This window comes from Lineus longissimus, chromosome 13 (assembly GCF_910592395.1).
Source record: "Lineus longissimus chromosome 13, tnLinLong1.2, whole genome shotgun sequence".
NCBI classification, from domain to species: domain Eukaryota; kingdom Metazoa; phylum Nemertea; class Pilidiophora; order Heteronemertea; family Lineidae; genus Lineus; species Lineus longissimus.
The window spans coordinates 14,022,961-14,095,049 of record NC_088320.1 but is presented as its reverse complement, the minus strand read 5'-3'; the positions used below and the strand labels follow the sequence as shown (position 1 = coordinate 14,095,049).

Here is a 72,089-nt window from a genome sequence, read left to right as displayed (position 1 = left end):
AGGAAAAAGATAGCTCAGACAGAGATGCTAGAAAAACTGAAGTCACAGTAAATCAAACAGGACCCGGACTACGTCCAGAGAACAAAGTTCGACTCGAGCTATGCTCTCAAGACGAAGTCGGACTAGGACAAAGTCCAGAGAACAAAGTTCGACTCGAGCTATGCTCTCAAGACGAAGTCGGACTAAATAGTCCTAATCCTAATGTGGTGTATCACTATCACTATTATCATTACTTTGGTGTTAGGGATGAATTTCACCAAGTAGCACTACCATCAGCACCACCCTATTCATTAGTTTAATCGAACTTTGTTCTCTGGACGTAGTCCTAATCGAGCTCTGCTCTCAGGTCAAAGCTCGACTAGGACAAAGTCCGAATAATGATTTTTGCAACTCGAGCTATGCTCTCAAGACGAAGTCGGACTAGGACAAGGTCCAGAGAGCAAAGCTCGACTCAAGCGAAGTTTGAATCGCTGTAATCTATGTAGCCTTCATAATACATTCCAAATGGTAAGGTGCTTATTCCATCTTCAAGTATGAACCTCTTGTCATCAAAAGGACTGAGGCTTTTTTGTCAACTTCTTCCAAATAGATTTGGTGTTTATCTGATCTTAAGTGTCTCATCTTGTGGTAAAATGACCTACTCTTTTCAAGACAATCAACATAGTCATCAAATGAGATATTTCTCCTTACTACATTCTTGGCAATACCCTTCAATTTCTTAGAATCGTAATCTTTTGTCGAGCCTTGCTCTCCAGACATAGTCTTGGTCCTGTAAGCGTACATCTTACTTCTCAGGGCAATGAATTCAGTCATCTCTACTCCTCCTAGCTCATCCTTAAAGTAGCCTGGTACCTTCTTCTTACTGGTGTCATAGAGTGGATGATCTTTTGGATAATTACTGAAATCAAAATAGTGTCTCAACTCCTTTAAGTCTTTAGTTAAGTCATCAGTATTAATGTTAAGTACAAAGGAATCTGTATCTAGATACAGCAGTTCAATATTTTTCTCACCAAAGTACGGTTGAAGAACTTCATAATAGAATTCATACATTAATAATTTTGACAATTCAAGTACTGAAGCTCCTATGTAGATTGGTTTGTTGAATTTCATTGATGTTTTCCTCATGCTAATAGCAGCATTATGTTCGTCAAATACGCATATCGCTGAAAACCTGGGATTGGCCATTACATTCCTGGCTCTCTCCCCGTCCGATACAAATTCAATTTCAACCCTGTTCCTTACATTCTCACAAGTCTTTCCGTAGAACGCATTATTCATGAGCTTAAAATAGTCTTTCTCAAAATCAGTCTTAGAATCCATACGTCTTTTAGTGTTAAAATCAATGTATGGTGCTAACCACTTTGATTGTTTAAAGCTTATCACTGAATGAACCCTCTTAAGTACCATTCCGTGCTTGAGGTAAAATTGTAGCATTCTGTAATGCACTATGTAATTAGTTTTATCCGTTTGTGTTAGCATTAGTTTCTCTACATTTGATCTTTTATCATCGCCCAGTAACTCTCTCTGGTAAGGACTTAATTCATCATCTTCAATAAAGAGAGATTCGGGACAGAACGGAAAGTTCCTTGACTTAAATTTAATATTTCCTGGATACTCCAAATCCACCTCTAAGAAATACCCTACCTCACTATCACTTGGAATTGCCATAATCTGCTCTTTACTGATAACATTCATGTTAAGTCGAGCTTTGCTCTCTGGACTTTGTCCTAGTCGGACTTTGTCCTGAGAGCATAGCTCGAGTGGATCAATATCTATCATTTCAAAACTACCATAGGGTTGAGGTTCCATCGTGGACCAGCCGTAGAGATTATTTGCGTCTACGTAGAGTAGTTTGTGGTGTTCATCTGCCTTGACATGTCTTGTTCCCATAACACCCGAAATTCCACCTCGTATTGCTTTCTCAAAAGTAAGTAAGATGTTGGTATCAGTCAGTAGTTCTAGGTTTATTCCTGTGTACTTCAAACCAGCTTGCCAGGTTAGGCCTGGTGCCGAGTAACAGTGACAGGGATCTATCTGAAAGTAGTTCAAATTGACATCCCTGAATTTCTCAAATAAATCAGCTAAAAGGATCACATCAGTTTTGAGGTAGAGGTCAATGAACTCACCGTGATTCCTGATCTTGAAATGATCCCATATTACCTTAGCCTCATCATAGGCAGAATCAGGTGCCATTTCATTTTTCAATTCGTCAAAAAACATAGACTTTTCTAGGTAAGTAACATTGTAGCTTTCATGTGATGTGTAAAAAGAGTAAGGTACTGAACCCTTCTTCCTCAATAGCTTAAAGTCAGTGGTATTTGGGAACAGCTGTCTGGTAATTTTAAAATCATCATCCAACATTGATTTGGTTATGTTGTCTAAACTGGACTGCAGGAATCTGTACGAGTCCAAAAACCTGAAACAACCGAACTGAAATGAGATGTATTCCTCTGATGTTTTGGCAAGTATTTTCAGTTTCTTGTACTTCGGTAGCTTAGTCATTAATTCTTTAATAAATAAGTGAGAATCGTAATTACTGAGATTGTGAAAAAACACTGGAACAAACATAGCTTTCTTTTCATTCAAATTACACGAGTTGTGAGCAGCACCTCGATATCTACCACAGTAGTGATCATGATCCTTGACCTTGTCATATCCCAAAGGTTGATTACAATAGTAACAATGTGTTTCTAATTGATATTTATGCCAGTCTTCATCTGTCATTGTTAGAGGAAAGTTACAGTTCAATAAATTAGAGAATTGTTCTTCCATCCTGATTAACCAATTACAGAACACATCTACAACATCAGCACCCCTGTGAGACACATACTGGCTACTGTAAAGGTGTGTGTAGTCTGAGTGAACATAAACACCTACAGCTGATGCATTTTGTTTAAAAAGTTTTTTAGTGGTAACAGTGGTATCTGTCTGAGGACAAAGTCCGACACAACTCAGAGCAGAGCTCGAGTCGGACTTCGTCCTGAGAGCAGAGCTCGAGTTATCATTGACTGTTGTGCTTATCGCTTCGAAATCAGCATAGATCACAAACGGAACTCTATTTTTGAATGAGTGTTTTTCAAATTTAATTTGTGACCATTTACTGTTAGGTGGAGGCAAAGTAATCTTACAGTAATCGTGTTCTCCACATTTCTTTTTATGTTTATCTAGTGTTGACTTCCTGTAAAAGTAATTCATGCATCTCCTGCAAAGATACACTCTATGAGTTAGTGTCCTGAAGAAAATATTGATGTCTCTTATGTACATGAAATGGTCCTTGAAATACAGCAGATCGATGACATCATCATCATCATAATTCTTGGACAGGTAGAGAGGTTCTAGTTTTGCCTCACAGGTGCTTTTAGCCCATTCGTTCTCTAACTTGAACACATTAATTTTGAGATTATTATCACTCTCTATCTTAGGAATATCCTTTTGAATACATACAGGAAATGATTTGATTTTGATATCAGTAGTTTTCGAACTCTGTTCTCGTGACGAAGTCATTTCTAGCATATCGGTAGTAATATTTAATGTACTCTCGAGCTCTGCTCTCAGGACAAAGTCCGTCTCTGGATTTTCTTTCAGATATTTAGCGGCCAATAAAGACCAGAGAAAACATCTATTGTCATTTGATTCCACATTTATTACTGCTTTTGTTTTAAATGGTAATTTAGTGTAATGACCACCTTTACACCTCTTGTAAGAACAGATGGTCATGTTACAAGACTATATTTTATTTAAAGTAAGTCCAGAACCTTGAAAGTACCTTTCCTCAATCTGTGTCTTAATGTAGTTTAACTGGTTGGTTATGGCATAAATTGCCTGGTTCCTTGAAATTATGCTTTCCATTGGAGACTGTATGGGGTGTGTTACACTTTCACCCTGACGATCAATGCTCTGCTCTTCGACCAAAGGTCGATCAAACTGAGCAAATACTGATATGCTAATTTTGTGATGGTAATCATTGAGTTGAAATAATACCTCCTCTAATTTATCTCTGTATTCATACACTTGTTTAGCTTCTCTGTCAATCTTCAAACTAATGGTGACTACAGGCTTGCCAAATTGTTTTACTATTTCTATTCCACTCACTTTCTTTATGCCATCTAGCTCATTTTCCTCAAATGCAAGTTTCTTATCCATAGTTTTAGGGATCAGTGATGGGGCTCGGGGTTGAGCAAGAGGCACATAATCCGGATTTAATTTACTTAAGTGACCTTTGGTTCTCCTGTGAATAGCCATATTATTGTAGGATATGTACTTGTCACATGTAGTGCAAAGTATTTTCTGATTCTTATCAGTCATTCTATTTATTAGATTAAAATTTATTAAATTCAATAAATCTCTTGAATTAAATAGAAATGGACTTCATAATCAATGAACAAGAATGTAATGAAGCCAAATTTGAGTACTACTTAACAGACCAATTAGACATAAAATCCATTACTTTGAAATCGATAACCTTTTACAATTCATGGTGGACAGGTGATTTTCTACCAGAGGGAGTCAGGATTTTCTCATTTCTAGTCGAAATAACCAGAATTACAACACATGAGCCCTTAGATAAACAATTATGGTGTAGGACATTATTTGCTCCTGGACTTGAAACAGATACACTTGAAAAGGAAGTCATGAAAATTTGCGAACAGCATTTGGAAAATGAATCTACCACAACTAAAGACACCATTACTCAATACACATTTCCATACTCTCGACATTTTAGTTTAAGTGAGTTTTGTGAGGTATGGCAAAAATACATAAAAGAAATTGGAATTAGCCATGTGAAAATTTACTGTGATAACAATAATTACATAACCCTTGAACTTACAGAGGATAAAGAGTACCCTCTGAAAGTAGACAAGTTAGATAAAAATGAAAAAATCAAGATTGAGAGAAACACAGAAGGTTTTCAAATAAGCAAAACCATAAGAGAGGTGATAGAAAAACAGCTCACAGTGATGAATGAGTGGTTTGGCTTTAAGCAAACTAAATTCACCAAGAAAGGAAAATACTACTCCAAAAGACCACTCAACTTTTACAGGAAATATCTATTCCTGCAAGCTAATTTGGTTGACAAAGCTAAGACCCTCTACAACAATAAACCATCTAACATTTTCTGCATCATACCTGTAGAAGATGGTGACCAAATAAAAATGCAGCGATACGAACCGAATTGTAAGAAAACGATAAATAAGTGTACTAATCACATAAAATTCGAAATCACTGATGAGAATGGTAAGCTAGTTAATTTCAGAGGAACAGAGGTTTCTTTAGAGTTAAGAATCGAGCTCTGCTCTCAAGACGAAGTCTGACTAGGACAAGGTCCAGAGAGCAAAGTTCGACTCGAGCAGAGCTCTCAGGACGAAGTCCGACCACCTGATGAGATCATTCCATTAAAGGAATAGTACATTTCTTCTCTTTAACTACAGGTTTAACAAGAGGGTTAATTGATCCCTTCATGACTGCTTCATTCGGACTTTGTCCTGAGAGCATAGCTCGATTCAAGCCTGATCGCTGCTCTTTACTTACTTTTTTAGGAAGTTTCTTAAACATAATGAATGCTGCTAAAATAACGGCACCTAAACCTAGTACATAGACATAAGTATTACTACTAGATTCACGCAGTGATACATCAGTATTTTGAGATTGTGGTTCTTCTTCCTCTACTTCTTCTTCCTCCTTTTCCACAACTCTGTTTTTTGGTGAGGAGTCCTGTACTTTAAATGTCGTCTTATCCTTTTTTATCCTCTTAAATTCCTTAGATCTTCTACCCAGTTCTCTAGACCATGCTAATTGTTTCTCTGATCGAGGTTTCTTAGACACTGAAACTTTAGTCGAACTTTGTTCTCTGGACGTAGTCCTAGTCGGACTTTGTCCTGAGAGCATATCTCGAGTAGTATCAGTTACAGTTTCAAGTTCCATTTATCTTGCTCAAATTAATTCGAACTATGTTCTCATAACCAGGTTAATTTAGTCTTCTTTATCATCACTACCTGTGATATCTAGACTTTCATCTATTGGTTTGTCACATTCAGAGACAGTCATATTTGGTGTATTCATATTTGATGCAGTCATACTCGATGTATTCATAGATGATTCCTCATGACAATGACCTAAAGTAATAAGTGTTGTTGAAGCAAGTGCAGTTAATGGACCCATTCTCAAACTCAACCATCCAAGCCATTTATCCAACTCGTTAGTTATCAAATAATCATTTCTACGATCATGATAAAGATCATCTTCATCATCTATTGGTAATAACCACCTTGATAATTTAGTGTAAGCTTTAATTACTGTCTTACCCAAAGAATCATTAAGTCTGGCAGCCATCTTTGTTTCATACATTCTATGATGTTTTAAGATTTCTTTTTCAGTCATATTATCTAAGTCATTAAAAGTTATTTGTTTATTAAGGAAATCCTTGCTTTTACCAGTTGCAACTAGAATCTCTAAGTCTTGTTTGGCTTTAAGGCCACTATCAGTCAAATAGTTCAAATTTTGTTGATTGCTGGTTGATCCTAGTTGGCAACTAGAATTGACTATTCCTTGACTGGGATTAACTATTCCCTGACTGGGAGTAACAAAATTTGAACTATTCAACTGCTTGTTTGAAACTTGTCGATTTGTAGAGCAGTTCTGTTGAAAGTTAGTTCTGTTTTGTTGGTAACTACCAGTGTTCTGTTGGTTAGAAGCCCCAACTCGAGCTAAGCTCTCAGGACTCATAACACCAATCTGTTTCATCTGTTGTTCAATCACTGCAGATGTCTGACTATTCATTTGCTGATTATTCATTTAAAATTATGGAAAAATGACTGTTAAGTGCAAAATGCTGTTTTCACAAGTTTATTGCATCTTAACACTAGCTCGAGCTATGCTCTCAGGACGAAGTCTGGCTCGAGCTATGCTCTCAGGACGAAGTCTGGCTCGAGCTATGCTCTCAGGACGAAGTCCGGCTGGTGTAAACTTAATACTACTGATGCAGTTAATGTCTCGACCTGCACTGGCACTCAGTAAAACGTCAAACTGCTTGTCAATATCCTGGTCATATTCCTTCTCAACCTTGTAATTCTGGAAGAAAATACTTTGAGTGAAATCATACCATAATCTCTCCAAATCATTTACTCGCTCCTTGTTGGTTAAAAAAGGTGTAAATATTACATAATCAATTTTCAGCGTTTTAAAGGCTTGGTGTAAAAATACCTTGTAGTTAATGGTGACCTTGACACCACAGTAATGCAGAAATCTAAGGAAAGCATAGTACACTAGTCTAAGGTCAGTGATATTCTCATCGGTTAATTGCGGTTTACCAATTGCCCTGTTAATAAATTCAATGGCAAGAAACCAATCATATTCCCCACAGTGAAATTTAAAAAGCATGGCTTCACCATGTAACCCTTGGTTACATAACTTAGAGGGGAGAGTGTTAATACCCATTTTTAGGGCTGACTGAAGAGTACTTTCATATCTCTGCTTACTAAGACATTTTCTGTGACTTGAAAAGTAGCACTGTAAATACCCTTCCACAAAGTCCTTTAAATACTTAACTGCCGATTCGGACAGCCGACTCCATCCAAGTTTCCTTAGAATACTGTCAAAGTAACGTGTCTTGTTGTCAATATTGATCTCAAGAGTTTTAAAATCATCGTCGTAAGTAGTCGAATTGCAATTGGTGCAGAATTGATACTTCACAGTTTTAGCTGCGTACCTTGCTGAATTCAAGTTTTTTTGATACTCAAAAAGTGTCCACCTTTTACAATTACGACAGAATTGGGCATTAGTGTTGGTACTGACGTCATATTCTTTCATTCTTGGCAGGACTACTTTGTGTGTCTCAGTCAGACTTCGTCCTGAGAGCTCTGCTCGATCCATAACCCTAGGACGAATGTATCCTTTAAGATTCTCATTGTTCCACTCACTAGAATAATAGTCTTTTAATGAGATGTATTTATTCATATTTACATAATAATTATTTTTTAAACATTGTTTTGATAGAAGGTCACCTAAGACCTTTTACGTGATTTTACTGTTTACGTGATTTTAAGGCTTTAACACCCCAATTAAACCATAAATTATGGAACTAACAATAGCAATAACTGCTATGATCAGATGTTCAGCTAGAAAGCCAACAACTGCACCAATTGTTTTCAGGAGAAATGATACGATAGAACCGATGATTCCCGGTAAAGCCGCAGCTGATTTCTTGGCTAGTTCTTTTAGCCATTCAGCAAACTTCTTGAGACCTTCTTTTACTTTATCTGGTATTGATGGTTTTGGTCCAGGTTCTGGTGTAGGTCCTCGAGTTGGGTCTGGTCCTGGAGATGGTCCTGGTCCTGGAGTTGGTTTTACAGATTTAGTGGCACCACTTAAAGCACTACTGATACTAAGACCTAGAGTTGTAAATGTCATTACAACAGCTGTTATTATGGCGCTAATGGTTACACCATATGTCTTAAAAAGTAACTTTATTCTGTCCTTCAGAGGAATAGTTGAATCTGGTTTCTTTAGAACATCAACAATTAAACGTTTAATTCTTCTAGTTTGTGACTCCCTGTCATTGTCTAACCTCCATACCTTTGACTGTTCCTCATACAATTTGTCATTTAGTTCATCTATTTGCTTTTTCAACTCTCCTTTATCATTAGTATCTTCTTCTACAGACTTTACATAGTCTCTTGTTAAATTATGAAGTTTATTTTCTAATTCCTCTATTTGCATGTCCTTATCCCTCTTTACTGCAGCTAGATCATCACCAGCCTGTTTTAACCCTCTAAGTTCTCTCAAGGCATATTCAGTAAAACCCAGTGTTTTAAGTTCATCATCATTAGAATCTATCAGTTTATCTATTGGTTTGTTTGAACTGTTTACCTCATTAATTACTGCCTTTGTTTCAGGGGTTACTAATGTAGGTTCCCTTACTGGTGGGTCAGGTGCAATCATACCTCTAATCATGTCAACAAATCTAGTACCAAACTTAGTATTTAATGTGCCTTCAGCATAGAAGCTTCCATTATCCTTAGTTAAAGGAATTAACTTTATCTTTTCTCCATTTTTATCAGGATATTCAAATAAATTTTTGTTTCCTAGTTTATCTTTTATCAAATCAAGTTCAGAATTTGTCGGAAAGTAATAAAGTTTGTTACCTTTGTAACTAATGTGTGGTGAAAGATTACTCAATTTTTTCTTGTCATAATTCCAGTTTGATCCTCCCAATGCTGTATCAAGTTTATCCTCTATTGTATCGTAACTTAACTCCTTTTCCATCAATTCAGGGACAATACCTCTTACTCTTTCTGGTGTACTGAATGAAGTTTCAGTAGTAAGATTTTCACCTCCTGTGTTGTATGTTGTGCCGTCATCTTGAAAAGTTCTATTGATTTCACCTGTATTAGGATCTATCTCATCCATTTGGATATATTCACCTCCTGTGTTGTATGTTGTGCCGTCATCTTGAAAAGTTCTATTGATTTCACCTGTGTTGTATCTTGCGTGAATATATTGATTAATTAAATCATCCTTTCTCATTTCTTGAATTTGTTCAAGAATTTCATCAGGTGATAATGATGATGATGATGATGATTGTGGATCGTAATCACTCATTTCATAATTTTCACCTCCTTCAGCCATAATTACTTATTTATCTAACCATGAAAACAATCAATGTACCAACAACTGAGTAAAGCATGAATTTAATTGTTTCATGAGTATCATCCACCTTCTCAACTTTGGTGTCAAGTTTAGTAGTAGTAGGAGTATTCTTTGAGGTTTCAGTTGTTTTTGGTGTATCAACATTACTCTTTGGTTTATGACTGGTCTCGAGCTTTGCTCTCAGGACGAAGTCCGTCTTGACAGTACCAACGCTACTCTTAACTCTTATTTTCTTAGAACTATTTCCTTCCATCAGTGGTGGTGGTAAGGTCTTTTTGTGGTTAATGTCATTCTTACCGGGTTTAGCATTTTTTGGTGCTATTAAAATGTTATTATTGTAGTTATCCAGCTTACCAATAACGAGTACCATATTTGATCCTATGACATACAATCCTGGTGCTATTACATAATCTAGTCTTGTATGAGTGTCACTCACTGCTTTTTGGTATCTTTGAATTGAAGTGGGAATATCAGGATGTTGATTAATCGAGTCCTTTAATAGTTTGTTAAATTCCTTCTGTGCATCCAATTCTGTACCCGGTACTCCAATTATTGGTGTTCTGGTCAACGCCTGAGCACCCAGAATACAGTAAACATATGTTCTTATTGTATCATTTAACCTCTCTATTCCAGGATTAGAGAAACCATTTGATTTAAATATCATGAATTGTTGATAGGTTTGACATTCATTTTGTGTAATTACATCAAATACATTCTTGTGTCTCCTGACATGATCCTTGATGAAAATATCTGGATATTTGAAATTAGCCATTCCAGCATCCCAGTCTTTACTGAACATCGGTGGCATTCTATTTTCATGAACTTGCATGAGGAAGAAATTGATTTTAGAATCATTGATGTAATATCCGGGATCAGTTATGTTCGGGTTGTAATCCGGTACACTCCATGACCTCCAACCACCGTTATTTTCAAACACCGAGAAATCGTACTCGTCTTTTAAACCAAATTCACTCAATAACCCTCCTAGTTTCCTACGGTTAATGTTATTATTTGTCTCATTAAAATCACTTTCACCTGGAATTGGTATCTCTAGATTCTTCATGATCTTCAATATTTGATAGTAAACATGAAACCTGTAAATTGACCTTAACAATGGGTCACTGTGATTCAAGTGATCGTCTATTGAAATACCACAACCTGTTGTAGCAAACCAAACAGCCATGTTAAATTGGTTCTGGTAAAACGATAATGGATTCTTTTCCAGTCGCAGACAGTCTTTCTAATTTTTCAGGCTGAAAAACCCAGGTGTTATCTTAGTTTCTTGTAGTCTGAAGAAGTTATTAGTATTAACAGTTACTTCTAAATTAAAGAAGTCATAGGTGAATTTACTTTTATGTTGATTTGCTATTGGATAATACTTTATTACTCCAGAAGCTGATGAATAATTATGTTTGGTTTTAACTTCAGTTTTGGATAATGAAGACAGTAAAAAGGCCATTTATTTTAATGGAATAACCCATTGAGCTCTAGTATTCCCTCACCATTTCACTGACCATTTCATTGCAACGCTTCACTGGGAATCTAATGAATGATAGAATATATGTATTGTGGTGTCTGGTTCTTAGGGGTTTCTAAGCTAATTTGAGACAAAAAGGCCTGTAAGGGCTTTTGTCAAAATAGCTTCAAAATACCTATATTCCTACCACCACAATATACACTTTCTGCCTGCTCCTCGTGTTTAATGGTCTTTTTACGAATCCTGTTCTATTTTTAGAATCATTGCAGTACGTTGATCTTTGAAACCATTTCCCAAAGCTATCAGCTGGCTGAGCAACAATACAATCGGAGAATGAGTCATACATTTTCATGAATTGCACCGATTTATTCTTTATTTCTAAACGAAACGTTTTAATCTTAGGTTACAGGTACTCCGAATGGCTGGGCAAGACATCAGTCATTGATCGAATGGTTGCAAGCCATTGTTGTGCCATTTATTGCCGGAGCAACCTTTCTCCTCATCTTGGATCGCTACCCTGCCCATAGACATCATCTGTTTACGGAGGAAATTCCGCGGCAAAATGGACAGGATTCGTTCATTCCTGGACGATGCACTTCAATTTTGCAACCTTTGGACTTAACTGTAAATCGCAGTTTTAAATGTCATCTCAGATTGGTGTGGAAAGCCTGGAAGATTGGACATACCGAAGATGATGGACACTGTGATCAGATTTCCCGCCAGGAAGTAGTACGTATGATCAGTCTCGCCTGGGAAGGAGTGGCATTCCAAGTGATAGTCAGTGGGTGGAGACTAAGTGGACTTCTTCCGGACGGGAATGACGACCCAGTGATCCCGCATCCAGCAGATGGGGAACTTGAAGAGGTTAATGATGAGCTTGAGTTTGACCCTGATGACGCTGATGTTGACTTTCATGATGAATAAAACCTTATCAGAATGTTAATCTTCTGTTCAATTTTTTCTTTAATGCCCATTATCAGGCAGTAGATCACCCTGTTCTTTCGTCCCAGTTCCAATCTAGTGACTTTACCCTTCCATGTCAAAGACGAGGCCACTCTTTTTAACTGCAGGTGATGAAATCAACAATCAGGCCCGATCACAGTTTAAAGACTCCTTGTGGGTGTTCCTAGACCACTTCACTGCTTAACTGCAGAATAGCCAGGACTCTTCTATAATCACCCTTATTCCATTGGGCAATTGATCGGTTGTAGTAGCTCCCATTGTGTAAATACAGTGTGTTAAATGGTGAACGAATCGCCACAGTGATCTTGAGCTGTTACGAAACCGTGACCCTAATTGCCCCGGTCGCCCAGCCGCAGTACACGTAAACGACTACGTGACTAGGCAAGATTGTCGTAAAGCCTTACAGTGTCCATTGTCATGTCACTACTCCAGGCTGTTCCATAAATTGAGCTCTGCCCCAACCAAAATTAGCAATATTCGGACTTAGTCACTTGCGATAGGGTTTGGAAATGGGACAGGTAAGTGGGAGATTAGAGTACTATGGTACTATTTCTAAGTGACGGTCATGAAAAGCTGTGCTTTAGGCCGCTTGAAAAATGCATGCATGCACTGTCATGTCAGCATGTACACATGGTCACAATACACACAGGAAGTCCATCAGAAATGGCTGGCAGAGTGCCAATATCGGTGCAGGCACCAGACGACGTACTTTTAACTTAGCCAGGGTTGCATGTAGGGCCGAGTTGAGCCTAATTCCACGAATGTTTTTTGAAGATTTACATCAGGCTATGAAATCTAGACCTATTTTAAAAGGCTTATGTTCTATCAATATATGCTACAGATAGCTAGTAGAAGTAGATAGCGTTTTAGGGCCTAATTAGGCTAAATCGGAGCCTGGTGTAGGCCTACCTACCTGCAGACTCAAATCCACCAGTGATGCCTCTGATGAATGCTGCATCTTTTTCAGATGTTTCTATGATACTCTGCAGTGTAGTGTCGGCCTATGGCATCTTTCCCCCTCCCCAGCCCCTCTCTGGTGTTTTTGCTGCAGGGAATGGATCTCTTTCGCCTTTGAAAGCTGCTGGTTCAATTTTTCCCAGCAGTTATCCCCATTCCTTGTGGCCACTCCCAAGGAACTAACCTTTAAGGCAATTTCATCCCATTTGTTTTTTTTTCATTTTGTTTGTCACATCTGACGAAAACTTTGATCGCAAGATCCCAAGTTCATTTGTTACAAGATCAACTAAAACTTGGGCTTCTGAGTGTGAAAAATTCGGTTTTCTCTCCCTTTTTTGCTTTTGAGATGAATGATTCTCAATGGAAGCAGCCATCTTGCATGTCTTGCTTTCGATAGGAGGACCAAATGCATTATGGGAAATGTCCCTAGCAACTAACATTGATTTACTTAAAAGTAGCGTTAGTTAACATTGGGCCTAACATTGATTTGTGCAACTCAATTTTAGCGTTATGTTAGCTAACGCTAAGTTAGGGACTTTAACATAAAAAGATAAACTAACATACTTTTATCACCATGACTTTTGTGCAACCAGGCCCTGAACTATACTACCTCCATCGACAGTCTGTATCCTCCTCGAGGCTGGCCGCATGCGGGGGATTATAAGGCCTACCCTATGGCCACGCACCTGTAATGAGCGTTTAAGCCATTTTTCAATTAAATTGGCAATATCCAGAAGCTCGCAACTTTTTCTCAGACTTCAGCAACGAACGCTCTCACCAACAAACCTTGACATATAGAGCCGTCAAAGCCGGTCGCGTGTGAGAGTGTGTGTGTGTGTGTGGGGGGGGGGGGGGGGCAATGAAGAGAAACCATGGTGATCCAGAGAAACCATGGTGGTTCAGAGATAAGCCATGGTGGTTCAGAGAAGCCATGGTAGTCATAATTGCTCAGAGAATAAAATTACGTCCAAAACCCTCGGCGAAGCGCCTCGGGTTTTGGACTGCATTTTCGGTCTACCCGAGCGGTCTTGATTATACAACCAATGACCGACAGCGAGGTATTAATTTCTATTCTAAAAGGTTTCAAAATTAAACAAATTAAATACGATTTGAAAGGTATATATGTTCCGTTTTCGTCAAAGAATGATCCAGCCTGGTGTCCGGAACTCCGCCATATTGTTGCTTGTGAAGATGACGTCACGCAGCAAGGGAATTCCCAGTAATCCTGACTGACGACCTCGAAAGAGTCCTCGGGTATCCTCCCTACTTCACAAATCCCAATATCGGGGAATACTTCAAAATCTCGTGTTCTTGACATTGTTTTGTGGGGCTGAGTCGTTGCTTCTTGGTGAAAATAATTCGTCTGCTAAAATTCAGAATTTTATACCTACCCAGGCGGTCATTGGTTACGATACCAAGACCGCTCCGATCAAAACGAGGCGTAATGTATTTTGTATTAGAAACAATGACATACTGTGACTAAGGCCTTTTAGAATTCTAACTTCTATACCTGTGTAATATATTCGGAGTGTGTCCGTTTTTATGTTTTACCTCAGCGTGAGTAGTTCTGCACGTGTTTTCCTCTATTGAAAAGTCATGGTCTTTCTAGCTGTTTATTGAATGGAATCACTGAAATATTGGGAACACCAACAGCGGTAACAATGCGATTACCTATCAGAGAAAGCGATCGGGCGGGGACGGGAAACACGTTTTAACCACTTCGAGAGGTCCCAGGCTTAGCTATCAGAGAAATCAAGGCGGGCGGGGACGGGAAACTTACTTCATTTTACTTGGCCTCATACCCGTCTATCAGAATCCATTACTATAGATCCATGCACTTGATTGGGAACAACGTTTACGAAGACGATGGGTCACGTCACGTTACAGTAATGTAAAACCGTCAGAGCTGCAATGTATCGTGACGTGAAGACGGCCAACACTATGTAAACGTTGCTCCCAATCAAGTACATGAATCTATAACTCTAGGCTGTCCATATAACAAATAACAATCGATGTATAAGCTAACCACTTCGAGATGTCGAGATATCAGAGAAATTGGGGCGGGTGGGGACGGGAAACACTTTTTTTATTTTACCTTAAATTCAACTGGTCTATCATAATCCATTACTAGCCCCAGGTTGTCCTTGCAACATACATATCGATGTCTAAGCTAACCACTTCATGATATAGCTTACTGACCGAGGTTATCAAGAGAATGTGAGAATGATCTTGCATGCAATAATGACAAGACTGTGTTCCTGTTTATACGATCGATGTACACTTGCTCTATGCATCAGAGTTGTGGACTGTGTTGTTGAGCCATCTGACCGTGCAAGGGATCTTGGAATGCTTTTTGACGGCCTGTTTCCTGTCAAGCAGCTTGTCTCCTCCACTGTCCGACGTGTGAACATGGCAATACGTGAACATGACGTGTGAACCTTGCAATATAGGCAAGGTCAGGAGGTACTCTCGGCGGATACAACTCGCTTGTTTACACATCTTCTGGTAACTTCAAGACCAGATTTCTCTAATTCTCTACTAGTCGGTCTCCCTACGATCACAGTGGGGCCGTTGCAGGAAGTGTAGAATGCGGCTGCTCGGCTAGTAGTCAGGTGCATGACGTCGGTACATATAACTCCAATTCTACATGAACTACACTGGTTGTGAGTAGAACAACAAATTCAGTACAAGGTTCTCATATTTACTTTTAAAGCAATCTATGGACTCGTTCCATCTTATATTTCCGAGCTCGCACAGCCTAATCAATGTCGATTCAGATGATTATTCTAATAACGTCCTTGCTTTCAATAATTTCAACATGTTTCAGCGTATGATAATTTGCTCTCTAGAACTACGAAGATGCAACACTTCTCGCTCGCCGTGGGCAGGATGTCTATTGAACTTCGCAGCAATAATTTGACTAGCAAAATTGTTATGTAAAGTTTCAATCGTCTGAATAACTTGATACTGCACAGCTAAAATATTATTCAATGATAGGCAGGACGTTTATCTTACTTCGCTGAGCACATTTGCACACAGGAAAATCCTTGCTTTTGAAACGTTTTAGCATTGCCAGGTGAGTCAGGCGAAGCCCAGGAATTCCAAGTTCAGCAGGTCACTCCTCAAATCCAGACATACACTGGCGATGAAGTAGCATCGTACTATCAGGGTGAAGTTAAAGGAATGGGCGGCTTTTTACTTCAATACGTTTTTTTCTTCTTCTGTTTCATTCGCACACTACTCCGGACAGTTTTTAACGAGTCAGCAGGGACACTGTTCACGAGCGTTGTTAAGGCAGTATTGTTTTGCCGAGATTTGGGTGGCTAAAGCCTTGCAAATTACGCATTCTTTCTCATTTCTCTTATTTTTCAACGCCACGTTAGGAAAATAAGACGAATGTACGCAGTGTATGTTCAAGTGTTTAACAGCCAGTAACGTCATCCACCACCAAGGTTGATTGGGGCTCTCCCGATTCGCTTATGAAAACAAGGAAATATTTATATCTACAGCAAGATGTCACAGTACAGTGTAGACCCCTGTCTCGAGGCAGCGCCTTACAAGTGCATCAGTCCACTTGTAGAGGATCGACCCATGAAGGGCTAACTCGGGTCAAATCGGAGTCGATCAACATCGGAATAGCGTGATAAGTAAGTAATATTTATATTTTTCTTCATTTTTTGAGCAAGTTGTTGATGGAAACTACATGTGCTTAATATGTAAATTAGGAGTTGACTGGGCATGGGACAGCTTGGTAGTTTTGCTTTAGTAATACCAACCAAAGGTCCTTTAAGTCCAACCTACGCTGGAACCCATTGAAAACATTAGCCCTGCACTGATACGAGACGTTCACATCAGCAGGACGCAGACAGGACGACGACGAAAACGTAAACGTCACAAGGTTCTGACAGAGACTAACTAACTGACTACCGCATAACAATGTTGTGACCAGCACGAACTAGACCGCAACTCTACTATTAACATAATTCAACAAGACTACTGTCTGACCGCTCTGACCGTGTCTTGTCACCACCGATAGCGCATTTATAAATAAACATTTTGTTGTCACACCCCTCCACACAATATAGCATTGTGAGATGCATGACTATCAGCCGTCCTTGACGTGGGGTCACTTATTGTGTGCCCTGAAGTTTGTTGACACTTCTGACATAACGTCGCATGGTGCTATGCTATGTGTATTGGCCGTACACTGGCAAAAACGTCAACAATCTATATTCGACACACATTTTACTTTAAATCCTAGGTCCAGCCCTGATTCTTGGACTGCTGACATTCATGTGTGGTGGCGCTGTGGTATCGGCACTCGAGAACACCCAACGACTCAACTACGGCGTTGTCTTTCAACACGAGAAGACGAAAATACAGTTTGGGGCTGAATTTTGGCTCCACACCTTCGAGGTGCAATTACCTTCAATTGACACTCTCCATACTCCACAATTCCAGTGCCGACCGGCATTAAACAATGCAACATGCACTACGATGAACGAAATCATGATGCACGTCGCGAATATAAATTCGGACCTTCATACATTCATTCAATGGATTCATCACATTTTACCTCAACGGTCGATGTACAATTTCCAACCAGGGCGCACCAAAAGAAGCTTGTTTCCTTTCATGGCTGATATCGGAAAATCGCTATTTGGTTTGGCAACTTCAAATGACATCCTCACCCCCGCTAACCATATCAGTGCTCTCTCCAAAAGAGGTGGTCAGGCCATGGATATGTTAGCCCAACATGAACAGGAGATGTCGTCGTTTATGTCCCATACCAATCACAGATTTTCCAACATCATCCGAGGTCTTAGCAGCGATAGGCATGCCATCACCTACGTGCGCAATGAATACCGCAAAGCAAACAGTAACAACCACTACTTAATGGCATCTAGCGCCATCCTTATGGCAGATGTAGTACGTAAAACTATTACCATCCGTGAACACTTAAACGATCTTAAACAGGCTATGTCTGACCTAGCGACTGGCACATTGTCTCCAATATTGATCACACCCTCAGTTCTACAGGGTGGAATTCACCAGGTCAGACATATCTTACACCACCATCAACACTTTCACTTGGTTTATCAAAGTTCAGCAGATTATTACACGAACCCTAGCTTTCTCATTGCACGTAATCATTCTAAACTTTACATTACTCCAAAAATGCCCGTGGCAGCACAACCCATTCATCATGTTCACAACCTGCGCATATTGCCTGTACCAATAAACTCGTCCACACATGCAACTCAGTTATTCGATGTGGCACCTCTTCTTCTCATGACACCAGATAAATCGCAATATACCGTTGCCATCCCGATCATCTTTCATCCTGTTCGGAAGGCAAACCTCGCATATGCCAGATTTCGATGCCTTTATCGAGAGATTTATCAGCGACATGCGAAATGAGTCTATTTACAAACAACAAGACCAGCATTAAGAATAAATGTGATTTTCGATTTCTCGAGAGTCACTTGAAACCGACCCTCATGGAGATTGAACCATCAGTAATTCTGGCATACAACATCCCCTTATTACAGTTAATATGTCCTAATGGTGCCATTACCCATCCAGATTGTGACTTGTGCCAAATCAAAATGCCCTGTCATTGTGCGGCTCGCTCTGATACCCTTTACTTTGCAGCCCGCATTGCCGATTGTCACCAGCTACCTCAAATGTAACCACTTTGCATGTCATAAATCTGGCTCTGTTGCATGAATTCTTTGATGAATCAGTTTACTCAAATATTCTTGGCAACACAACTTATGTATGCTAAACCTCTAAATGTAACTGTTCCACATTTTAAACTATTCAATAACTCTCTTCAAGATCTTCTAGCAGCCGATGCTAAAGAGCACCTTAGTTTAAGAAAAATGGCTAGAAGAGCGAAGGAACGGCCAACTATCTTTCGTTCACTCTCTGAACCAATGTATAATGATCAAATCACAGCTTCTGCTTTCTCCTCCAAGGATATATTCTCATCTGCTTCACTGGCAATTGCATGCACCTGCCTCATTCTGATTGTGATCATTTGGTTTAAACTCCGCAATATGGCAGTGGCACTCCTTGTATTAACGCGGGGCGTCCCAATCGCCACACAACAGGTGGATTTCCATTATACTTGGCCAACGATCACAACTCAGCAACCTTTCACCCCAGACCTGGCCATGTTATTTGTCAACACGCTCTCACTGAATACATTCCTGGTCATTGTGACAATAATATTTATAACTTTGTTCGCATATTGGCGCATCCGCAGACACTCACAGCTTAAACCCACGTCGATGGTATTTCACCTGACAAACGGCCACGATTGCGTTGGCATAGCGATCCCTCTAACTCAAACATGTCTCGAATATCTGTCAGTCATAAACGTACCAACCTTTCAACCTACAAACTTGTTCAAGCTTACGGGACTAGCCCATAACGTACTACTGCTTAACATACCAGGCATTCTGATTTAGAATTCCTTAACTGACTGCTCTATTGCAATTCCTACCTCCAAGCGCCTTTCACCTTGGCTGGCAAGGAAAGTCCGTAACTTAATGCAAACGCCATTTAACTGTAACGCCTGGCTTCAACATAACGCAGAACGCGTTCAACATGGTCCTACGACCGCATCAAAAACTGATCCAACGATTAACTGTGCAACAGCCACACCTAACATGACCGCGCGACAAGCATGCATTTCTGAGAAGAATGATATCCAGTATAATAAAGTTTACCCTGAATTGCAGAATGGCATTAATAGTGACTTGGACTCATTCGCTTAGATGTCGACAAAGATGACTCATCACCTGCATCTTACCTTATATGATTGTTTGTAATCCATATACATAGTATATGTGTTTTAATCCTTGTGTAGAGTAGTGAGTAGAAATACTCGTGTTATCCTCTTGTATGTACTTTAAATGCTTGAAACCTTTGGTGCACCATTTTTGCATAGATTAGGTTTATCATGTTTGACCACTGATTTGAGTAAACATCTCATTTTATTGTCCCATGACAAAGGCGTGAAACTTCGCCTATTGACCACAACGGTCTAACGATTCAATTTAGATTTGCATAGCATAACAATGAGGGGCTCTAGCGCCAATGAGATAACGTCATTCGCCTCACCGCGAACGCGAATTTGGAATGCTTCTTTGATTTGCATAATGTACAGCGTATTTTAGAAACCACATTTGCGGAGCAAATGCCTTAGGAATATAGGGGTATATTATATAGCGTATTTTAGAACTTTTGACAATCTATTTTTGTACAATTTCTACCAGTTTTCTCATAAAATGCTGATATCTATTTAAGGGTAAATTAATCACATTTATCAAACTACAATGTTCGTCTTGACAATGGTCGCCAACGCGTCCAAACGTGAACATCGATTCCTGTCTGATATCAAGGTTCTTTCCTTTGTTATCACGAATTGGACAATATCAAACTGATATAGGCTTTTCGACCCTTGGTGTGAGTTTTGACTAATGTGACCATATCGGCGAGAAGCAATCAACTCTCATTGTCAAAATCATTTAATCAAATTCAACTTGCTCGGACACAGCTTGACCATGACGTCGCTCAACTTTCAATTAGCCAAATGTCACGTTCTTGAATAAGCAATATCAATTTAATCACATGTTATTAATTTCATGTACGGACGCAACAGCGTCCGTCGCAAAAAGGGCCTCTTCCAACCGTCTAAGGTGGACGACGTTGATTGGTTGGTGAAGTCACGGGAACAAGATGTCGCATGTGGTTCAGACGTTTTGATTGGCTCCGGGCATAATCCTAGCCAGCTTAAAACAGCTCGGCGTGGCCAGAATCGCCAGATTATGCTGCGGAGATTTTATCAAAAACGTCGATTCATTTAACAACACATTTGACATTCTTGTCTCCTTCGCTTCAGGTAAGAAAACTTTCTTTACAATTTCTGATCATTTATTTCACAACTCATTACTGTTCATGCATTGAATGCTTGGTTATTCTTTTGATTTGAGTGACCGGTTAACATGAAGTTCGATGGCTTATTTAACTTTCATGAAATGTCGTATTGTGCACGAAACTAGCTTTTAGCTACCTCGTAATTTGTATGGTTCCGGTTAACCAATAGGTAGATTGTTCATATTTAGAGATCCGTTATGATCACCAAGACGTACATGTCTTTATACCATTTCACTTCATGTAATCTGATACATTGATTTATGACTATTGTATGCGTGTAGACTACAGATTATGCTGCGGAGATTTTATCAAAAACGTCGATTCATTTAACAACACATTTGACATTCTTGTCTCCTTCACTTCAGATACTCTCACCTTATAATAGTAGCTCGCATAAACGCTCATCCCGCCTTGGAGGAGGAATTGAACTCCCTGGGGAAAATCGCCTCCAAGTGCAGAGTAAAAGCTGAAGAAGAAGACGATCAGTCATGTCCAAGCACCATGCGAAAGTGATGAATGATCGCAGGTACCCGCCTAGTGTAGAGTGTGCGAGTAATTAGAAGTATTCTGTTTGTACTGATTGCTAATACCGGTCTTGGTATTGGGCGTTTTGGAAACATTATTTCGAAACTTGGAGCTCGGGTAACTTGAATCAACTTGTTGTCATCTCTAAATGACATCCAAACAGGTGAATAGGAAAAATAGTATCCTCTACTCTCCGGTTGCAAAAGCAACAATTCGCTATTGAAATGATCCCATGTCCCGTAACATGCGTTTATCCTGTTTAACATCTGGTGGTGAATCAGTTTGTAGTAACCTTCTTTGTGGTGAAATACCCTACATGGCCTTCTATTTCTGGGATTACCATAAACAAAAATTGTTTCATTCGACCACACTGTTTGAGGAGGGAAAGTACTGTATATGTTTGCTTGTTCGGACGTTATGATATTTGGATGAGTAAATGCAATATCTTGTTCGGAGTGATGGTCAACTTCAAATACAACTAATTCGTAATCAAACCTGTGGCGTTTGGTTGTTCTGGTAAGATTTTGAGTCCAAACTAGCACATGACTCATGTCATCTGACAACGCCGGCCTGCATCTTAAACCAGTCATGGTGTAGTTCACAGTAACATGAGATACAAACCTTCCTCTATAACTGTATAAATCTACATACAACTTACTGCGAGAGGAATTTAAACAGAAAACAAGCAGATATGCTTTAAAGCATAATACATCTGTGACCTGTTCTTGAAGGTCAAAAAGATGTTTTTGTGTAGGAATTGAGCCTGGGTAATATGCAATCATGAACGATGGTGGTTTCATCAATAGGATATTGCCACCACATGAATGTAAGAGAAAAACCTGTTGTATAGGACTGTAAATAATACACAGTATCTTCTTCGCAGTAGTTTTCATCAGTCGAAATTTTCGCTGCAGGCGAAACGTAGCAAATCTATTCGGACCTAAGATGAAAATAACGCTGTGTGTGGTTGCTATCGCACATGGCTTCCCGTGATCGAAACTTTGGGCGACGCAGCTCCCACGAAATCCGAAGACCTATTAGTTGTGGCCGAGGTGACGATTTCCAGACTTATCGATCAAATAGTTTGATATTGATAAGCTTCGTACGATTGAGGACGTACGGAGAATAGAAGAGCAGTCAGTGGCAGTCTCCCTGCATTCCCTTCCATTCCGAATCGTCAATATTACAACAACACTAACATGACACTTGTGGGTGTTGCAGGAGACATGCAATGAAAACCCTCGTCGGTGCATAGTGGATGAACCTGTATCGATAATTATAGTAATGACGGTTTTTGTTTTGGCGATTCTAGGTATATATGCTGACCTGACATAAGTGCGCTGTGTGCGTTGTATAGAAGTGGGGTAGCCTGTTAGTTTAGTGAAGCTGGCAATAGTATTCAATTACTTCGTGTCGAGCAAATTCGATGGCGGCATCAGGTGATGGTTTCAATCTCTATTGGACGAGCACGAGTCTTGAAAGGTGATGAAATACCCGAGAGGGGTACCGAGGATATTTTTTAATAACTGGTCCTTACCTCTAGCTACCCTTTCCATCCAGATGTACGCTCCTTTTTTGTTTAATTTTGGACCCGCTACGTCTTCATGTTGTGATGAATGTATTATGCAAACAGTTTGCACGTTGTAGTCAACACTAAAACCCACCACACGTCTTCCTGAAGTGAATATAATAGAGCACTGCAGTAGAGATCTAGACAACGATACCTCATTCGGGGTAAGAGAGCCTTCCCAATGCACTCTCTCAAAGATTCTCAAAGAATTGACCATTTGTGATATGAGCACAGAATAGATAACCATGTGTATGTATAATGTACTTCTGAGCAGTGGAGGCACGTGATAAGCCATAGTCTAATGGAAGGGTTTTCATATGATTTCTCTGATCGTTTCAAATTGATGAGTTCAGAAATGCCCTAGATATTTCTTCATTTTAGACTCAGCGAAGTTACTTTGAAAACCTGAACTCGCCTTATTAAGTTGAGTACTGGACCAGTATTTCTGGACCCATTTTTTGAAGAACAAGACGTATCATTCCTACAGTATTAAAGTATTAAAGGTTAAATGCCAAAGTTAGGCCTAATCTTAATCAAAGTACATCAGGATAACCTTTTGTTACCTTTAGATGTCAAATGTAGTAAATTTATTTGCATAAATATCGCATGGAATAAAGAAATTCAAATAAACCGCCCAGTCTTAGCGTGAATTTGCTTCGGCAAAGTTCGTATTTCGTTCGGAAACTCTCGCGGTTTTGGGGAATTCCAAATGAGGAGTGACGTCACTAGTGCTGTCATTGTTAGACTGATCCCACTGCCTGCATACACAAACGCCATGCTGTAGATGCCTGCGCAAGACAGGAGACCAGTTTTGTTTTCATTCATCTGACAGCTGATTCTACTTTCTGGTTGCCGTTCCTACCATGTAAAACCAATTATTTTACATGTTCTAAAGCAAAAATGGTTTACTGCGTCGCACCAAACTGCAGCAGTGATTCAACGAAGGTGTTGAAAGTAGATGGGGTCGGTTACTACAATTTTCCTCGCGACAAGAAGGCCCGATAAGTATGGGTAAGACACATGCATCGTCCGTCTTCTTGGGTCCCGTCTCTCGGTGCGAGGGTATGTTCGAAGCACTTCGTTGCCGGAGATTACCTGCTGGACCCAGCCATATGCCGTGCGATAGGATTTGACCCTAAAAAACGCCTGTTGAAGCCAGGTGCCTTCCCTACAGTCTTCAGTCATGGTGAAGGCGATGCCATGGATGGTACGCCTACGACCAGTACGCCGCGGTCAGCTGTGCTTAAGGGGGCACATCAGCAGGTGATTATTATTTATTATGAAATCAGTATAGTAGGTATGAAATTATACCCCATGGCCATAGGCCTAGGCTAGGAATACCTCCATCTCGAGTGCATGACCATGGGGTAGGCATGATGAAGTGTAGGATGTGGTGTTGCTGGGGCCTGAGGACCTTTTAAGACTACAACTTGATCATTTTCATAATTGATACTGCACGACTGCACCTACTAGGCTACCTTCAGCTGTAGGAGCAAGTCAATACAAAAGTCCTACTCCTATTAGTCAATTATGATAGGCCTTCTATTTAAAATATTTGTTTCTCATTTCGTAGGCTGTAGCAGAGGCGGTAGCGGGGTACAACGTGTTGTATGGAGAGGAGGCGGAGGAGGCAGCTGAGCAGGATGATGGTTTTGTGATGGCTGATGAAGGCCGATTTGAGGAGGTTGGCAATCACCTGATAGAGGATGCAGTACTGCCACAGAGTTTAGACGATTTGCAGGTTTTGCCACAAGTATGTTCAATCATAACCCAGCCCCATGTGTCATAAGCTTACTATTAACTGACTTCAGGGTGTGGCTCTACAAAAACTGGTTATATTGGGTGGTCATAGATAAATGTCCCGAACAGTGTAGACTAATAAATCAGAGGATAGATTAATCCCACAATCTTGTAATAAAAATTAGCTGCATTAATAGTGTAGTGAAAGTTAATGTAAACAACATCCCCGGAACAATAGCCTCAATTCTATTTCTTATCTTTGCAGGAACACCCTGAAACCTTTGCCATTGGGACACAAGTTGGCTCCTCAGTCTCCATGCAGTTTGCCAAGGCTGTCCAGGTCAATATTGTCACTGGGTCTCGGAACAAAGGTTCACAGACAACCTCCTGCACCGGGGATATTGGCTGTCAGGCAGAACCAGAAGTCCGAGAAATTGCCATTCAGACAGATCTGTTTGACATTGATGTGCCAGTTTTCCAAGGTAACCTCAAACCTGAAAATTATGTTGATACTAGTAGCAACCCGACAAGGTGTCAGACAATACGACAGGTACCAACAGGTTGGTACCCGATAAGTCACAGTTTGGTGCCAGACATTGGGTGATATGAATAAAGACTAACAAATGCTTTTATCTAAATATCCATGTACATTTACACTAGGCCTTCCTGTACAAAACCGGAGTAAAATCATTTGCTAGTCTTTATTCATATCACCCAGTGTCTTTGACCACCCCAATATTTTCAGGCTTGAAACCAAGTGATGAAGACATGGAGGATGAAGAGGTGCACTTTCCAAGTCAGGAACGATGAAGACTGATGACAGTGACGATGAAGACTGGGAGCCATGTGAAGATGATTATTGTCAAGAATTTGATGACTCGCTCATTGATGATAAAAAAGTGTAAGTGTTTGTTGTAGCTTTCTTGAGAAATTGATTCTTTAAAACAATTGAATTGTATTAGAGTGAATGAATAGAATGATAGTCATAAAAGTACCGGTATGGCAGTTTCTGGGACCTGTTATTAGTGTTAACACTAATAAAACTTTACTTTTTTCATGAAGGACTCACTAATGATGCTCTACAATGAGTTTATAAACTGATAAAAGAATTTCATTAGTTTATGCTCCAATGCAATGTTGTCATTCCTTATCAAACAATCATTGTCAAATCTTTAACCATAATTATTTACTATTTCAGATCCGGCAAACATTATGATTTCGACAATGAGTATGAACAGCCCTCCCCTCAATATGAGAGAAAATTCATTGTCTTTGAATCAAGCTTGAGGCTTCTGTTCATGTTTTGTCAAGTTTGCAGGGCACCATGTCGAGTCGCACTCCGTACACTTGGCACAGCTGTGATGGTGATGGCGATTTGTGAAAATCAACATCAACAGGAATGGACATCACAACCATTTAAAGGACAGCTTCCCATTTGAAATTTGCTTTTGGCTGCAGGTAGGCTACATACGTATTCAGCATGATTCTTAAAACATTAGTCGGGTCAATATACGAAACAACATGGAACAAATTGCAACAAATGATTTTTTCGATATTTTCTATGCTATTGAGATATGGAGAATAACAAATCAAAAATAGGACCACCGGAAATACCAAAAAAAGGGTAAATTCATAAATCCTGAAAGAAAGCCAAACCAGCATTATGATTTCTCATTAAATTGTTTCAGGAATTCTATATTCTGGGTCAAGTCCAGTAAGAGGACTCAATATCCTGAAAAATATTGGTGAGGGAGTGATAAGCCGAAGGACATTCTACACTATACAAGGCCTCTACCTCATACCATCAGTGTTCGCAGTCTGGCAAAGGAAGCAAGACAGTATGTTCAAGGAGCGAAAGAGGAAACAACTGTCCTTGTCTGGAGATGCGAGGTGTTGCTCGCCAGGCCACACTGCCAAATATGGGAGCTACAGTTTGATGGATGAGTCAGCCGGTAAGGTGCTGGATGTAAGCCTTGTACAGGTACGTTAGTAAAAGTGCATTGGAATGTCAACATGACAAACCTTGCCCTTGTGTCAAGTTTAACGAAGTTCTGGAACAAATCAGAAGTCAATATTCCATCAAAATGGATTGCTGACTTCCCTAATGAAATTGATTGTTCACAGTCAGTGTTAACTTTACATTTCACTTACAATTTTATAATGCCATACATCCTCATGTAGATAGCTTCCCCACATTGATCAGATCCTTCTCTTTATCCCAATAGTTATTACCAGCAATAGGTTTAAAAACATGAATAACATGGTTTATTGGTTACTTATCCCGCCATTTCTTCTATGAGCCAATGAAAGCAAGGTATGATAGACTACAACGTATTCTCAGGGGTCATTACTAAATCACGAAAAAAATGTCATGCAATGCTTTGAGTGAGTGCTATCAAAGCCCACTTTTCCTTATTCGTGATGCAACTGAACTTTGTTCTTGCACTCTACTTGGACTATAAGGCGTGAGGCGAGTAAAACATTGATTGAAAGCATTGACCAGTCATGCCAGTACTACAAATTCTCTTTACAGGTTACTGCTCGCCACACTCCTCTTTAATGAAAATTCAAATCGGAAACAGCGTATGGGACAAGATGAACAGCCGCAGTGGTCGATTTCATACCCCAAGGGGAGAGGAGGAGCTGCAGTAGCAAAATAGGTCAAAACTGAATCAACATATGGTAGGTATAACGGCCAGCATCGTTACTTTAGTGCTAGCACTGCAAGAAACAAGAAGAAACAAGATTACTTGTATTGATACTTCCCTTTATGTTTTCAGACTATGTACAGCTAATTCTGGAGGACCTGCTGAAGCGCAGAGATGACCTGCCATCTTACAAATTGGCAAGAGATGCAAAAGACAAGTACCAAGTGACTCATCCTATTCCAGGTCCAGTGTGCTCAAAGTACGACAAGCAGGACAAGATGAAAGTTGTTGAAGAAACAAAAACGAGGTTTAACAAACTTTAGAGTTCATTCATAGCACCATCAGAGTTCACTATCACAGATCAATTGAACGGTCACACCAAATCAATTGAACGTAGGATACTTGAATCCTGTGTACCCGTCATTGTCCGGAGCAGGCCAAGCAGCACGTATCTTGTCCCGAGCACAAACAGGGAGCGGCAAACGGTTCCTTCTCCCCAACCTCTTCCAAACCCAACGGACAAGGTTCCTGTAGGCCACGTATCGATATAACCTGAAATTGTTGGGAAGAAAACAATGTTTGTACATTTAATTGACAGTTTTTTTAAAATTTATTGAAAACTTGTAACATTATTACTAAATACATGTAGATACATTTTATTATATCTATTTTCTGTATTTCTAGTCATCAAAGGGAGAAAAAAATCTCATTTCTGAATTGATATTGCCTTTTCTTGTCTTCAATTATACAGCGATGGAGGTGGTCATCATTGTTTGGTACTTACTTGTGAATGGGCTACTGGTCATCGCCTATTTGTCCCTGCTCTTCGATGTAGTGATACATCGACATTTCCAGCACCTATCTATCAAGACAGGTGCTGGAAAAACCTGGGTGTTGCGTGATGCACTCTACTTTCAGCTCATCCTTCTTGGCCTGGACTGGTGAATAGTCTGAGCAGCACAAGGATTCCCTCCCCTTCTCTTGTGGAGTGCAGACACCACAATGACACCTACAAATACAAGTATAATATAAATGTTATTGTTATACAGCAGTGATGATATTTTGATAGCCATTGCCATCAATGAATCAGGGCCTAGGCCAAGGGTAGGCCAAATTTGAGTGAGAGGCAGGCCCCTGGAGCTCAGCTCAGTAAGATTTAGCATGGTTTCAATCAATCAATCAATCTAGTATTGTCGAAGGCTTTCGCCTTAAGTTGTTACGGTGAGAATAAACTGTTGTCTTTGCGCGGGTGTAGTATTTCACTATCTGGTGTGGTAATGCTCCGCAATGGAAGAGTCTCAGTACAGTAATAATCCAAATCATTAGGCCTAGAGTTCACTCCATTCGAGTAGGCCTACTACCAAACCCTGAGGTTTAGTATTCCGATCCGAGATCCTACTTACTATAAAATAACCATGTCATGTGGAATGAACTCGCTCAACTCAAGATACGTTGTGGTTTCGACTGATATTCGAGGAGAAAAACGCCAATTGTTTACTGACAACACTCGATCCGTGAACAATGGAGCCATATGTAGAGATGTACATGAATACATGCACATGATGACATGGCTCATATCAGCATAGGCCCCCTATATGTCCAGCTGATGCCGCGCCTATACACATGGCATGCACAGTGCACTGCCACTGCACTTTGAACTCACCAATTGATATTTCCTATGCGATCAAGTCGCTCATCCTCCATCTCCCCATCATCACCTTCGCCCGATTCAGAACAAGAATCTGAATCGTCTCTCGCACTCTCCACTACTGGCTCGTGCATGTAGGGTTGAATCACACCATTGCCTTCATTAACAACCAAATCATCATCAAACAAATCTCCCGCACAATCTTCGCTCGCCATGCTTGCAGCCGCCATTTTTACTTGCGCAGTGGTCAATGATTGTGGATTTGACAGCACTAGTGACGTCACCAATGTGAACCTAGCTGCGAATAGCGTAACTACACATCTGGCGGTTTTTTCAAAAGCGCCTTCAAAAACGAGCTCGCAGAGGACTGAACAAATAGCACTTATTTCACAAAAAAATCACTAGTTTTTGAATTCCATCCGGTTTATTATGTTTTTTAAGATAGCATATTATGAAAATTCACCACAAATACAGGTTTAATAGCTCAGCATTTGACCTTTAAACGGTTTTTCCAATTTTATTTCGCATCGAACATCGTAGAAAAAGGACTTTATTCGTCATTTTTATCATGCAATGGCACAACTCGATCCAGGACCAGGTTGTACAAAACTAATTTTGTCACGAACGCTTGTGTCAACTTACCTTGGCGTTATCTCCTTCAGTTGAGCCCTTTGACTCAACGAGAAGTAAGTTTATGCCAGCGTTAGTGACAAAACTTCCTTTGAACAACTAGACCCTGGCCTACAAAACTTTTCGTTTGATTTAACGTTACCCTGATCTTACACCGCCACATGACATTATTCTCTATGTGTGCGAGCGCAGACCAGACAATAAGAAAACTGCCCTTGTGGCTGATCCGAGTATCCGGATCGCACGATATGATTTTCTCGTGATGAGGATCAGATACAAGATAGCCTCTCCACCACTGGGGACATATTGGATTGCTGAAATGTAGCGAAGTTCGTTAGATAGTATGACCAACACACTTCGTCACTTGAGGAGAGGCGTGCTGGATTGATTCAGTGCAGCGACGTTTGGTAGTTAGCCTGTCCACCACCGGCCATGGGGACGTGTTGAATCGCTGAAGTGCAGCGAAGTTTGGTAGATAGCCTGTCCACCACTGGCGACGTATTGGATTGATTAAAAGCAGCATAGTTCGATTGATAGCCTGTCCACCACCGGCCATGGGGACGTGTTGAATCGCTGAAGTGCAGCGACGTTTGGTAGATAGCCTCTCCAAAGCTGGGGATGTGTTGGATTAAGTGCAGCAGCTAGCTTGTCTACCACCAGCCATGGGGACGTGTTGAATCACTGAAGTGCAGAGAAGTTTGGTAGATAGCCTGTCCAACACTCGGGTGACGATAGACAGATAACCTGTCTACCACTAAAGATACGTTTCTATAAAACAACACAACATACAATTGAATTCACAACATGCAATTGAAATACTTTGAAGCGAAGATGTTATTATACGAATTATGATTTGAAACGACTGATATTGATTGTATTCATAATCCATGAGTAAAATACTTATACAATGCGATTGTCACTGCTACCTTTTTCAATTATACAATCATCCACCAAGTTGATGAGGTATACTACTAATATATAATAGAGGTCATTACTTCTTTGTTTTCAATATCCTTCCATGCACAATCCAAATCACAATTGACATACCGTAAATCGCATCAAATAACGTGCCATTGACGCGCTACGCAGTGCGTAGGTCGTGCGTAAGTCGCACGTCGGCCTGCGTGTAATACAGGCGAAACATAAGCCATGAGCGAAACTGGTGCGTCGTTGTCGCGCAACTCGGGCGTAAGTTGCGCGTAAGCGACGCGTACCAGGAGGGATGTCAACTGCGGTCTGAACTGTATCCTCCTTCGACAGTCTGTATCCTCCTCGAGGCTGACCGCATGCGGGGGATTATTAGGCCTACCCTATGGTCACGCACCAGTAATGAGCGTTTAAGCCATTTTTCAATTGAATTGGCAATATCCTCAAGCTCGCAACTTTTTCTCAGACTTCAGCAACGAACGCTTTCACCAACAAACTTTGACAAATAGAGCCGTCAAAGCCGGTCGCGTGATATGGTCACGTGATATATACTATCATATGGCAACCCTTCCATTAGACCATGGCTCATCACGTGTACCCGTGGAGTTCGATAGTGGTGACGCAAACGCATGAGAGTCAGGATGGGCTTTTACTGGCTTCATTCCAGTGAAATATGGATTGTAACCATTCACTCAATGATAAAAAATGTCTAACCATTTGTAGGTCTCTTTTTCCGTGAAATTTTTCCACATTCATGTTGTCCTGTTATATCCTGTTAACTCGTTCCACAATAGCTGCTTTCTTACATGAGAAAGTTGAAAACCATTCTATGTCATTTTTCTCAAGTAATCCTGTTTTCAAGATTTTTGTGGAATTATTCTTCATCGTCAAACTTCAAACTGCAACTTCTCTGGTTTGGCTACTTTCAAATTCGTTCACCCCCCCCCCCCCCCCCCGCCCTCTTAGTCTTGAAGGGCAGCGCCCATCCGTAACGGCTGAATAAATCATTGATAGTTAGAATAATCTGAAGCTTTTATTGCCTTTTTCATACGTCTGTCAATCCACTGAATCCGTCTGCCACTGCTGGTCTGCATAAGAAACCACTATTTTCCTGAAAGTGAAGTTTTTATTGATTGGTTTGTGCAATTGGTAGGTTGGTAAATTGGCTAAGAAATATTCTAGGTCTCCGTACTTGATCTGCTTTCTTCCATTTTTTCTGCCATTTTTTTCTCCGGAATCAGCTTGCATTGGTATAGGCCACAGAACGCCTATAGTTGGGACACCCAGGACATAATTAGATGCTCAGAGACAGTTTAACAAGCTGCTAAGGGATTCGATAGATCAACACCCTGATATTCCGAACTCAATTCGAAGGTACCAGAACGCCATTACCCAAACACATACAAGACCAGATTTTGTAATAGGACCTGGCCTGTACATCATTGGGTCAGACATGGTGTTAGATGTAGGTAAGATAGATAACTACAATAATACCATAGCTCCAAGTAATGCTAAACCTGGTATCAACGACATCAATAAAAAGAAAATAGTAGCACCACCACTAATGGAAGGAGATAGTGTTCAGAAAATAAAGGTTAAGACTAATGTTGAGAAAGTTAAGGATCCTCCTTTTAAGACCCTTGTAGGAGAAAATATACAAAATGGTACTGGTACTAGTACTAATGTTCCTATTGATAAGGATACTGTTACTCATGTTACTATAAAGCAGGATTATGACACATATAATATAAGTAAGTACACACTGCTTGGTAGTCTTCGAGCATTGTTTACTTTTATGATTACATAATTTTGGATTTGATACTTTCTGATGAGATAATTTTCTGATTCGATAATTTCAGAAATAATAAATATGGCTGAGGGAGGAGAAGGATTTGAAATGCACAAACAGTACAGGTTGTCAGAACCTAATATTCATGATGAAAGTATGGATATCAGTAATTTAAGTATAATTCGTGATGATACTAGTGTTACACGCTACAATAATAATATAGATGTTGAAAGTAATATGACTACAGAAAGTTTATTTATTGACACACCAGAAAAGGTAATAAGTATTGTATTAGAACTGGAGACATTATAATCACATTACACAACTACTGAGGATAAACTGCATACAGCATTGAGTAAAGCAAAATGGAAATATGCCAATAACAAACTGAGTAATCTAGCACCAGATTTACGTATTAAATATGGTGCTCTAGTATACTATCCATCAAATGTGAAGTTAAAAAGTTGACACCAACCCACTATGGAAATGTTATCGATTATTCTGACAAAGGTGAAATTGCATTTCCTTTAACTAAAAAGAATGATAAATTATTTGCTGAAAGTACATTAAAAGATAAGATGGGTAAAACACTTGTTAACAAGATTAAATATCTTATTGGAACTAATACACCAGAAGCTATGATAGGCGGTGAATCAAAATCTAGTACACCTACAACAGCAGTGCCAATGGAAGGATCAGCATCTATAAGACAACCTCAGTTAGTACAAGAACATGAGTTTAGAGCTCGATTAGAACTAGTTAATCAAATTACTCAAACAGATAAACCCGCAGAAAAGTTGTTAGATGCAAAGGAAGAAGAACTTAGAGCATTCCGTTTTAGTGATCAAGATATTAGAGAAATTAAGAGGATCAAAAAGCAAGGTCAAACTATTACTGGAGTAAAAGCAGAAAAAAATATGCAGATAATGGACTACAAACACAGAAAAATGAACAACGAAGACAAATAAGAGAATTAGAAAATTAGCTAGAAGAATATGATGCAGACAAAGAAAAAGAACTAGAAAGGTTAAGAAATAGAATAAAGGAAGTAGAAGAGAAATTAAAAGAAGAAAAGGAAAAAGTAATTAGGATAGAAAATGAAAGAGAGGGACAAATTAAAAGTAAGAAACGTTTATTAATTAATGTTTTGAAGAAACCAGATTCAAGGATTCCTTTGATAGATTGAATTAGGTTACTTTTTAAGACCAAAGGTTTAACTGTTGTTGCCATAGTAACAGCTTTAGTTATGATCTTCCCAACTCTAGGCCTAGCTATCAGTAATTATCTGAGACAAGTAGTTTACCCGAGCCCTGATATTAAAACAACAGAGGCTAAACCTGAAGATAAACCTAAATCAGAAGATAAACCTGAACCACAACCTAAACCTAAACCTTAACTAGAAACAACAATATCAGACAGAGTGAAAGAAGGACTGAAGAAGTTTGCTGATTGGCTAATGGAAATGGCTAAGAGATCAGCAGCTGCTTTACCTAGAATAATCGGTTCTTTTGTCTCATTCCTATTGAAATCCGTGGCCGGTGTTGTCAGTTTTCTGGCTGAACACATGATCATAGTATTTTTATCATTATTACCTAAATAATCTATGTATTGATAAGGGGAGTTAAAGTAGTAAAGGGTAATATTAAGAAGTAATATTGAATTTTATTAATAAATATTGAATTTTACATTACTAATAAATAGAATGGCAACATGATATTTACTAAACACGGATAGAGCACATACGATTCCACTTGGATTGAAGGCTTATAGACAGCATCACATTATCACTCATAACCCTTCAACTGCTAATCCAAAAGAAACATTGTGTGTAAGAATACCAGCATTGAGGGAGAACACATTATCTGTCCCTAGATCTCTTTATCTGTCTGCTGATGTCACCATTTCCGGTGATTCAAATAATAGTGTGGTTAATAATATCGGTAGAAACTTGATATCAAAGATGGTAATTAAGTGGGGAACAGAACATATATTTGACCTCAACGAATACAGTCATTATTTGACATTTAAAGATTCGTGGTTAACAGAAGAGGAAATAAACAACAGGGTGTTTTAAGGTATCCAGTCAGACAATCTAAGGTAGGAAAGATCTTGTGAAGTTGAAGCTAATGTCACTGGTGAAACTAGTGATGAAAATACACTTAAGAAAGTGTTCGGTACCAAATACAAGATATCATTCGATTTTGAACTATTCTACACCCATGCTCCATTTTACAAGTTTCCAATTACCGATGCTGTGATTATTGAGATTACATTAGCACCCAAGGAGGAAATAATAGTAACAGTTACAACTGCAGCCATGAACAACAAACTTGAAAATATATGTTTTGAGTAGGACACAGTAACTAACAAGATTATTGCAAGTCAACTAAGTATCAGGTACAACTCTGGCTTCTCAATCTTTTACGATTGGGTAGACCATTTCAAGACAGTCAATGTTACTTACCAATAAAACCATAATCAACGAGAACATTAATTTTCCAAGGATGTCAATTAAAGGCATATTGCTTCTTTTCGTGTCTGATTATGTCGATGGACCTAGAGTTTCTGAGATGTTCGAAAACCCCAATATCACTAAAGTACAGATTACAATAGAGGGTGTTTCTAATCAAGTGTTCCTCGAAGGAATGAGAATGTTGGATCAATGGGATAAAATCAAGAAGCACTGTCTTCATGTCTGAGGATTTGAAGAAAACTAATGACTGTTACATGACTATTGAGAAGTATTACGGTGACTTGAATCACTACGGGTTGTGGTTGGACTTGAGAACCACAGAGGACAACCGTCTCCATGGTTCAGGTAAAAAGCTTCAAAACACAAAGGATGGAATCCAGTTATTAATAACAAAAGAAACAGGAAATGGGCCATACGAAATGCACATATTCGTGGTTTCTGATGCTCAGGTGAACATCAGTAACTATCAGATTGCTTCTTTACAGCATTATGACATAGTCCTTAGCAACAAAGTTGTTGTCAAAACCAGCCAGCCTCGAAGTTCAGCATGATTTAGCCCTGCCCTTGGGCTTGGGAAAAAATGACAAGTATGATGTTGATAGGGATGAAGATTTTGATGATGTCAAAAATGGATTGAAGACTGCAATTTCAAGGACACTATTTGTCAAGACCACAAGCGTAATAGGACTACCCCTGCCCCAGCTCCTCTACGTTCACCATTTCCAAAGTCGCTTCCAAAGATCCAGCTGCCTAAATTCTCTGGCAAAAGTGCTGAATGGCCAAGATGGTTCGAGTTATTCAAAGCACTCATCGCTAGCCAACCCTCGCTGACAAACACCGAAAAGATGACAGACTTGCAGTCGGCCATTACAGGGATTGCAGAACAGACTATTTCTGGAATGATGTTTAATGATGATCTTTACAAAGCTGCATTGGCTGCACTAAAGGAGCGCTTTGGAAGCAAAGAAGATATCGTTCATGCCACGCTTGGCACTGTGTTCACGCTTCCCGCTATAAATCATATTGACAATCAAGCGCTTGAGAAATTTAGTGCAACTCTTCACTGTGCGATTACCACGCTAGAAAGCTTAGGCTATACTGGTGATATCAACAGTGCTGAAAACTTGCGCCGCTTAGCCCTGAAATAACTGCCCCCTGAGGTAAAGCGAGATTGGGGAAAACGCATCGTTGAAATTGGGTCCTGCCCAAACTTGACATAAGGAAACTAGCCCTGTAAAACATTTAGTCGCCCTCCAACTTCAAGCACCCCGCTGATACTACACAGTGATGATCGGCATATTTACCTTATCTACCTAATGGCCAGCGTAACAAGTGATAACACTCGGGCCAGGATCATCATGTGATCATGACTAATTTACTGTGATGAGGCAAAATTAGAAGTAATTTGGTCGACTACAAAGTAACCAGGATGTGATAGCAAGATCGGTTATGTAACAACATATGTTGACCTCAGCCTTTGGTCGGGCAACTCAGCAGGAGGTTACCTGGCTCAGATAAGCTGAGAGCTAAAGTCAATAAACTATTCCTCAGAAACTCTCCCCTCATCAAATATCCATCCCCCGGCATCTAAGGCATTTTCCATTGGTTGGTGGGGGATGGTTAGGAGATAATTTTTACAGGGCTGGTTTCCTCATGAAAGACTTAGATAAATGGTTGCAACAACAAGTAAAAATAGCGCAATGCTGCCCGGCGCCATCAGTTCGTAAAAAATGGACATCGTCAATGTCATCGAACAATCATGCGGTTACTGCGCTTGCGACTGTTTCACAACAGCCTGATGTACAGTCAAATGTACATGTCCGCCTTTGCCCAGAGTGTAAACAGAGTCATAAAATTGACCAATGTCCTAAATGCATCGAAAAAACACCTTCAGAGAGAGCACGAGTTGCAGCCGACACGAACTTGTGTTTTTCATGTCTCGGTGCTGGTCACAGGAGTCGCCATTGTCATAAATCCAAGCTATGTGGTGAGAATAGATGCACTGGGAAACATCGTCGACTGTTACAGGGAAGTGCCAGAGTTTTTCCCCTCACTACTACAAGCACTGATACAAGCCTGACTACAACAAGTCCAAAAATTACCAGCTCAGCCTTGAATGTTGCTGCTTCGCCCTTTCAGTCTCGCACGTCAACATTTACTGATAGCAGGACAACTGATGAGTCAGTCTTACTACAAGTTGTTCCCGTGACCATCAACAGCTCATATGGGAATGCTGTTCGAACCTTTGCCTTGTTGGACCCTGGATCGCAGACGTCACTTTGCAGTACATAATTGGCTAGTCAGCTTCAAGTTCAAGGTCTAGTGGAACGTTTAAGTCTTGGAACAGTAGAAGGTCGCGGTCAACAGCGAGAAATTTTAAAGTTTGCTACGGAAGTTATCCCCTGCGGCGAATGTTGTAGTAAGAAGAGCATGCGGGTTGATGAAATTGAAAAGCAGTGTCAAATCTCAGCCTTCACGTACCTTGATAAACAGAAACCAACCTCCATACCAAGTCATCTTGAGGGAATCTACTGGCAATACCCTTCTGAAGGTCAAGTGTGACTACTCATTGGAGCCGATGTTCTTGAAGCTGTTGTTCAGCATGAGATACGGAGAGGAAAACCATCAGAGCCAGTCGCCGTTCGCACAGATTTCGGATGGGCATTGACCGGGTGCACAGTCAGCCAAGCGCCAAGGAGTAAAGGGTAAGTCGAAGTGCAGATCAGCAATGTAATCAAGCCTGATACCAAAAGCAATCTCCATGACATGGTGTCAAGTTGGTGGGTGACGGAATCTTTTGGAACCAGCCACAATGAAAAGGAATCCCTCTCTCGCAACGATTTTTCGCGCTGTAGATATTTTGCAAAAATCAACAAAGAAAGTCAGTGACTGTTATGAAACTGCACTGCTTTGGAGACGGGACGTTGTAATGCTGCCAAACAATTATCCCATGGCGTTGAAGAGGCTTGAGTCAACAGAAAGGGATTTGTTTAGAGATCGGCTTAAGGCAGAATATTATGCGAATACGTTCAACGATTATGTCCAGCAAGGTTATGCAAGAAAGCTTAGCGATGAGGAAGTTAAAATCTCTCAGTCAGCAAAGAGATGGTACCTGCCTCATCATGCAGTTAAAAATCCGAACAAGCCTGACAAGTTCCGTGTCGTTTTCGATGCTGCTGCAACTTACAAAGGCGTATCGCTGAACACAGAGTTATTGATGGGCCCAGACCTTCTGCAAAGTCTTCCAGGGATCCTACTACGATTTCGAGAACAACCTGTCGCGATGGTCGCTGATATAACGTCGATGTATCACATGGTGAGAGTAACCGAACATGACCAACCGGCGTTGAGTTTTCTATGGCGTAATATGGACACCTCCAGACCACCTGATGTCTACCAGATGCAAGTTGCAATATTTGGAGCAAAATGTTCCCCCACTTTGGCGAATTATGTTCTTCGCAAGACCGCGGATGACAATTGCACCCAAGAGATGATCGATGTCAAGGAAGCTATTCATCATAATTTCTACATGGATGACTTCTTAAAATGCCTCCTACTCAGTCAGCTTGCTATCCAAATGCAGAATGAAGTCTCCAATGTACTTGAAAGGGGTGGATTCCAACTAAGGCAGTGGACAAGTAACTCGAAAGAAGTCTTGGTTGGGATCTCGGAGCCAAACCTGTCAAAGTCCATCGACAACCTACAGCATGACCCGCTACCTGCAGAACAGGCCCTTGGGATTTCGTGGGATCCAGATAAAGATACGATTGGATTCAAATTCCGAGATGTCACCATGCCTGCTACCAAGAGAGGAGTACTGAGCAGGATTTCCATGGTTTTCGACCCGCTTGGAATTGCTGCTCCCGCATTGTTATTTGGAAAGCTGCTAGTACATACTCTGTGGAGCCAGAAGGTAGGATGGGACGAAGAGATACAAGAGGGAGAGCTCAAGACATGGCTATCACGTGACTGGCGACCGGCAAGCAGCGTAAAAAGTCTCGGACATAAAGTTGCCTAAAACTCCGCTTTATTCGATCTCGACACCTAATGGTTTTGGCACAGGTGATTTATAAAGTAGTTGGGCGGAATATATCACGACTTGTGACGGAAAGTATCGAACAGAGCTATTATATTTTGGTATTCATATATTGGTGCTAAAATTTGTTATCAATCCAACATGGCGGAACATTCAATGCATGCGAATAATGTACAGGCGGCAGCCGCAGTGTTCACCCGCCTCAATAAAAGGGCACGGACTCAGTCTTGTGACAATGGGCTGTTAGGCGGTAACACACTACTGAAATGGCGTAAGGTGGCAACCGAAACGGACAATTCTGTTTGTGGTGAGAAGAAAAATGACTCTCGGGTCGAGCCGGAATCAGGGTCGCTAGGACTAGACGACGGAGTAAATGATTCTACTGCTACGCAGGGCCGGGGGAAGGCCAAAGTAAAAAAAGGCAAAAAGGGTCAAGCTGGCAACCAGACAGCATGTGATGATGCTGGGGATAAGGACGATTTGTACTCGGCTGTCCTTAATGCAATTCAAGCCTCCGAACTGAGGATTGCCAGTCGTATAGATGATCTAGAGTCGCGTCTTGAGGAACGTATTGTCAAAAGGCTAGATAATGTTATAACGAACAAAATTGCCGATAGGATACGTGGAGTCAGGGAGGACTTGGAGGCATCTCTTCTGGATGTCCGCGATGACATGGATACAATCAGAAAATCTGTTAAACCTTCTTCAGAGGACTACTCTTTGTGTGTTGTCATTCGCAATTTGATTGAGGGCGTTAACGAGTCGTCCGTGGAGCGTAAAGTGAACGCACTTATCCGTGAAGCCCTAAAATTTGACGTTGTGGTTGCGAGTGCTGAACGGAAGCGTTCATATAATGCAAGGCCAGGTATTGTTTTTGCGAAATTCAAGTGCGCTGATGATAAAAAACGTGTAATGCAGGCAAAGAAGCTTCTGAGGGATAGTCGGCAATATTCTGCTGTATCAATAAAGCATGACAAGCCAAAACACGAACGTATCATGGAAATGAACATTCGCACTATTGTAAATAGCATTCCTGGAGCACGTGATCATGTCACTTTCGAAGGTGATCGGGTCGTTAAGGCCCGAGGCGATGAAAGGCCCAGGTATGACCACAGGGCACGTGACGTGAAACATAACGAACATAACGAACATGCCCGGCCAAGGCTGAACAATAGGTGGGACGGTCGACGTTCTTCTGACAGGGTGACCCGAGATGATAGCCACCGTCAGAACCGCAGAATGTGTTCAACTGTCAGCAGGGCCTAGGGACTCGTTACATGCCGCGACTCTCACGTAGGGACAGCTAGTCAATCCTTACTTTTGCTGAACGCGCGTAGCCTTAAGTGTGTGTCTAAGAAAAAGAACAAGTTAGCCGAGTTTCAACAACTTGTGACTTGCAATCAGTTTGACTTCATTTGTGTGTCTGAGACGTGGTTAAAATGCTAAGGTGGCTGATGGTGAAATATTACCCTCGTTGTATACAATTCATCGCAAAGATCGGGAATCAGACGAGCATGAACGGGGAGGTGGAGTTTTGCTTGCATGTCGTTCGGACATCCAGTCAATCCGTAGAAAGGACCTCGAGAGCAATGACTATGAGATTTTAGTGTGTGAAATCCGGCCAGTGGGTGGTGAGAAATTTGTAATGATAGTGTGTTATAATCCGCCGGATGGAGCTGATCGCATGGGATTCGTTCTTGCTCTGCGCAACGTTCTTCAGCTCTGCGATCTGAACTTTAACCATTTGTGCGTGCTTGGTGACTTTAACTTCCCCAATATCGATTGGGATAACGTGACAAGTAACTCAGACAACGCAGCTACGCTTGAGTTCTGTAATGTTATAAACGAATTTTCCATGTTTCAGCTAGTTCAAAGCCCTACCCATAAACACGGCAATATTTTAGACTTGATCATGACGAATCAGCCTGAACGGTTCCACGATACAGAAACATGGCCAGAAATGTTCGACTCTGACCACTTCCCAGTTGTGTCAAACCTCAAACTTAAAATGCCGAAGAGAAGTGGTGTGTCGAGAGTTGTTTTTGATTATAGAAACGGTGATTATGACGGTCTAAAGGCTTATTTTGGCAACACTCTTGGCCCGAACTCGAACTTTTTTCAAAGTCACAATAATGCTGATATCGGTTTAGACAGCATGTGGTCGGATTGGCTGGATGTAGTCGAGTATGGATGCAGGACATTCATCCCAACTCGAACCATCCGAGATGACAGTTGTCCGCGCTGGATTGACAGCGATGTCAAGCATTTGTCGAACAGGGTTAATACTGCCAGGAAAAACGCCAAAGATAAGCAGACGCCGTCGAGTTGGGCCAAATATAGACGACTGCGTAATCAACTGAGAAATATGACTCGGGCTAAATATAATAGTTATGTTAACAACCTTGGCCGGGACATTCATTCAAATCCCAAGCGTTTTTGGAGTTTTCATCATGCCAAGACCAAGCGTAATTCAATACCAGAAACAGTCAACAATGGCGAAGTGCATCTGAGCAATGCTCACGAGAAAGCGGATGCGTTTAATCGTTATTTTTTCTCAAATTTTTCAAACTATGATCCCCCAGAGCTACCGGATGTGACAACGTATGAAAATTATGCACTCGAATGTATGGTTTTTTCTCCTGATGATGTAAAGAATGTATTGAAATCTCTGGATAAAAGCAAGGCCTCTGGAAATGACATGGTATCTCCCAGAATATTACAAATGTATGCGTCTGAACTGAGTGCATCTTTAGCTTTGACTTTTAATATTTCTATGCAGCTTGGGTGTTTTTGCCTGGTTCCTGGAAAATGGCTAATGTATGCCCAGTTTTTAAGAAAGGTGATAGACATGACATTTCAAATTATAGGCCTGTTTCCTTATTATAATGTGTTTCGAAGGTTATGGAACGCTGTATTTATAACCAGATTTATCCGATATTGCGTCCTCTAATTTGTAATGAACAGCACGGTTTCTGCAGCAAACGCTCCACAGTGACTCAGTTGGTACAAGTCCAACACATAATTGGTGAAATTATTGATAGAAGTGGCCAAGTAGATGTCATTTATTTGGATTTCGCCAAGGCATTTGATTCCGTACCCCATTCTTTACTGCTGCACAAAATTCAGTCGTTTGGTATCTGTGGCCGATTGTTGCATTGGTTTACCGCTTATCTAACGGGTAGGACTCAGAGGGTTATCATAAATGGCTCAGAGTCAAGCCTCCTTGACGTTAGTTCTGGTGTGCCACAGGGCTCCATATTAGGGCCACTGCTGTTCAATCTCTACATAAACGACATCTCTAGTGTTGTTAGTTTGGAAACATTTATGGGTCTGTTTGCGGATGACTCTAAGATCCTGAGAGAAATTAGGGAAATTAGTGACGCTATCGAGCTACAAAATGATTTAGAATGTGTACAGGCCTGGTGTAAGAAATGGGGAATGAATTTTAGCCCTGGTAAATGTGTTTTCATGCGCATAACGAGAAAACTTAGACCTATTAGATTTTATTACAACATTGATGGCAGGATCTTATCCGAGGTAGATCACTTTAAAGATCTTGGGGTTATTTTTCAGTCTGACCTTTGTTGGAATCGTCATGTTGACGCATCTGTTACTAGTGCGTCCCGTGTGTGGGGTATGGTCAGAAGAGTTACTGGTCGTTCCTCGAGCTTTGAATTGCAGCGTATGCTTCATCAGTGCCTTGTACGTAGTAGGCTTGAGTATGGGTCTGTTGTCTGGGACACACATTTGCGTAGAAATTTGATTTCGGTTGAGAGTGTTCAGCGGAGAGTGTCGCGTCATGTTGTCGGTCCCGACAAATCGTATTCAGATAGGCTTGTTGATATGAACCTTTTACCACTTTCTTTTAGACGCGAGGTCGTTGACCTAATATTCATGCATCAGTGTTTTTATGACTCACTTGATTTTAACTCTGCTCCTTTTTTAAACCGTTTCACAAACAGAGATGACAACTTGTTGCTTCGCCAGCAGAGATTTCACACTGAGACATTTGCCTCGTCTTTCTTCATTAGAGGAGTAAAGCTGTGGAACAATTTACCTTTTTATATTAGACGTCTTGTCGATCGAAATTGTTTTAAACATCAATTGAATATTTTTTATTTGAATAAGGTTGCAACTGTGGATTGCAATAATCCTTGCACACTGGTCAGTTTCTGCCGGTGTCATAACTGCAGACCGGCATAATGTATATATTAAAGCATGTGACTTTGCCATCGGCACAGGTTTCCCTGTAATTATTGGAGTCCACTTGCACAGGTTTTACACCTTTGTGGCCCTCCTTTTGGGCACATTTTTATGTAAGTTTGTATATTTGTGTTATGTTTTGTATTATCTGTCCAATAAATCATTATTAAAAATTAAATTAAATTAAAGTGGTGAGATGAACTGCCAAGTCTCAACTCCCTGGAAATTCCAAGATGCTGGAAGCCACTGCCAGATGACCCCATCAGATACGAGATACATGTATTATGTGACGCCTTCGAGAAAGCCATGTGCGCTGTTATCTCAGATTAGTCTACAACGATCGGATTCATTGCGCATTTGTTACCAGCAAAAGCCGTCTGGCGCCTTTGAAAAAACTCTCAATCGTTCGACTCGAATTACGGTCCGCCGTTATCGCCGTTCGCCTATCAAAGACTATCATGAAGGAGATAACTTGCCGCATTGAAGAGACAGTTTTCTGGTCCGATAGCCGCGTCGTCCTGCCCTATATCGCAAATAAAAGTAGGCGCTTTCACGTCTTTGTAGCAAATTGCGTCGCCGAAATCCGGGAGTCAACAACCCCGTTACAATGGCATCACGTGCCAGGAGAGATCAACGCAGCCGATGATGGTACCCGTGGTGTTCCCGCATCAAGACTGTCTGCTGAATCGAGATGGTTACAGGGTCCTGCGTTTCTATGGGAAGAGACATGCATGCCCACTGGTTGAACCTGCTAGCCCTCCGATAGATAATGACACAGAATTGAAGGTGCACCTAGTTACTGCTGTAGCTGTGAAGAATGCTGCTGTAATCCCAGACTCGTGGAAGTTTTCATCTTGGTCTCATTATACCAGAGATGCCGCCTTGGTATGCAGATTCGCCAGAAACTTTGCCGTCAAACATGACTGCCGAAAGGTCGAGTCAAGATTTGGTCATGTTGCTGTAGATGAACTGAGGTTTGCTGAGAACTTGACCATCCAAACAGTACAATCAGTCGAGTTCAACGATGAGTACGCCGCCCTGCAATCCAGGAAGCAGCTGTCAACCAGGAACCCATTGTTGCAGTTTACAGCCTTCATCGATGGTAATGGTCTACTTCGTATAGGAGGTCGTCTGTTGAACACGCCAGTCCATTATAGCGCAAAGCATCCAGTACTGCTGCCTCACCACGACTTAGTCCGATTGATTATCACCGACTGCCATGCGAGAGTTCTTCAACACACCCTGCATGAGCTGAGACAACGTTACTGGTTGCTGAAAGCCCGTTCCAGAGTCAAGAACATCGTAATAAATGCCTGCTGTGCCGGAAGCGACGAGTAAAGCCCATGGAGCAGGTTATGACAGATCTTCCGAGAGCACGCTTCGATAAGATGAGTCCATTCGCCTCAACTGGACTTGACTATTATGGGCTGCTACTAGTTAGGAACGCTCGAAGGACTGAGAACAGATATGGATTATTGCTCACTTGCCTATCAACCAGAGCCATTCATCTCGAAATGGCATATGCTCTAGATATGGACATTTTCTTGTTAGCCCTACGTAGATTCATCGTACGACGTGGCAAGCCAACTGATATATATACAGACAACGGGACCAAATTCACGTCAGGCGAGAAAGAGCTCCGTACCAACATCGCGTCTTGGAACCAACAGCACCTAGCAGATCACCTAAGCCTGGCACTTTAACCCCTCTGCAGCCAGCCACATGGGAGGGATATGGGAGAGATTGGTAGCTTCAGTGAAACGCTACCTGAAGGTCGTTTTGGAGAAGTCAAAGGGTCGAGACGAAGTCCTGCAGACTGCCTTGGCTGAAGTTGAATATGTCCTAAACAGTCGTCCCATCACGCAAGTGTCATCATCCAGTAACGATCCCGAAGCTCTGACGCCAAACAACTTTCTACTCGGTCGAAACGACTGTACCTTGCCTCCATGTGTCACTGAGGATAAGGACATATACAGAAAAGGATGGCGCCAGGCCCAGATTATCACCGACCACTTCTGGCAAAGATGGAAGAAGGAATATATTCCATTGCTCACTTCAAGACAGCGTTGGCAGACTCCACAACGAAACTTGGAAATTGATGATGTTATCCTATTGGCTGACAACGACGTTCCTCGTGGATTGTGGCCGCTCGCCCGTGTTACTCAAGTTTACCCAGGAGCAGATGGATACGTGAGAAGTGTCGAACTCAAGACGAACTAATTTTAGGAGGCCCGTGACGAAAGTGCGTTTGCTAAAAAGGACATAACTAGACTTATTTGCGTCTTTCACAGGCTGTATTCGTGGAGATTTTTCGTTCACTGCTTAGTCTCAGAGAAAACCGGTATCTTTGAGACTGGCCAGCCATGCTTATCTGTAAGTCTACAGTCTGCCCCTTTTACTCCATCACGTCATTTGTTTTTTTTTGTCTTTTTTTTAAAGTGTCATTTTGTTAATATTGATATGCGTTATACCGTGGTTAAGACTATTGGCCTTAAACAAGAGTGCTGTGTATGGACTTGCATATTCTGGCTTCATTGCCCCCTGGATATTGACCATCTATTCATGACTTTGTTCTTTTGGACTTGACCTAATGCCTATAAGTGAACATTACTTTCTGACCTCATAGGCCCAGTTGGGCCATGCATCAAGACTGTGTTGGGGTTATAATAAAAACCCGTCTTGAGTGCGACAGGTATAGGCAGTCTACCCTATACTTGTGGAGTTTATGTCAGTTGTTTGTGATTGAGTTTTAGTCATAGTTATTAGTAATTAGTTTAATCTAAAAATTGATACTTTTTTCGATGTCGTGTAAAATCCTTTACCTTGTCAGCCACTGGTTGGCTTTCGGGGGAGGATGTCGCATACTGCGACAGTGTTATATGTTGTCTTCGTCGCCCCGAACGGCGTATTCGGAAATTGTAAAAAGTATACAAGGTAACAACGACCACAATCGAATCCTCGTGTTCATCTCGTTTTTATATTCGTCGAATTAAGGCACAATGTATCGACACAGCCTACAGTTGTATAAAAGCTACGCTCTCAGCAACATAGTTGTATTAGGATATAGTCCTTAGCAACACAATTGTATTATAGCTACGCTCTTAGCAACAAAGTTGTTTTTAAAATATATTTTTTTAGTTACTTAATTATTTTCAATCTTAATAAATTGATCCACCACTAAAGACGACTGTAGTCAATTTACTGTATACAGGTATATTAGTTACAACCGGAATGACTTTTTACTCTTACTTACTAAGGAGGATTTTAAAACTCAACATTGGTTTCCCTAGTAATCCTAACATAGAAGAGATTTTTAAACTGACTGGAGTTTTATTTATTCGTATTGGGACAGTAGCATACCTTCAGGACAAGGGCATCATACCAAAAGCAATAAATGATTAATTATGTTAGTTAATTAAATGAAAACTGTGTTAAACATTGATTCTAGAGACTACCCAGAACAGAGTTTAAGTGATTTTGTTATCAATCTCAACAAAGGAATTCAGAATGCATCTAGAATTAGTTTAACTTATGCAGGAATACCTTGTTCCTTTCACAACGTAAGTGAAGCTAGAAAGAATAAGAAAATCAAGTTAAGGGATAAATACATGACACTTATTGCGATACCTATTTGTCTTTTTGACCTAGAAAGCTTTTCAAAAGCAGTTTCATATCAATTGAAAGTAAATGTCTTAAGTAGAAATGATGTTATATCTGATTTAGAAGAACCCATTCGTAAGACTATCGTACACTTACTTAAGAGATGAAATGAATCGATATCAAATTATGTTGATGGATAAAAGCAATGAACGGTTTTAAACGTTCTGAATGGCCTTATTCTTCTCAAGATGGTTTGATCATTAGTGATTTTCCAATGAATTTCAGACCAATAAACTATTTTGTTTTACACTGTGACATAATTAACACTAGTAAAGTACTTGGTAACGAGGAACCGTCAGCTGTTCTGGCCATTAGACCCATTAAGGAAGCTGATATTTGAGATACTATTACATACACATTAATTTTGTTAAACCAATACAAATACCATGCAAATGAAGATTCAATAAAATAGAGATCAAATTAACCGATGAACACGGTGACATTATCGACTGGTTTTGATGTAAGATATCAATTGTTTATAAAGGGAAATCAACCTAATTAGATTGCAGGTATTGCTATGATGATTTGTGGCGCTTTAGTAAACGCATTAGCATTCACAGGGTTTGGTTACCTTTTTAAAGCCATCGACAAGAACGGCTACGAAGCTGAAAGTAAAAGACATAACAGGGCTACGAAAGAGTAAAATAAAAGCATAAGAGGAATATGAAGAACATAGAAAGAATGTAGTTCACTTCGTTAACCTAAAAATTAAGAGAGAGAACTAGGTTGCTGTTGATTTCAATAATACTGATGCTGCTCTTACTGTTTACAATCACTTACACCCTGATAAACCAGTATCACCAGCTAAACGACCTCAATCAAGAGATTATTATCAACCTAGTGATGAAATGAATAAATACGAGTACCTATGGATTGTCCCAGGTATGAGTGCTGTAGGATCAGGGGTATACTACTTTTTTGTTAGAAAGAGGAAGATAGAGTAAACCCGTATGGATGTTGCAGCCTGATGATTAATGTTGATCCTCTTTTCACCTTAAGTTATTCTATGTAATACTGTTTTTGGCCTTAGAAATAACACTGTTTTTTTCTAAGGCATCTTGCATGGCTGATTCACCATTGTAAAAATCCAGGACTAAGAATGAATCGGATGTTCTCTCTGAAGTCCTTAATGAATGAATTGTACTTCTGAACTAGTAACAGTCAGATTGTAGTGCCTACCGGAAAAGGCAAGATTACATAACTCAGACACCTTCCTCTCTGTGTCTTTCAAATTAGCACAATCATCAATTAAAAATAACGTATCTGACCCTGCAAAGGTTACAGTAGCATATTTAAGCACAAGGTCCAAATTACTGGCCACTGCTTCAGGATTAACTATCTAGACGTGGTTGACTTGACGCAAGGGCCCAACGCGCCGCGTAGCGGCAAAAAAGCGAAGCTGGCGAAACATTTATAACGGGTCACCGTCACTTATTATTGGACTTATAGCGCATTTACGGGGTTGCAACTATTTTGCTTTATAGTGTCACCAGGAAAGAAAAGCATGCGACCTAACGCCGATCTATTTGTATAAAGTGATAATTGGAAGGTATATAGTAGGAAATATCAATAAAATAATCATTCCATGTCGTCTTTTGAGGGCATTTTTGATTGTAAAAAATATATGTGTACGTCACCGTAGTCTCTGCAATGATAATTTTATCAGAGCAGTCTCGCGCAAGTAGAAGTTCTTTACCTACTAGTTCTTCACTTATTAGTCTCAACGTCTGGCGCAAAGCCAGACGTTTTCCATTACGATTTCACTACGATGTTTGACAATAAGGAGCAGTGCGCGAGATATGCTAATGAGCAGACTTCCCTCGCTTGAGTTTCTGAAGAATGTTCCATATCGCGCTAAGCTCATTACTGCTGATTATGACAGGCGTGCAGCGGTCGGTATCTGCTCCCCAACTTCCACCCTAATACGGTACAATAAGTTACCATTTGATGAGAATGGGACAATGCCCTCACTGTGTATGGAGTCATAGGGATAAGAAGACATTATTCATTAGTGTTGGTACAAGTGATTTTGCCCAAAAAGCATGCGCATTCAAAAAACAAAATATGCAAGGTATCACGTACATGACCATGACGACGTGCAGAAAGTGCACTGGCCAGTGCATACCCTATGGCTATGTATAGTAAACATGGTAAACATGAACAACATCATTATTCATCGGCAGTTCATTTTACTCCGAGCTTTTCCTGAAACATATTGCCATGATGATTAGGCCTACCATGTACCATGACCAATAACGGCACTAGATCATGTAGATGTCAACAAGTTCACATGAACTGTATAATCCCGCATAATCCCGCATGGCGCATGTGCCTGATGTGGGGCATGCGTCTAAACCAAAGCCCCAAAATCACTTGTTTTGGTCTATTTCACTTGTGTTTCCCCCGTCTCCCAGTCCATAATACATTTACAGTTTACAATCCCCGATCATGGCCCAACAAAAGGTCATCGGTTGACTAAAGCCAAGGAACACAACTGTTCAATGGATTTAGGCCTATAGTTGAATGCGATCAAACTACGTCTTTTCAATCGTGGATTGTAAATTTAACCCCATGGGCCTAGGGAAGGCCCTATAACAATACTTTCGACACAGTTATTATCTCCGCTGCCTCCACCATGTTACACACAGTGCTCACTGCTGATTCTAAAATGCGCCACCTAGTCAATTGCACTATCGTCATCACCTCATCATACTTCATTGACATTACAGGCACACATTGACATAGACCACTGTTGCAATCAACGACACAGTCGCTATCCAAGTAGCATTATAGAGGTAATTATCATTATCATACCTCATTAGCATGTGAACCAATCGCGTCGCGTCCTTTGCGATCACGGCAAAGCCTCATGGAATAATGTCTTTCAACGTTGAATAATTTTTCATATTCCACGCCTACAACTTCAATTTCTTCATAATCCATGGCTAGAAGTTCAATACTAATTTTAATTTATTTAATATAATATCCAAGATAAAGTTACAAGAAGTAGTCAATAGGGGTCTCTCACCTCTCACTGTATGTCCACACTATTCACGCTTGTACGAGGAATACATTCAATGCTGAATCTAACAACACCCAGTGCCCTTACTCTGTATATTAGTCACTGGAAGATGGCCCATTTCACTCCTTGCTTCTACTTCACCTATAGTCTCATTGCAAATGCCTCAGTTCTATGATATCACATTCACTTTCAGCTGTCATGCAATGCAACAACTGTGCTATCTGCCATCGCACATCAACGAAGAAGTGCAGCCGCCCACATTCCACCTCACGTCTGTCCGACCAGCTGCAATCCTCGAGGACGCCCCACTGTACCACGATTTCACTACGATGTTTGACAAGAAGGAGCAGTGCGCGAGATAGGCTAATGAGCAGACTTCCCTCGCTTGAGTTTCGGAAGAATGTTCCATATCGCGCTAAGCTGACCACTGCTGACCATGACAGGCGTGCATTGGACTGGTACAGGTTGGAACTGAACATTGAATATGCTGGTGGTGACGCTTTCTGATGAGAAGTTGCTCGTGACTGATGCAGTATCCTTGGACTTGTCCACAGCATCGTTCAATCATTGCTCTCTGAGCTGCCTTGATTCTGTACCCAAATACTAAGACCAAATGCCTGTTGACTGTGCTTTAAGAGAGACTGGCGCCATGCCTAGAGATATGACTGACCCCTATTGGCAAATTTGTATGACTTTATCTTGCCTACCTAGCTGCTGCCTATAGTCTCCCTTTAACTGCGGAACACTTCAAAGTCGATAAAATGCCATGTTCCACCTTTTAATGTGTTCAGACTGCCATTTTCAAAATAATCAAGTCAGGACACTGCCTTCTAGTCTCATAATAAATTTTGCTTTCCTCAATATATAATAACATTTCTTCTTCTTCAATGCTTTCATCATTCCAAACTTCTCCTCCTCTGACTTTTACAGGGGTACAGTCATGGCAATCAAAACCCAAATACTGAGACCAAATGCCTGTTGACTGTGCTTTAAGAGAGACTGGCGCCATGCCTAGTCTCTCTTAAAGCACAGTCAACAGACACCAACCCCCTCAGACTCAGAAACCACAAACGCCCAACCCTTCCTGCTACCCTAATACTTCTGGATAAATGCATTTCATTCATATGTCTTATTATTGAAATATGTTGGACAGAAAATGACTATGCTCTGGAAATTGTTACTCCTTTTTCTAAGAGGTCAATGACAAAATGTGCTTTACCACAATTGGTGACTCCAGAGATTAGCATGTTATGTGGTTCATAAATAAATACTTCACCCATTTAAATGAATGCAAAAGAATATTCAAGACTTCATACCGGGAGCAAAGCTTGAGAGAACAGGCAATATATAAGGGATTTGTACTGCAACCCCTAGAGTCCAGTGGCTTACAGTTCTTTGAGTAAATGTTGAAACAAGAAGGGGAAGACAGTGTTACTAGTTTTACTAGTGGGACGTCGTCCAGATAGCAAAGCTCAAGTTACAAAATCAAGTACAAAGAGGTGAAAGAATTCCTAGACACACTACCAACACACCAACTACATAAACCGGCCATTAAGAAATTCACCTCAGAAAGACGATGGTATCGTACATCGATAAACAGCGGCAAGCTGACTTGGTTGACATGCAGAAATTTGAGAGTAAGAATATATGATTCAGATTCATTTTAACGGTAATAGATATATTCTGTCGTTACTCTTGGGCTCTATCATTCGTGACGTCACGGCCAACCGACACTGTTGTAGACTTTAGTGTGGTTCTTATTTCGGAACAAACTATAGCTGACTTGATTGGTGCTGTCACCTATACTAAGTTTGTAACTTGTAGTATACATGCTTGCTTATGTGTAGTATACATGCTTGCTTATGTGTAGTATGAATAAATAAAGTGACTCAGCAAAAGGAACCCATGTTGTCCAGTCTCTTTGAATTCGCTCCGACAATATCAAGCTGGAGTCCGCAAAATTGGTGCCGAAATTTTAACTTGAACATAAAGGACTTTTAGATAAGTATATTGTAAACCATTTGAGTCACATTTTAAAACTGAAGATGCCGGATGAGGACAGTATAAAGAGATTGAAAAAGTCTAGAGCGGCATGTAAAGGCTGGTGCACCCGAACCAAGATGGCGATTGAACAAACTTTGAGTGAGGTACCAGTAAACCTGTGCAGATTAAAGGAGGACATGAAAGAGTTTGAGCAGTTTTTAAGAAAAGTGGACAATATTCAAACATAAATAGAGTGTGAATTAGACGAAAAAGAATTGGCAGCTGAGATCGATTCGCACGGTGCGTGGCGGGACGCAGTTAAGAAGTCGTACCGTACAGCACAGGAACTTTTAGAAGCACACGTGCATAAAAAGGAGCCGTTGAGTCCTAGTGTTGATGCGAGTACAAAAGTAGTTAAAACTGTGAGTTCCTGTCAGGCAAAGCTACCTACGTTGGAACTACCACGTTTCTCTGGAGTGCTGACAGAATGGCAGGCATTCTATGAAAAGTTTGTGACAATAGTACATGACAATAGAGACATTCCTGTCGTAACAAAATTCGCATACCTGACCTCTCTCCTAGAGGGGGAGGCGAAGTCAGTGGTGACAGGTCTGAGCATCACAAAAGATAACTATAGTGCTGCTATCGAGCTCCTGAGGGAGCGATTTGGCAATAGGGATCGACTGATATTTTCCCATATCCAAGCCTTGCTGAATGTTTCGCTACCGTCTCCGACTGTTCGAGGTTTGTGGTCCCTACAGGACACAATACAGACACATGTTAGAAATTTGGAGTCCCTCGGTGTCAATGGGGGAACGTATGGTCTGTTTCTCACGCCACTCATCTTGTCTAGACTGCCCAATGATATCAGAATGGAGTGGGCTCGAAATGGTGCTGGGAAAGAGAGCGACTTGATTGGTCTTTTGGAATTTCTTAAATTGGAAATTCAACGTCGTGAACGAGCAGAGACATTCAAAGACATGAATTTATCAGCACAACCGAGTGCATGTGCATCGCCTTCGTTGAGCAAGCAGACAGTTAAGCAACGAGTTCCTACTGCCTCAGCAATGTTCAGCAGTGGGGAGAATTCGAATAGTGACAGTAACAACTGTGTGTTTTGTTCCAAAAAACATCCGTCTGATAAATGCTGGGATGTGAAGAAAATATCGCTTAGTGAACGCCACAAGTTGATCAAGGACAGTGGAGCGTGTTTTCGCTGCCTTTTGAGAGGTCACCTGGCAAAAGGTTGCATGGCCAGATGTAGGGCTTGCAAAGGCAAGCACAATGAACTTCTGTGTGATCCGAGTAGGAGAGCTGCTCAGAAGAATCCCTCCAATTCAGGTCAGTCTGGGGCTGCAGATCGGAACTCCATGAAACCGGTCACATCGCATGTAGGTGTGTCCTGTTCTACCGAGGGGGTTTTGACTGTACCCCAGGTTGCCCGCGTCCTCGTTAAAGGCGAGAGGGGTTCAGCAGAAGCAACTGTTATGTTCGACTCTGGGTCTGATACCTCATGTGTTTGTTCTGATTTTGTAGAGAAAATCGGTCCTAAGTGGGTGACTGCCAAAAAGATGTCCTTTGCAGTCTTTGGTGCAAGTTCTCTATCAGCCAGTAAGGTACATAATGTATACAGCCTGGATATGCAGGCAAATGACGGTGTCACAAGATCACTTAATGTTGTCAGAGTGAAAGCGATTAGTCCACCTATGGAACGACCAAGGGTACCAAACCACTTATTAAAATCACTTGGACATATGAACATAGCAGATGACTACAACACGGATAAAAAAGTCACAGTTGACATCTTGATTGGCCTTGACATGTATTGGAAATTTGTTAAACAGGGTTTCATACAGGTCACCACTGGTCTTGTAGCTCAAGACACCATCTTTGGGTAGGTATTGTCTGGGTCTTACTCAAATGGTCTGAGTGAGACACCAAGCCAGTCAACTGCTATGGTCAGTCATGTTAGTGTTAGTCATAATTTACTGATTTTGTCAGATATTCCAGACGCGACGCTCTCCAAGTTTTGGGACCTAGAGTCCATTGGTGTGACCGATAACGGAGAGTCGAGTCTTGGAACAGATATGATAATCATGAAACAATTCACTGAAACGGTTGAGTTCAAAGATGATAGGTATGTAGTTAGACTTCCATGGAAAGAAGGTGCTAAGCCATCGCTGTTGAATAATAGAAATTCGGCAGAAGGCCGGTTACAAAGTTTAAACTGTAAACTCTCTAAGAACCCAGTGTTAAGGGGTCGGTATGATGAAGCCTTGGTCGAACTAGAGACTCTTGGAATCTTTCAGGAAGTACCTCCGACAGAAATTGTACCAAATGATGAGCGCCCCGTATTTTATCTACCCCATTTCCCAGTCATAAAAGAGTCAAGGTTGACTACCAAAATTCGACCTGTGTTTGACGCCTCAGCTAAGGGGGCTAACGGAGTGTCACTGAATGATTGCATTGAGTCAGGACCCAACTTGTTGCCAGGTCTATTAGACATTCTAATCAGATTCAGACGATGGCGGGTCGCGATGACCAGTGACATCACCAAAGCTTTCCTACAGATTGCCGTCAACAAGGAAGATCAGGATGTCCATCGCTTCCTGTGTACAAAAGATGGGAAAGATAGGGTGATGAAATTCTTGTGTGTCCCATTTGGCAATACAGCCAGTCCATTTCTCTTAAATGCAACCATCCGCCACCATCTGTCTCAGTACTCTGATTCTGAAACCTCTACTGCTGTCGAGGAACTGAAGGAAAATTTGTATGTTGATGATTGGATCACTGGGGCTGATTATGAAGATGAGACTTGTGAGTTGTTTCGTAATGGTCAAAAGATTCTAAAAGAAGGTAGTCTGTCATTGGCAAAGTGCAACTCTAACAATGAGGTAATCAAAGACATGTTCATACACGAGTTTGATTCTCACTCTGGTACTGTATCAACAAAGATACTTGGGTTGAAGTGGTTGAAAACAGAAGACTGTTTTGCATTTGATGGAGTTGACATCCCTACACAGATTGTCACAACCAAAAGAGTTGTTTTGAGCTTCATAGCGAGGTTGTTTGACCCGTTTGGTTTCTTGTCACCCTACATCATGTATCTCAAAATTTTGTTGCAAGAAATATGGTTGTTGAAACTGGATTTGGATGACAATGTTCCAGCCCCACTTCAGGATAGGTTTATGAGATGGGTGCAAGGTACAACAGTGGATAATTCCAAGACGCTACGGCTTGTCATTGTGGTCAAATTTGACTGAAGTTGAGGTTCATGGGTTTGGTGGTGCCTCAGAACAAGGTTACGGAGCTGTGGTATACCTGCGCATTCCCTGTTCAGATGGCAGCTATGAGGTTTCACTAGTCACATCCAGGGCTAGAGTTACACCAGTAAAAAAGGTTTCACTCCCTAGATTAGAATTGCTTGGTGCTCTGTTGTGTGTTCGTGTGGTCAGCTTCGTGCTGAAAGCCTTGAAACTTCCATCTGACGCAATGTGTAGGTATTGGACAGACTCTACTGTAGCTCTAGGTTGGATTAAAGGTAAACATTCTCGTTGGAAAACTTTCGTTGCTAACCGAGTTCTTGAAATTCAAGAACTGACAGATGTTGAACAGTGGTCTCACTGCCCTGGTAGAGGGAACCCAGCAGATATCATGACTAGAGGTGTTCTTGCAGGAGAATTGGTCTCTTCCAAACAGTGGTTGTCGGGACCTAGTTGGCTAGCTGGATCATTAGTACTGGGCAAAGACAAAGTGATGTTTGATCAGGTAGAGCGGTTCCTTCAGCCAGAAACTGTGGCCATTGTAAATGTAGCTAGAGTGTGGTTGCCAGAAGATGTTCTCAACGTTGAGAGATGGGGTACACTTGAGAAAGCAATTAGAATCACAGCTTGGGTCGTGAGAGTACTCCAAAACATGGATAAAACAAAACAACATGTCTCTGGAAAATTGTCCTTACAAGAGTGTGCAACGGCAAAACAGATAATGTTGAAACACGTGCAGAGTGTGGCATATAGTGCTGAGATTGAAGCCCTGAAACAGGGAAAGTCTGTAGGAAAATCATCACCATTGTTAAAGTTAAATCCAGCCATTGGAAAAGATGGGTTAGTTAGGATTGGTGGTAGGTTAGAAAACTCTCAGCTGACATATGCTGAAAAACATCCAGTCATCGTGCCCAAGGGCAGGTTTGCCACACTTCTTATCAGGTCTGAACATTTCAGGGCAAAACATGCGGGTGTAGAGGCCATGATTACGACCATCAGAGACAACTATTGGGTTATAGGACTCAGACATTTGGCCAAAGCGGTCAAAAGATCTTGTGTTAGGTGTCAAAGAGTAGATGCATTAGCTTGCAACCAAGTTGCTGCCCCTTTACCAGAATCGAGGGTACATGAAGCCCCTGTTTTCTCAGTGACGGGCCTAGATTTTGCTGGGCCGGTGTATTGTCTAGACTTTCCAGGTCACAAGTTTTACATACTGTTATTTACATGTGGAGTGGTTAGAGCGATACATCTTGAGTTGACAGCATCATTAAGTCGTGATGACTGTGTGTTAGCTTTGAGAAGATTCATGTCTCGACGTGGATGTCCCACTATCCTCTACTCAGACAATGCTAAAACTTTCAAAGCCACTGAAAAAATGTTAGCCAAGTTATCAGGTTCCAGTGGTATCAAATGGAAGTACATTGTTCCGCGTTCTCCCTGGTGGGGAGGATGGTGGGAACGTCTCGTCCAATCTGTAAAAAAGGCATTGAAGAAAACAGTCGGTAACCGATGTATAACCAGGACAGAACTAGAAACCAGTCTATGTGAGATTGAGGCATGTATCAATGACAGACCTCTGACTTTCGTGGGTGATCAAGTAGATGGTATCAGACCTCTGACTCCATCTCATTTTCTGTTGGGCAAACACACTAGCTACCAAACTGCTGTGTCTGAGGATGAAAGGGTCATCTCTCAGGAAATTCTCACTGAAAGTCAATTGATACGTCAGAGACAAATTGACCTGTTTTGGTCAGTTTGGTCCAAAGATTATGTGCGCAATCTCCCACCGACTGTCAACAAACATCAGGCAAAAGGTAGTTTAGACATAGGTCATATGGTTCTGATTCAGGAAGACAACACCCCTAGGATGCAGTGGCCTATTGGAGTGGTCACTAAACTCTTCCCAGGAAGAGATGGTTTGGTCAGAAGTGTTGAGTTGAAAACCAAAGGTGGTACTGTTGTGAGGTCAGTACAGAGACTGCATGATCTTGAAGTGCATGTACAGGCTGAACAAGATGGAGACAGTAAAAACATTACCCCATTAACGGTAGTTCAAAAAAAGACTGCTCCATCAGTTCATTCTAATACAGGTCAGGGTAAGGCAGGGAAAACTGACACAGCAACTGGTGCACAGAGCACTCATAATACCAGTAACCAACTAAAAGACAAGGCTGTGAAGACACGTCTGGGGAGAGTGATCAAACCCAAAAAGAGATTGGATGTGTAGACATGGGTGATTTACTCTAAAGATGTGTCTATGAGATGCGTTATAATCCACATGTACTGTGATAAAAGAACTATTTGTGTCGCTGTGTGATAAACTTTCATGACTATGAATTGGGCTTCAGGTTAAATGTGTGATGAAATTTGTTAGTCTGAGTAATCGGTACAAAATACAAAAAAAAAAAAAAGTTTACACTGTGTTTGTTCAAATTGGTTTACACTGTTTGTGAAATTTAGTTGTATGTAAGTATGTTATCTGTAGGTAATGTTGATGTCATATGTTGGTGTGTATAGAATCTGGGAAAAGTCGTTTAAAACAGTATGAAGATTTAAGTACACTGCAATGTTTTAAAGAAATAGTAGTTCCATTGTAGTATAAGATATTGAGCGTTTGTCTCTCAGACAACCATAGAAGTATAATTGTGTGTAAAATTAGGAAATGTAAAAAAAAAAAAAAAAAAAGTACACTATCTTTGATTGATGAACAGAAGAAACATGTAGACTTAATCAAATCTGTTAAAAGGTATGTGTTACCGAAGTAAATAAGTCCATGTGTAATGGCATAAGATATATAAGTGAAACAAGCATAGCTCTCCCAACAGTTGTAAGCACAGAATCAAAAGAATAAGTGAAGTAAGATGTACTGTATAAGTCCGGATTGACATTGCATTTGACAATGACAAATCAGAAGTTAAGCTAAGTTCAGTAATTCAGATATTTTTTGAGTTAAAGTTAAGTGTTTAGTTTAGTTGTTTAAGTGTTTAAATGTTAATTAGTAATGTCCGTCAATACTGAAATTTATATTATCCTTGCAAAGAGTGCCATAAATGTATATTAAGCAAAGATGAAAGTATTGGATCCTCCAATTGGGGGAGAATGTTGTAGACTTTAGTGTGGTTCTTATTTCGGAACAAACTATAGCTGACTTGATTGGTGCTGCCACATATACTAAGTTTGTAACTTGTAGTATACATGCTTGCTTATGTGTAGTATGAATAAATAAAGTGACTCAGCAAAAGGAACCCATGCTGTCCAGTCTCTTTGAATTCGCTCCGACAATATCAAGCTGGAGTCCGCAAAAGACACCCATGATGGCTGACCAACTAGATAATGACGTAATGCATCACGAAGCTTCGCTCCACGCATGCAGCCAACCCAACCAAGCGATGCAACATGGCTATCTGCTACATGGAGGAGGAACGCCCGAAGAATACGCTGATGGATTCCACCGAGATAATCCAGTCTGAACTCGACACCCACACTGGTACCCAGGAGCTCTACTTGTCGACTCTCACAGACGCCCCTGAGATCGAGAAAGCGACAGACTAAATGAGAGCCAGGTCTGACCATGCCGGTCAAGTTCTTCGAGACGTTTTGACACGATTGTTGTCCCCTGGTTTCCGTTCATACACCACAACCGGTGCCGGTGCCCTCTCAGACATTGACTCCGTCACATAGCATCCCAACCTCGACGAGAACCAGTTCGCAACAACTCAGGAACAACTTCATCACCGAGACATCAGAATGGTTCAGAAGCAAGCTTCCATCAAGGGCGAAATGAACGCGTCCAGGCTTCGAGAGGAGGTAGAGTTGGCAAAGCTGAAGCAGTTGGAGATTGAAGATTGGCTGAAAGAGCACAAATCTGCGCAAGATGTACACCCTTGTCGGAAAGTTTATGGACACCAGTTTTTGCACATTTTCTCAAAAACGGCTAATCCTATTGAACCCAAATTTTCACCAATGGTGGAGAATCTTCTTGGCTATCGAATGACGTGATAGTTGATATCAGGACCAATTGCATAACAAAGTTATTACATAATTTTGAGAGGGATCTTTTTTTTACTTTTTTGTTAATCAATTTTTCAAAACCAAATTAACCTACAGTATATATTGCACATAGCTAAGACTTTCTGTGAAAAAAATTTGGATAAATCTCATTTCGGTTTTGAGATATATCGAAATATCAAAATTTTGATATTTTGATAATTTGATATTTTTGGGTTTTTTGCAACTGTATCATTGAGAAGTCATACCCAAATAATGATTGGCACCAATTTAGCACAGCTAGCAACTAATATTGCTGAGAAAAGGTGGATACTTGGTAGTATGAAAATTTTCATATTATAATTTCAAGATGTTCCTTTAGTTGAAAATCAGAAAAAAATCACCATTCATTCAGGGGACATGGGTACTACTAGGATATATCGAAAAATCAGAAAAATCTCAAAATTTTCAGAATCTCAAAATTTTGATATTTTGATATATCATGAAAAGTAAATGATATTTTCAAATACTTTCTTCACAGAAAGTCTTAGCATTGTTATCTGTATGATGCAAGATTTATACTTCGATTTTAAAAAAATCAACCAAAAAGTGAAAAATAGATGCCTCTCAAAATTATGTAATAACTTTGTTATGCAATTGGTCCTGATATCAACTATCACGTCATTCGATAGCCAGGAAGATTCTCCACCATTGGTGAATATTTGGGTTCAATAGGATTAGCCGTTTTTGAGAAAATGTGCAAAAACTGGTGTCCATAAACTTTCCGACAAGGGTGTACGTCCTAAGGCCACAATGGTATCACCAAGCCCTGCAGCAAAGGCCCAGCATGCAAGAGCAGACAAACCCGTGACGAAGAGAGAAAAACTCTACAAAGCGCCCGTGATGATCAGTCAAGCAGCGCCAGTTTCTTACTTCCTGCCAAGTGCCGTTCAATCCGCCAACCCAGGGTTTGATCATCACGCTTTACCAGATGTTACCAACATTGCCAACCCAACAAGATTTGAGATGAACCACGAGTTGCCTACATGGGATCCGCGACCGCTCATAGATGAGTGGATCGACAAATTGGTTTCGGTGCTACCAAAGAGACGGTGCTACCAAAGCTAAAGAAGACTCAACCTGAGGACCATATGTTTGCAGCATTGGTGAAGCTCGAGCGTGACATGGGTCTATATCCCGCTACCCAGATTCCAACATTTGATGGTTCTGCCCTCCTATAGCCGAAGTTCGTGGAGCAGTTCTTCACTCAAGTCCACATCAAGTCGGGCATAGACGACTCACGCCGAATGGACCTGTTGCAGTCCCACGTGTCCAACCATGCCCTGACAGTGATTCGTGAATTTGGTTATAGCAGCCGCTGCTATGCCGATGCATTTAAAGAACTGGAAAGTGCCTTTGGCCATCGGAATAAAGGCGCACGCGCCTACCTTGATGTTATTTCAACTGGCAACACAATATCCTCCAGGAACCCGGCCGCCTGATGTCAGTTCTATGTGGATGTGAGGGATTGTATAATAACACTTACTCAGCTCAACTATACCACAGATATGCACGGGACATATCTGCTCGTTAATGTCTCACGTCGTATCCCAGTCGACAGGATAAGATACTGGAACAAGCACATCTCAGGAATATCGCAGACCAGAGAGCCATCCATCCTTGACCTTCGCAACTGGTTAAATGAGTGTGTCGACACAGAGTTCAACCCCTATGCCATTTGATTAGAAGCCTCGAAGGGAAATACTACCACAGCCCACACCTATAGTACTGCCAGGAAGCTAAAGGACAAGCTTGAGAAGTATAATAGGGCAGCTAGGCCAGGGATGTCATCATGAGATGTTAAAGATGGTGCAGCAAAGCGGATAGCAGCAACTAAAGATGACAGAAAACCTATCTCATGTCCACTCTGCCAAGAGTCTCATCAACTATACCGTTGCTTCCAGTTCGTAAAAAAAAGACCACACGAGAGACAAAAGATTGCTGCAGAAGCCAATATATGTATGAATTGCTTACACTCCACCCACGAACTGAGCAAGTGCCTGTCAACCCTAAGATGCCGTGAGCCAGGCTGCCATGAGAAGCATCATACCCTACTTCATCCAGATGAAACCTCTGCAAAGAACTACGCCAACGTCGCTGGATATACCTGTAGGAGCCCTACATGTGCCTACTTCCAACTCGTCCGAGTCAACGTGAGCGGTAAAAAATGGAAGATACATCCCCACCGTGGCCATGTTAGATTCTGCCGGTGAAAACACAGTGATTCGTTGACAACTAGCGCAGGATCTTGGGTTGAAAGGAAAGACGAGATACCTCACCATCAAGACTTTGAACGCGGAATCTTCAGGCAAGTCGCAGACGGTATCATTCAGCATGAGAGCCGCTGGTGAGGAATCTGCCCAGGTGCTGAATGTTAGGGAGGTAGATGGACCGTAGATGTCAACGCCTTCCAATGCCCGCCTCAACTGATTTCACCATCTTGGGATCACATCCAGAGACTTGGCCTGACCAAAATTGATGCTGCTGAAGTCCAGTTGCTGTTAGGAGCAGATATCCCTTTCTCTCACATTCAGACAGACACCAGGATGGGAGATGAAACTACACCGCTAGCCATGAAAATGCCTCTTGGATTGATGCTGATGGGGATGTCTAAAGCTCAAGATTCGCAAAAACCGTTGCCAATGTCAACTTCATCGTCAGCAGAGACCGACAGCTACATCAAGACGTCGATACGTTATGGCAGATAGAGTCCTTTGGTGCCTCCTTCACCACAAAAAAACCACACTTTCTGCAGAAGACAAGACTAGTGTCACTGCTAGTCTGTTACGAAAGAATCCAAATAAAAAGTTTTCTGTCAAAATTCCCCTTTCTCTTTAATGACTATCTTGAGGGAATAAACGCACGAGGCGCATCACAAAAACCCATCTACAGGCCTCACTTACGGCCAAGTATGCAACGTTAATGCATTCAGTGTAGTCTTTATACATTTATCTTTCTTAATATGTACCTCTTTCCCGGCATATGTATTGACTTAATCATCTTTGACGATGTGACAATGTCTTCTTGATGTGTCATTGTCGTCAATGTCTTCTGGATGTGACAATGTCTTCTAGATGTGACAATGTCTTTGGAGTCAAACAATGTACTACGAGAAGACAAGGGTTTACAACAGTTTTATTCTGAAGTACTAGTAACTATAGTACATCAGGTTAATAAAATACTTTGTTCCCCGGACAATCTATCCTTGGGTACTTTTAACTTCTACACCGAAGGTACCGAAGGAAAAAACAGATTAAAGGTCCTATCTTCTACCAATTGTAATGGGATTACTCCAACAGCCGCGTCATTCTATGCGCCCCCGCTTCCACCTGCGCCTGCGCCGTCCATTACGAATAGTCAACAACTCTTTGTTCGCAACAGAAAAGATCAGTACAGAAATCTGGACAGATCGGAAGTGACGTAGGTTTCACACTGGGTAACCTGCGCCTGCGAGGAATGACGTCGAGTGATGTATTCAGAAGGTTCGAGAATATTCTAGAATGTTCTAGAAGAATGTGCAACTTATTCCATATGGTAGTGTGTTGGAAAATCCACTATTCCAGTGAGAAAATGTAAGGTTTTTCCAACAATAAGAACATGAAACCAATAATGAAATGTAATCCTTCATTAAATTCATAGGTCCATGATTAAATAGTCACGAATGAACATCACAAGCTTGTTTCACATTCGGTAACCTTCGCGTGTCCAAATTTATGTTCGGAAGTGGTCGGCTTCAATCACATGACATGTATGATGACGTGATGGTAAATCCCCAAAATATGCGCAGTTAAAATCCACTATTCCAGTGAGAAAATGTAAGGTTTTTTCCAACAGTAAGAACAGGAAGCCAATAATGAAATGTAATCCTTCATTAAATCCATAGGTCCATGATTAAATAGTCACGAATGAACATAGTTCACTGGTAGAAAAGGAATGTTCTCGATAGTGACGTCACAAGCTTATTTCACGTGGTTGAAGAAAGTATAGCATAAAAATAGCATCGCAAAGCGGGCATAACCCCTCAGCCAATCGATGTTGAAGGTGGGATAATGTTGAAGTTGGCTTAGTGGAGTGGCTAGTTTGCATATGGAAATGAAAATTGTGGAAACCTATTTTGAGGATGTGAGCGTGGCGGCCATATTGAATTTCGAATCGCGCTGATTTTCGAAAGGAACCGTCCCCTTACAAAACTGCATTAGGCCTACGCCCACTAAAAATTGATTCCATCCTCCAAGCCGTTCTCCTCGAAATTGACGGAAACTGATTTCAAGCACGTTGCCTGGTGACCATATTGAGAATCAGAACGAGCCAGTTTTCAAAAGGAACCTTCCTCTAGTCGCCCCAAACGTACATACCAAAAATGAATTTGATCGGAAGAACGGTTCTCCTCGAAATTGACGGAAACTGATTTCAAGCACGCCGCCCTAGTGGCCATATTGATAATCAGAACGAGCCCGTTTTCGAAAGGAACCTCGCTCTAGTCATCCTCAACGTACATACTAAAAAATGAATTTATTCGGACGAACGTTCACCTCGAAATTGACGGAAATTTCAAACACGCCGCCTTGGTGGCCATATTGATAATCGGAACAAGCCCGTTTTCGAAAGGAACCTTCCTCTAGTCACTAATGTACATACCAACAATTTAATTGATTGTCAAAGCCGTTCTCCTAGAAATTGACGGAAACAAAGTAACAGACGCCCGCCCGCACGGACGGACGGCGCACGGGACGACAATACCCCTTTAGCCCATTTGGGCTGAGGGGTAAAACGCCTATTCAAGTGAGAAATAGCGAGGTTTTAGTCCAAAGAATAACGCCAGTCAATAGCCCAATCCACAATACATATATTCCACAGGTTTAGCTGGTATATCCAGGGTTTAAAGTCTTTGTTTTTAAGGCAAATGCAGCACTATCTTACAATCATGAATGCTATGGCTGGTCACGCTACACAATATGCCACGTATGCAGTTTCATGGCCCATTGCTTTTGAATGGGACATTGACAGAATGAATTGAATGGGGCATTGACGGAATCTTTTTTTAATTTTGTACCTCTACCACCAGGAGATTGATAAGCGCCGCCAATCGACGATTCAAGTAACGAATTGTATTGGCAGCCTTTTTCGAACTCTCGGTCAGGCCAATTCTTTCCCTGTTTTATCATTTTTGATGCTCGGTTTTCTGGGGTTGAACTTTAGGCATGATTCATGGCAAAACACATTGTTTTCCCTGGATTCTGGCTGGTTATTCCTGCCATTCCTGGATTGCTTTATTGTATTACTATATACGAGGTCACTCGGCCAAAAAACCAATTTGCAGTAGCACGCATAAACGCTCATCCCGCCTTGGAGGAGGAATTGAACTCCCTTGTTCTTCTTGAACTTCCCTCGCCTCCAAGTGCAGAGTAAAAGCTGTAGAAGAGGACGATCAGTCATGTCCAAGCACCATGCGGAAGTGATGAATGATCGCAGGTACCCGCCAGGTGTAGTGTGTGCGAGTAATGAGAAGTATTCTGTTTGTACTGATTGCTAATACCGGTCTTGGCATTGGGCGTTTTGGAAACATTATTTCGAAACTTGGAACTCGGGTAACTTGAATCAACTTGTTGTCATCTGTAAATGACACCCAAACAGGTGAATAGGAATAAAAGTATCCTTTACTCTCCGGTTGCAAAAGCAAAAATTCGCTATTGAAATGATCGCATGTCCCATAAAAGATGTGCTTCATATTTATCGTCTGGTTGTGAATCAGTTTGTAGTATCCTTCTTTGTGGTGAAATACCTCATATGGCCTTTTCTTTCTGGGATTACCATAAACAAAAATGGTTTTATTCGACCACACTGCCTGAGGAGGGCTGATATTGTATATGATTGCTTGTACGGACGTTATCATATTTGGATGAGTAAATGCAATATCTTGTTCGGAGTGATAGTCAATTTCAAATAGAATTAATTCGTAATTAAACCTGTGGCGTTTGGTTGTTCTGGGAAAATTTTGAGTCCAAACTATCACATGACTCATGTCATCTGACAACACCGGCCTGCATCTTAAACCAGTCATGGTGTAGTTCACAGTTACATGAGATACAAATCTTCCGCTATAACTGTATAAATCTACAGACAACTTTCTGAGAGGGGAATGTAAACAGAACACAAGGAGATATGCTTTAAAGCATAAAACATCAGTGACCCGTTCTTGAAGGTCAAAAATATGTTTTTGTGTAGGAATTGAGCCTGGGTAATATGCAATCATGAAAGATGGTGGTTTCATCAATTGGGCATTGCCACCACATGAATGTAAGAGAAAAACCCGCTGTATAGGACTGTAAATAATACACAGTATCTTCTTCGCAGTAGTTTTCATCAGTCGAAATTTTCGCTGCAGGCGAAACGTAGTAAATCTATTCCGACCTAAGATGAAAATAACGCTGTGTGTGGTTGCATTCGCACATGGCTTCCCGTGATCGAAACTTTGGGGGATGCAGCTCCCCCGAAATCCGGAGACTTATTAGTTGTGGCCGAGGTGATCGCCGAGTGCGTAGGTAGCCTCCCCCATTTGCCGATAAGACCCCGAAGATTGAGAGTCATGACGGCAGTTGTCGCCTACTCGTTTAGCAAAACATTTACACGTATATTATCCTTCAAAACATAACTATTCGGTCATCAATGGTGTTTTATATGCCTATACGTGTATTAGTCTTTACGATATCTAGAAGTACAGATCGAATAGTTTGATATTGATAAGATTTGTATGATTGAGGACGTACGGAGAATAGAAGAGCAGTCAGTGGCAGTCTCCCTGCAATCCCTTCCATTCCCAATCGTCCATATTACAAAAACACTAACATGACACTTGTGGGTGTTGCAGGAGACATGCATAGTGGAAGACCAGGTATCGATAGTAATGACGGTTTTTGCTTTGGCGATTCTAGGTATACAGTCAGTTGGCCGCGCCCCCGTTCGCAGCGCCAAAAGAGCGTTTCTCTCTGCGTTGCGCTGCTACTGTCACATATCGGTAAAATTTGGTACTAACTCGTGCCATATTTGTGGCAGAGACTAAAACCTCTGTAGCATGTACGACTGTTCGGGGAGAGCGATTTATCAAAGATGGCGAAATTGTAAGTTTTTGAAAGAAAAAAATGGTGTTTATTTCATCAAATTCCAAGCAAAATCAACCGAGTTTGATCAATTTTTCGAAAGATGATACTTTCGCAATCTTCGCTGAACATACCTCACTCAAAGATATTTTCAAGCTTTGCGGCGATATTTGGTAAATTGATATTTTGTGATGTGGTTGACCAATCCAAAATGAATTCACATCTTTTAAAACATTTAGCACCCGGTTTCCTAAATATTTCTTTTTTGGCACTTAATTTGGTGATTTTTCGAAGAAATATCATTAATTATTTATGACGTTTTGCATCACGTGATGTTAATCAAGCCGTTTTTCGCGGCAATTGCGTGCACGACGCGATATTGTAAAAATATTTTAATGCACAGCGTGTCTCAAAAAAATTGTGATTAAAAGTGAGAATAGCATGATTGTAGCCTGTGTGAGTTCTGTTGATGAATATGCTTAGTCTGACTATAATTTCTACAACTTGTGGCCAAATGACCAGATGATTTTGAGCCTTTTGATAAAGCTACAGGTAGAATAGTCATCACATCAGACATGTCAGAGTGACAGTGACTGACTGAGTGAGTGTTATGTTATGTTATGAGACTGGAGGTATGTCATGTGTTCCACCATATCGTCATTGATATTGACCAGGAATACTATCGATTTGTGTGGATGTGCTCAAACAGTAATGCTTCACTTCCGAACAGATCCAGGTGACTGAGATGTTACTACTACTACATTGTTGGGCAATCCGACTGATTCTTAATTCAGAAATTTCTCTGTATATCCTCTGTGAAAATAAACTTTCTCATAATGATATATCTTTTGTTTGTTTGGTAATTTTAGTGGCCTATGTTTAGGCACTTTTTTGCCAGATTTGCCTGTAAAAGGCTGCCATACTTCAGGAAAAGAAATCATATACACATTACAATGTGGATCTTCACGGTCCAAAACACCAGGGCCTACTAGGTGACATGGCTCAATAATAGGCATTGTCTGGTAATTTTGGACGACCTTTGGATGGATACTTTATTTTCCCTGACCCTGACCTGGGTCTGAACGAGCTTCCAAGCCATCAATGATGCTTATAAAGCCGGGAATAGCCTCATCAGTACCCCCACAAGAGTTATTTTGTGCCAGGCATTGCGCACAGAACTTGCCATCATCTCATTTTTAGAGTTTCTGTATCAGTAAAAGATAATACCAAAAAGCTGATAAAGTATGTAATTTGAGCAGCATGACCAATGCCAGTGTTAAAAGGTGTAAACTTAACCTATTACAGGACATCTTCCTGCAAGATTGCGATTGGTTTAACTTGAAGTTTGCCATCAATTTGTCTGTTGTAATTGTACATCCATGCTGTTGTCATTCAGGAAAAATCTGCTTTATCTTTCAGCAAACCTCAGGACTTTTTAAACTTTTTTCTTAATGAAACTACTAATTAATGTTTCATCTAGAATAATATGTTTCGTTTACATGTCATTCAGAAAGATTTTGGCAAGTTTAGGATCGATTTCCGACTTCATATTTTTCACGCCTAAATGTACGCGATAATGAGCTCGTAATGATATGCAGTGACGTCATAGCGCAGAGAGAATTACGCGGAAATGGGGGCGCGGCCAACTGACTGTATATATGCTGACATGGCATAAGTGCGCTGTGTGCGTTGTATAGAAGTGGGGTAACCTGATAGTTTAGTGAAGTTGGCAATAGTATTCAAGTACTTCGTGTCGAGCAAATTTGATGGCGGCATCAGGTGATGGTTTCAATCTCTATTGCACGAGCACGAGTCTTGAAAGGTGATGAAATACCCGAGAGGGGCACCGAGGATATTTTTTAATAACTGGTCCTTACCTCTACCTACCCTTTCCATCCAGATGTACGCTCCTTTTTTGTTTAATTTTTTACCCACTGCATCCTCATGCTGTGATGAATGTATTATGCAAGTGGTTTGCACTTTGTATTCAATACTAAAACTAAAACTCACCACACGTCTTCCTGAAGTGAATACAATAGAGCACTGCAGTAGAGATCTAGTCAACGATACCTCCTTCGTGGTAAGAGAGCCTTCCCAATGCACTCTCTCAAAGATTCTCAAAGAATTGACCATTTGTGATATGAGCACAGAATAGATAGCAATGTGTATGTATAATGTACTTCTGAGCAGTGGAGGCACGTGATAAGGCATGAAGGGTTTTCATATGATTTCTCTGATCGTTTCAAATTGATGAGTTCAGAAATGCTCTAGATATTTCTTCATTTTATACTCAGCGAAGTTACTTTGAAAACCTGAACTCGCGTTATTTAGTTGAGTATTGGACTAATATTTGTCTACGCCATTTTTGGAAGAACAAGACGTATCATTCCTCAGTAATAAAGTATTAAACAGTTTTTCCAATTTTATTTCGCATCGAACATCGTAGAAAAAGGACTTTATTCGTCATTTTTATCATGCAATGGCACAACTCGATCCTGGACCAGGTTGTACAAAACTAATTTTGCCACGAACGCTTGTGTTAACTTAACCTGGCGTTATCTCCTTCAGTTGAGCCTTTTGACTCAACGAGAAGTAAGTTTATGCCAGCGTTAGTGACAAAACTTCCTTTGAACAACTAGACCCTGGCCTACAAAACTTTTCGTTTGATTTAACGTTACCCTGATCTTACACCGCCACATGCTATTTTATCTATGTGTGCGAGCGCAGACCAGACTTTTAGAAAACTGCACTAGTGGCTGACCCGAGTATCCGGATCGCACGAGATGATTTTCTCGTGATGAGGATCAGATACAATATAGCCTCTCCACCACTGGGGACATATTGGATTGCTGAAATATAGCGAAGTTCGTTAGATAGTATGACCACCACACTTCGTCTCTTGAGGAAAGACGTGCTGGATTGATTCAGTACAGCGACGTTTGGTAGTTAGCCTGTCCAACACTGGCGACGTGTTGCATTGATTAAAAGCAGCATAGTTCGATAGATAGCCTGTTCACCACCGGCCATGGGGACGTGTTGAATCGCTAAAGTGCAGCGAAGTTTGGTAGATAGCCTGTCCACCACTGGCGACGTATTGGATTGATTAAAAGCAACATAGTTCGATAGATAGTATGACCACCACACTTCGTCACTTGAGGAGAGACGTGCTGGATTGATTAAGTGCAGCGACGTTTGGTAGATAGCCTGTCCAAAGCTGGGGATGTGTTGGATTAAGTGCAGCATAGTTATATAGCTAGCTTGTCCACCACCAGCCATGGGCATGGGGACGTGTTGAATCACTAAAGTGCAGCGAAGTTTGGTAGATAGCCTGTCCAACACTCGGGCGACGATAGAGAGATAGTCTGTCTACCACTAAAGAGACGTTTCTATAAAACAACACAACATACAATTGAATTCACAACATACATTGAAATACTAGGAAGCGAAGATGTTATTATACGAATTATGATTTGAATCGACTGTTATATTGATTGTATTCATAATCCATTAGTAAAGTACTTTGTCACTGCTGCTTTTTTCAAGTGAACAATCATCCATCAAGTTGATGAGGTATACTACTAGTATATAATAGAGGTCAGTACCACATTTTTTTTCAATATCCTTCCCTGCACAGTCCAAATCACAATTTGAATCCCGTAACTCGCATCAAATAACGTGCCATTGACACGCTACACAGCGCGAAGGACGTGCGTAAGTCGCGCGTCGGCCTGCGTGTAAGACAGGCGAAACATAGAGAGATAAGTCATGAGCGTAACTGGTGCGTCGTTGTCGCGCAACTCGGGACTAAGTTGCGCGTAAGTGACGCGTACCAGGAGGGATGTCAACTGTGGCCTGAACTGTATCCTCCTTCGACAGTCTGCATCCTCCTCGAGGCTGACCGCATGCTGGGGATTATTAGGCCTACCCTATGGTCACGCACCAGTAATGAGCGTTTAAGCCATCATTTATCAATTGAATCGGCAATATCCACAAGCTCGCAACTTTTCCTCAGACTTCAGCAACGAACGCTTTCACCAAAAAAACCTTGACAAATGGAGCCGTCAAAGCCGGTCGCGTGATGTGGTCACGTGATATATACTCTCATTTGGCAACCCTTCCATTAGACCATGGCTCATCACGTGTCCCACTGGAGTTCGATAGTGGTGACGCAAACGCACGAGAGTCAGGATGGGCTTTTACTGGCTTCATTCCAGTGAAATGTGGATTGTAACCATTCACTCAATGATAAAAAATGTCTAACCATTTGTAGGTCTGTTTTTCTGTGAGATTTTTCCACATTTTTGTTGTCCTGTTGAATCCTGTTAACTCGTTCCACAACAGCTGCCTTCTTACTTGAGAAAGTTGAGAACCATTCTATGTTATTCTTCTCCAGTAATCCTGTTTTCAGAGATTTTTGTGGAACTATTCTCCATCGTCAAACTGCAACTTCTCTGGTTTGGCTTCTTTCAAAATAGTGACAAATAATTATTTCACTCCCCACTCCCCCCCCCCTTAGTCTTGAAGGGCAGGGCCCATCCATAACGGCTGAATAAATCAATGATAGTTAAAATATATCTGAAGCTGTTATTGCCTTTTTCATACTTCTGTCAATCCACTTAATCCGTCTGCCACTGCTGGTTTGCATAAGAAACCACTATTTTCCGAAAAGTGAAGTTTTTATTGATTGGTTTGTGTAATTGGTAGGTTGGTAAATTGGCTAAGAAATATTTTAGGTCTCCGTACTTGATCTGCTTTCTGCCATTTTTTCCGCCATTTTTTTCTCCGGAATCAGCTTGCATTGGTATAGGCCACAGAACGCCTATAGTTGGGACACCAAGGACAGAATTAGATGCTCAGAGACAGTTTAACAAGCTGCTAAAGCTTGCAGCACACTGGACGCCAACTCCGGCGGCAAGGCGCATTTTTTGCCGCAAAAGTCCTGAACGCCTGAAAAACCGTAGTGTGCTACGGACGGCGTCAGGCAAACGCCACTTGCCGCCACTTGCCGCCAGATATCTAGTTGGGACACCCAGGACAGAATTAGATGCTCAGACACAGTTTAACAAGCTGCTAAGGGATTCGATAGATCAACACCCTGATATTCCGAACTCAATTCGAAGGTACCAGAACGCCGTTACCCAAACACATACAAAACCAGATTTTGTAATAGGACCTGGCCTGTACATCATTGGGTCAGACATGGTGTTAGATGTAGGTAAGAAAGATAACTACAATAATACCATAGCTCCAAGTAATGCTGAACCTGGTATCAACGACATCAATAAAAAGAAAATAGTAGCACCACCACTAATGGAAGGAGATAGTGTTCAGAAAATAAAGGTTAAGACTAATGTTGAGAAAGTTCAGGATCCTCCTTTTAAGACCCTTGTAGGAGAAAATAGACAAAATGGTACTGGTACTAGTACTAATGTTCCTATTAATAAGGTTACTGTTACTCATGTTACTATTAAGCAGGATTATGACACACATAATATAAGTAAGTACACACTGCTTGGTAGTCTTCGAGCATTGTTTACTTTTATGATTACATAATTTTGGATTTGATACTTTCTGATTAGGTAATTTTCTGATTCGATAATTTCAGAAATAATAAATATGGCTGAGGGAGGAGAAGGATGTGAAATGCACAAACAGTACAGGTTGTCAGAACCTAATATTCATGATGAAAGTATGGATATCAGTAATTTAAGTAAAATTCGTGATGATACTAGTGTTACACGCTACAATAATAACATAGGTGTTGAAAGTAATATGACTACAGAAAGTTCATTTATTGACACACCAGAAAATGTAGTAAGTATTGTATTAGAACTGGAGA

The 72,089-nt window shown here is 40.9% G+C and overlaps 2 protein-coding genes and 1 long non-coding RNA gene across 3 annotated transcripts; all 3 read left to right on the top strand.

Annotated features, from left to right (window-relative positions):
* The first annotated feature begins 48,687 nt into the window (after positions 1–48,687).
* On the top strand, positions 48,688–50,895 carry LOC135498404 (uncharacterized). Its single transcript, XR_010449044.1, has 3 exons — positions 48,688–48,730; positions 49,568–49,633; positions 50,054–50,895. It is a non-coding gene; the product is annotated as an uncharacterized LOC135498404 (long non-coding RNA).
* Positions 50,896–51,436: 541 nt separating this feature from the next.
* LOC135497704 (uncharacterized) lies at positions 51,437–53,741 on the top strand. Its single transcript, XM_064787538.1, has 2 exons — positions 51,437–51,497; positions 52,096–53,741. The coding sequence occupies exons 1-2, from the start codon at positions 51,437–51,439 to the stop codon at positions 53,739–53,741; spliced, it is 1,707 nt and encodes a 568-aa protein (XP_064643608.1).
* Positions 53,742–55,497: 1,756 nt separating this feature from the next.
* On the top strand, positions 55,498–57,333 carry LOC135497702 (uncharacterized). Its single transcript, XM_064787537.1, has one exon. It carries the CDS (start codon positions 55,498–55,500, stop codon positions 57,331–57,333), a length of 1,836 nt encoding a protein of 611 aa, XP_064643607.1.
* The last annotated feature ends 14,756 nt before the right edge of the window (positions 57,334–72,089 follow it).

What these genes read in the sequence shown, in the direction of transcription:
- LOC135497704 (XM_064787538.1), top strand. Translation starts at nt 51,437, where the DNA reads ATGGTATCGTACATCGATAAACAGCGGCAAGCTGACTTGGTTGACATG. An exon ending in TGACATGCAGAAATTTGAGA is followed by an intron (nt 51,498 to 52,095) that starts GTAAGAATATAT and finishes AAACATAAATAG; the next exon opens with AGTGTGAATTAGACGAAAAA.
- LOC135497702 (XM_064787537.1), top strand. Translation starts at nt 55,498, where the DNA reads ATGACTAGAGGTGTTCTTGCAGGAGAATTGGTCTCTTCCAAACAGTGG.